This window comes from Phyllobates terribilis, unplaced genomic scaffold (genome assembly GCF_046119375.1).
Source record: "Phyllobates terribilis strain yellow unplaced genomic scaffold, ASM4611937v1 Scaffold_168__1_contigs__length_4147262, whole genome shotgun sequence".
NCBI classification, from domain to species: Eukaryota; Metazoa; Chordata; class Amphibia; order Anura; family Dendrobatidae; genus Phyllobates; species Phyllobates terribilis.
Window position 1 is genome coordinate 1,974,066 of NW_027362928.1, and position 70,985 is coordinate 2,045,050.

Sequence of the window (70,985 nt, forward strand, 5' to 3'; positions counted from 1 at the left end):
CCAGTGGCAAAAAGTGTACTCCGGTGGCATGCTAATGGTGAAAGGTGTGCTCTGTTAGCACCCCAACTGTAAAGAGTGTGTTCCAGTGGCACCCCAGCAGCCAATGGTGTACTTCGGTGGCAGATCATCGGGAAATGGTGTGATATGTAAGGCTCATCATAACAAAAGGGAGGGCTATGTGGGACCCATTATTTTATATGGAAAGCAAGGTGGGGCCCATTATATTAATTAGGGGCTTATGTGGGGCTCTTTATATTAAATAAAAACATATGTGGGTCCCATTAAATAAAATGGAAGGCTATGTGGACCCCATTAAATTAAATGGAAGGCTATGTGGACCCCATTAAATTAAATGGAAGGCTATGTGGGGCCCATTATATTAAATGGAAGCCTATATGGGGCCCAATAAATTAAATGAAAAGCTACAGTATGTACAGCAATAATAAAAATGGTAATAATACAGGGTGGGCTATTTATATGGATACACCTAAATTAAATGGGAATGGTTGGTGATGTCAACTTCCTGTTTATGGCACATTGGTATATGGGAGGGGGAAACTTTTCCAGATGGGTGGTGACTATGGCGGCCATTTTGAAGTCGGCCATTTTGGATCTAACTTTATTTTTTTCAATGGGAAGAGGGTGATGTGACACATCAAACTCATTGAGAATTTCATAAGAAAATACAATGGTGTGCTTGGTTTTAACATAACTTTATTCTTTCATGAATTTTTTACAAGTTTATGACCACTTATAAAATGTGTTTAAAGTGCTGCCCATTGTGTTGGATTGTCAATGCAACCCTCTTCTCCCACTCTTGACACACTGATAGCAACACCGCAGAAGAAATGCTAGCACAGGCTTTCAGTATCCGTTGTTTCAGATGCTGAAAGGTTATATGGAGCCTATTAAAATAAATGGAAGACTATGCAGGACCTCTTGTAATAACTAGAAGGCAATTTGTGGCCCATTATATTAAACTAGATGGTGGCCCGATTCTAACTCATCGGGTATTCTAGAATATGTATGCGGCCGGCCGCGACCAATCAGCGAACCGTGTTAGTGAGGACCGGAGAGCATGTTTAAATTTGGCGCCAAAACCGGTGATTGGTCACGGCTGGCGGCCGCGACCAATCAACGAATCGTATTAGTGAGAACCGGGGAGCGGGTACTTCCACTGTGAGCAGCCGGGAGATGACTGGCTGCTCGCAGCAGAAGTATCCCAACCGGCGGCGCCGCTCCCCGGTCCTCCCTTCACACTTGCCGTCGGGAGATCAGCGGCCCTAGCCGCTGATCTAGCGACGGTAGCCGCATGGAGGTCAGCGGCGCCGCAGGTCAGGGTACTTCTGCTGCAAGCAGCCGGGAGATGACCGGCTGCATCGCCACTGACCTCTGTGCAGAGCGGTGTTTAAATTTGGAGCCAATATCGCTGATTGGTCGTGGCCGCCGAATCGTATTAGTGAGGACAGGGGAGCGGCGCTGCCTGTGCGGGTAGTTCCACTGCGAGCAGCCGGGAAATGACCGGCTGCTCGCAGCAGAAGTATCCGGACCGGTGGCGCCGCTCCCCGGTCCTCCCTTCACACTTTCCGTCGGAAGATCAGCGGCCCTAACCGCTGATCTCCCGACGGTAGCCGCATGGAGGTCAGCGGCGCCGCTGGTCGGGGTACTTCTGCTGCGAGCAACCGGGAGTTGACCGGCTAGCGCCGGTCATCTCCCGGCTACATCGCCGCTGACCTCCGTGCGGCAGATGAGCTGCTAATGGCCGCCATCTTTTTCTGAAATCCCACGTCGCTGATTGACCACGGTCGGACCAATCAGCGACGCAGGACTTCCTGGACAGAAGGACAGACAGACAGACATGATAAGACGATTATATATATTAAATGTTAGGTTATGTAGGGCCCAATATATTCAATGAAAAACTATATGGGCCCATTATATAAAAGAAAAAGCTAAGTGTGGCCCATTTTATTAAATGGATGATGGCGTGCTCCCTTGGCAAGCCAGCGGGAAAGTGGCGTGCTTCCGGTGGCAAGCCAGCGGGACAGTGGCTTGCTCCGGTGGCAAGGCAGCGGGAAAGTGGCGTGCTCCGGTGGCAAGCCAGCGGGAAAGTGGCGTGCTCCGGTGGCAAGCCAGCGGGAAAGTGGCGAGCTGCGGTGGCAAGCCAGCGGGAAAGTGGCGTGCTCCGGTGGCAAGCCAGCGGGAAAGTGGCGTGCTCCGGTGGCAAGCCAGCGGGAAAGTGGCGTGCTCCGGTGGCAAGCCAGCGGGAAAGTGGCGTGCTCCGGTGGCAAGCCAGCGGGACAGTGGCGTGCTCCGGTGGCAAGCCAGCGGGAAAGTGGCGTGCTCCGGTGGCAAGCCAGCGGGAAAGTGGCGTGCTCCGGTGGCAAGCCAACGTGAAAGTGGCGTGCTCCGGTGGCAAGCCAACGGGAAAGTGGCGTGCTCCGGTGGCAAGCCAACGGGAAAGTGGCGTACTCCGGTGGCAAGCCAACGGGAAAGTGGCGTGCTCCGGTGGCAAGCCAACGGGAAAGTGGCGTGCTCCGGTGGCAAGCCAACGGGACTGTGGCGTGCTCCGGTGGCAAGCCAACGGGAAAGTGGCGTGCTCCGGTGGCAAGCCAACGGGAAAGTGACGTGCTCCGGTGGCAAGCCAACGGGAAAGTGGCGTGCTCCGGTGGCAAGCCAACGGGGAAGTGGCGTGCTCCGGTGGCAAGCCAACGGGAAAGTGGCGTGCTCCGGTGGCAAGCCAACGGGAAAGTGGCGTGCTCCGGTGGCAAGCCAACGGGAAAGTGGCGTGCTCCGGTGGCAAGCCAACGGGAAAGTGGCGTGCTCGGTGGCAAGCCAACGGGACAGTGGCGTGCTCCGGTGGCAAGCCAACGGGACAGTGGCGTGCTCCGGTGGCAAGCCAACGGGACAGTGGCGTGCTCCGGTGGCAAGCCAACGGGAAAGTGGCGTGCTCCGGTGGCAAGCCAACGGGAAAGTGGCGTGCTCCGGTGGCAAGCCAACGGAAAAGTGGCGTGCTCCGGTGGCAAGCCAACGGGAAAGTGGCGTGCTCCGGTGGCAAGCCAACGGGAAAGTGGCGTGCTCCGGTGGCAAGCCAACGGGAAAGTGGCGTGCTCCGGTGGCAAGCCAACGGGAAAGTGGCGTGCTCCTGTGGCAAGCCAACGGGAAAGTGGCGTGCTCCGGTGGCAAGCCAACGGGACAGTGGCGTGCTCCGGTGGCAAGCCAACGGGAAAGTGGCGTGCTCCGGTGGCAAGCCAACGGGAAAGTGGCGTGCTCCGGTGGCAAGCCAACGGGAAAGTGGCGTGCTCCGGTGGCAAGCCAACGGGACTGTGGCGTGCTCCGGTGGCAAGCCAACGGGACTGTGGCGTGCTCCGGTGGCAAGCCAACGGGACTGTGGCGTGCTCCGGTGGCAAGCCAACGGGACTGTGGCGTGCTCCGGTGGCAAGCCAACGGGAAAGTGGCGTGCTCCGGTGGCAAGCCAACGGGAAAGTGGCGTGCTCCGGTGGCAAGCCAACGGGACTGTGGCGTGCTCCGGTGGCAAGCCAACGGGAAAGTGGCGTGCTCCGGTGGCAAGCCAACGGGAAAGTGACGTGCTCCGGTGGCAAGCCAACGGGAAAGTGGCGTGCTCCGGTGGCAAGCCAACGGGAAAGTGGCGTGCTCCGGTGGCAAGCCAACGGGATAGTGGCGTGCTCCGGTGGCAAGCCAACGGGAAAGTGGCGTGCTCCGGTGGCAAGCCAACGGGAAAGTGGCGTGCTCCGGTGGCAAGCCAACGGGACAGTGGCGTGCTCCGGTGGCAAGCCAACGGGACAGTGGCGTGCTCCGGTGGCAAGCCAACGGGAAAGTGGCGTGCTCCGGTGGCAAGCCAACGGGAAAGTGGCGTGCTCCGGTGGCAAGCCAACGGGAAAGTGGCGTGCTCCGGTGGCAAGCCAACGGGACTGTGGCGTGCTCCGGTGGCAAGCCAACGGGACTGTGGCGTGCTCCGGTGGCAAGCCAACGGGACTGTGGCGTGCTCCGGTGGCAAGCCAACGGGACTGTGGCGTGCTCCGGTGGCAAGCCAACGGGAAAGTGGCGTGCTCCGGTGGCAAGCCAACGGGAAAGTGGCGTGCTCCGGTGGCAAGCCAACGGGAAAGTGGCGTGCTCCGGTGGCAAGCCAACGGGAAAGTGGCGTGCTCCGGTGGCAAGCCAACGGGAAAGTGGCGTGCTCCTGTGGCAAGCCAACGGGAAAGTGGCGTGCTCCGGTGGCAAGCCAACGGGAAAGTGGCGTGCTCCGGTGGCAAGCCAACGGGACTGTGGCGTGCTCCGGTGGCAAGCCAACGGGAAAGTGGCGTGCTCCGGTGGCAAGCCAACGGGAAAGTGGCGTGCTCCGGTGGCAAGCCAACGGGAAAGTGGCGTGCTCCGGTGGCAAGCCAACGGGAAAGAGGCGTGCTCCGGTGGCAAGCCAACGGGAAAGTGGCGTGCTCCGGTGGCAAGCCAACGGGAAAGTGGCGTGCTCCGGTGGCAAGCCAACGGGAAAGTGGCGTGCTCCGGTGGCAAGCCAACGGGACAGTGGCGTGCTCCGGTGGCAAGCTAACGGGACAGTGGCGTGCTCCGGTGGCAAGCCAATGGGAAAGTGGCGTGCTCCGGTGGCAAGCCAACGGGAAAGTGGCGTGCTCCGGTGGCAAGCCAACGGGAAAGTGGCGTGCTCCGGTGGCAAGCCAACGGGAAAGTGGCGTGCTCCGGTGGCAAGCCAACGGGAAAGTGGCGTGCTCCGGTGGCAAGCCAACGGGAAAGTGGCGTGCTCCGGTGGCAAGCCAACGGGAAAGTGGCGTGCTCCGGTGGCAAGCCAACGGGAAAGTGGCGTGCTCCGGTGGCAAGCCAACGGGAAAGTGGCGTGCTCGGTGGCAAGCCAACGGGACAGTGGCGTGCTCCGGTGGCAAGCCAACGGGACAGTGGCGTGCTCCGGTGGCAAGCCAACGGGACAGTGGCGTTCTCCGGTGGCAAGCCAACGGGAAAGTGGCGTGCTCCGGTGGCAAGCCAACGGGAAAGTGGCGTGCTCCGGTGGCAAGCCAACGGAAAAGTGGCGTGCTCCGGTGGCAAGCCAACGGGAAAGTGGCGTGCTCCGGTGGCAAGCCAACGGGAAAGTGGCGTGCTCCGGTGGCAAGCCAACGGGAAAGTGGCGTGCTCCGGTGGCAAGCCAACGGGAAAGTGGCGTGCTCCGGTGGAAAGCCAACGGGAAAGTGGCGTGCTCCGGTGGCAAGCCAACGGGAAAGTGGCGTGCTCCGGTGGCAAGCCAACGGGAAAGTGGCGTGCTCCGGTGGCAAGCCAACGGGACAGTGGCGTGCTCCGGTGGCAAGCCAACGGGACAGTGGCGTGCTCCGGTGGCAAGCCAACGGGAAAGTGGCGCGCTCCGGTGGCAAGCCAACGGGAAAGTGGCGCGCTCCGGTGGCAAGCCAACGGGAAAGTGGCGTGCTCCGGTGGCAAGCCAACGGGAAAGTGGCGTGCTCCGGTGGCAAGCCAACGGGAAAGTGGCGTGCTCGGTGGCAAGCCAACGGGACAGTGGCGTGCTCCGGTGGCAAGCCAACGGGACAGTGGCGTGCTCCGGTGGCAAGCCAACGGGACAGTGGCGTGCTCCGGTGGCAAGCCAACGGGAAAGTGGCGTGCTCCGGTGGCAAGCCAACGGGAAAGTGGCGTGCTCCGGTGGCAAGCCAACGGGAAAGTGGCGTGCTCCGGTGGCAAGCCAACGGGAAAGTGGCGTGCTCCGGTGGCAAGCCAACGGGAAAGTGGCGTGCTCCGGTGGCAAGCCAACGGGACAGTGGCGTGCTCCGGTGGCAAGCCAACGGGACAGTGGCGTGCTCCGGTGGCAAGCCAACGGGAAAGTGGCGTGCTCCGGTGGCAAGCCAACGGGAAAGTGGCGTGCTCCGGTGGCAAGCCAACGGAAAAGTGGCGTGCTCCGGTGGCAAGCCAACGGGAAAGTGGCGTGCTCCGGTGGCAAGCCAACGGGAAAGTGGCGTGCTCCGGTGGCAAGCCAACGGGAAAGTGGCGTGCTCCGGTGGCAAGCCAACGGGAAAGTGGCGTGCTCCGGTGGCAAGCCAACGGGAAAGTGGCGTGCTCCGGTGGCAAGCCAACGGGAAAGTGGCGTGCTCCGGTGGCAAGCCAACGGGAAAGTGGCGTGCTCCGGTGGCAAGCCAACGGGAAAGTGGCGTGCTCCGGTGGCAAGCCAACGGGACAGTGGCGTGCTCCGGTGGCAAGCCAACGGGACAGTGGCGTGCTCCGGTGGCAAGCCAACGGGAAAGTGGCGTGCTCCGGTGGCAAGCCAACGGGAAAGTGGCGTGCTCCGGTGGCAAGCCAACGGAAAAGTGGCGTGCTCCGGTGGCAAGCCAACGGGAAAGTGGCGTGCTCCGGTGGCAAGCCAACGGGACTGTGGCGTGCTCCGGTGGCAAGCCAACGGGACTGTGGCGTCCTCCGGTGGCAAGCCAACGGGACTGTGGCGTGCTCCGGTGGCAAGCCAACGGGACTGTGGCGTGCTCCGGTGGCAAGCCAACGGGACAGTGGCGTGCTCCGGTGGCAAGCCAACGGGAAAGTGGCGTGCTCCGGTGGCAAGCCAACGGAAAAGTGGCGTGCTCCGGTGGCAAGCCAACGGGAAAGTGGCGTGCGGTGGCAAGCCAACGGAAAAGTGGCGTGCTCCGGTGGCAAGCCAACGGGAAAGTGGCGTGCTCCGGTGGCAAGCCAACGGGAAAGTGGCGTGCTCCGGTGGCAAGCCAACGGGAAAGTGGCGTGCTCCTGTGGCAAGCCAACGGGAAAGTGGCGTGCTCCGGTGGCAAGCCAACGGGAAAGTGGCGTGCTCCGGTGGCAAGCCAACGGGACTGTGGCGTGCTCCGGTGGCAAGCCAACGGGACTGTGGCGTGCTCCGGTGGCAAGCCAACGGGACTGTGGCGTGCTCCGGTGGCAAGCCAACGGGACTGTGGCGTGCTCCGGTGGCAAGCCAACGGGACAGTGGCGTGCTCCGGTGGCAAGCCAACGGGAAAGTGGCGTGCTCCGGTGGCAAGCCAACGGGAAAGTGGCGTGCTCCGGTGGCAAGCCAACGGGAAAGTGGCGTGCTCCGGTGGCAAGCCAACGGGAAAGTGGCGTGCTCCGGTGGCAAGCCAACGGGAAAGTGGCGTGCTCCGGTGGCAAGCCAACGGGAAAGTGGCGTGCTCCGGTGGCAAGCCAACGGGAAAGTGGCGTGCTCCGGTGGCAAGCCAACGGGAAAGTGGCGTGCTCCGGTGGCAAGCCAACGGGAAAGTGGCGTGCTCCGGTGGCAAGCCAACGGGAAAGTGGCGTGCTCCGGTGGCAAGCCAACGGGAAAGTGGCGTGCTCCGGTGGCAAGCCAACGGGAAAGTGGCGTGCTCCTGTGGCAAGCCAACGGGAAAGTGGCGTGCTCCGGTGGCAAGCCAACGGGAAAGTGGCGTGCTCCGGTGGCAAGCCAACGGGACTGTGGCGTGCTCCGGTGGCAAGCCAACGGGAAAGTGGCGTGCTCCGGTGGCAAGCCAACGGGAAAGTGGCGTGCTCCGGTGGCAAGCCAACGGGAAAGTGGCGTGCTCCGGTAGCAAGCCAACGGGAAAGTGGCGTGCTCCGGTGGCAAGCCAACGGGAAAGTGGCGTGCTCCGGTGGCAAGCCAACGGGAAAGTGGCGTGCTCCGGTGGCAAGCCAACGGGAAAGTGGCGTGCTCCGGTGGCAAGCCAACGGGAAAGTGGCGTGCTCCGGTGGCAAGCCAACGGGACAGTGGCGTGCTCCGGTGGCAAGCCAACGGGACAGTGGCGTGCTCCGGTGGCAAGCCAACGGGACAGTGGCGTGCTCCGGTGGCAAGCCAACGGGAAAGTGGCGTGCTCCGGTGGCAAGCCAACGGAAAAGTGGCGTGCTCCGTTGGCAAGCCAACGGGAAAGTGGCGTGCTCCGATGGCAAGCCAACGGGACTGTGGCGTGCTCCGGTGGCAAGCTAACGGGACTGTGGCGTGCTCCGGTGGCAAGCCAACGGGAAAGTGGCGTGCTCCGGTAGCAAGCCAACGGGAAAGTGGCGTGCTCCGGTGGCAAGCCAACGGGAAAGTGGCGTGCTCCGGTGGCAAGCCAACGGGAAAGTGGCGTGCTCCGGTGGCAAGCCAACGGGAAAGTGGCGTGCTCCGGTGGCAAGCCAACGGGACAGTGGCGTGCTCCGGTGGCAAGCCAACGGGACAGTGGCGTGCTCCGGTGGCAAGCCAACGGGACAGTGGCGTGCTCCGGTGGCAAGCCAACGGGAAAGTGGCGTGCTCCGGTGGCAAGCCAACGGAAAAGTGGCGTGCTCCGTTGGCAAGCCAACGGGAAAGTGGCGTGCTCCGGTGGCAAGCCAACGGGACTGTGGCGTGCTCCGGTGGCAAGCTAACGGGACTGTGGCGTGCTCCGGTGGCAAGCCAACGGGACTGTGGCGTGCTCCGGTGGCAAGCCAACGGGACTGTGGCGTGCTCCGGTGGCAAGCCAACGGGACAGTGGCGTGCTCCGGTGGCAAGCCAATGGGAAAGTGGCGTGCTTCCGTGGCAAGCCAGCGGGAAAGTGGCGTGCTCCGGTGGCAAGCCAACGGGAAAGTGGCGTGCTCCGGTGGCAAGCCAACGGGAAAGTGGCGTGCTCCGGTGGCAAGCCAACGGGAAAGTGGCGTGCTCCGGTGGCAAGCCAACGGGAAAGTGGCGTGCTCCGGTGGCAAGCCAACGGGAAAGTGGCGTGCTCCGGTGGCAAGCCAACGGGACTGTGGCGTGCTCCGGTGGCAAGCCAACGGGACTGTGGCGTGCTTCGGTGGCAAGCCAGCGGGAAAGTGGCGTGCTCCGGTGGCAAGCCAACGGGAAAGTGGCGTGCTCCGGTGGCAAGCCAACGGGAAAGTGGCGTGCTCCGGTGGCAAGCCAACGGAAAAGTGGCGTGCTCCGGTGGCAAGCCAACGGGAAAGTGGCGTGCTCCGGTGGCAAGCCAACGGGAAAATGGCTTGCTCCGGTGGCAAGCCAACGGGAAAGTGGCGTGCTCCGGTGGCAAGCCAACGGGAAAGTGGCGTGCTCCGGTGGCAAGCCAACGGGAAAGTGGCGTGCTCCGGTGGCAAGCCAACGGGAAAGTGGCGTGCTTCGGTGGCAAGCCAACGGGAAAGTGGCGTGCTCCGGTGGCAAGCCAACGGGAAAGTGGCGTGCTCCGGTGGCAAGCCAACGGGAAAGTGGCGTGCTCCGGTGGCAAGCCAACGGGAAAGTGGCGTGCTCCGGTGGCAAGCCAACGGGACTGTGGCGTGCTCCGGTGGCAAGCCAACGGGACTGTGGCGTGCTCCGGTGGCAAGCCAACGGGACTGTGTCGTGCTTCGGTGGCAAGCCACCGGGAAAGTGGCGTGCTCCGGTGGCAAGCCATCGGGAAAGTGGCGTGCTCCGGTGGCAAGCCAACGGGAAAGTGGCGTGCTCTGGTGGCAAGCCAACGGGAAAGTGGCGTGCTCCGATGGCAAGCCAACGGGAAAGTGGCGTGCTCCGGTGGCAAGCCAACGGGAAAGTGGCGTGCTCCGGTGGCAAGCCAACGGGAAAGTGGCGTGCTCCGGTGGCAAGCCAACGGAAAAGTGGCGTGCTCCGGTGGCAAGCCAACGGGAAAGTGGCGTGCTCCGGTGGCAAGCCAACGGGAAAATGGCTTGCTCCGGTGGCAAGCCAACGGGAAAGTGGTGTGCTCCGGTGGCAAGCCAACGGGAAAGTGGCGTGCTCCGGTGGCAAGCCAACGGGAAAGTGGCGTGCTCCGGTGGCAAGCCAACGGGAAAGTGGCGTGCTTCGGTGGCAAGCCAACGGGAAAGTGGCGTGCTCCGGTGGCAAGCCAACGGGAAAGTGGCGTGCTCCGGTGGCAAGCCAACGGGAAAGTGGCGTGCTCCGGTGGCAAGCCAACGGGAAAGTGGCGTGCTCCGGTGGCAAGCCAACGGGACTGTGGCGTGCTCCGGTGGCAAGCCAACGGGACTGTGGCGTGCTCCGGTGGCAAGCCAACGGGACTGTGTCGTGCTTCGGTGGCAAGCCACCGGGAAAGTGGCGTGCTCCGGTGGCAAGCCATCGGGAAAGTGGCGTGCTCCGGTGGCAAGCCAACGGGAAAGTGGCGTGCTCTGGTGGCAAGCCAACGGGAAAGTGGCGTGCTCCGATGGCAAGCCAACGGGAAAGTGGCGTGCTCCGGTGGCAAGCCAACGGGAAAGTGGCGTGCTCCGGTGGCAAGCCAACGGGAAAGTGGCGTGCTCCGGTGGCAAGCCAACGGGAAAAGGTGTGCTCCGGTGGCATGCTAATGGTAAAGGTGTGCTCCAGTGGCATTCTAACGGTAAAGGTGTGCTGCGGTCACATGCTAATGGTAAAGGTGTGCTCCGGTGGCATGCTAACGGGAATAGGTGTGCTCCGATGGCATGCTAACGGGAATAGGTGTGCCCGGTGGCATACTAACGGGAAAAGGTGTGCTACGGTGGCATGCTAGCGGGAAATGGTGTGCTTCGGTGGCATGATAACGAGAAATGGGGTACTCCATTGGCACCACAATGGTCAAGGGACTTGGAAATGTCACATGTGAAGTCATACTCGCATAGTGTCTGTTGTTGCAGGGATCAAAAGAGCGACCCGGTGGAACAAGATGTGGACACTGTGCGACAGATGGTGGTTTAAGGACAGCAAACAGCAAAATAAGACCAAGCAACAGCAAGAAAACAATCCAAGAATTACCGCAGCAGACAAGTAAGTGATTGTGATTCTTTTAAACGGTGATGTATGATCAGATGAAGTGGAATGCAGTAAGTTTGGAAATATGATTAACATGTTAATAAAGTGTCTGAAATGTATGAGTGAGAAAGAGAAAAAGGTGGATTGTTACAGGGGGACAGCTGAGAGTAGGGAGTTGCAGAGAAAGTCCTTGTGACAGGTTTAGGATGTATACGGCGGTTTATTGCCTCCTCCACATACAAAGGCAGGAGATGAGACTATCAAACTATTGAACTTGGAGTTGTCAGTAATGTTGGAGGTGAAATTAATAAAGCAAGTAAAATGGGAAAGAAAAAAAGGGGTTGTATGTTTGCCTGGTCAGAGGGATGTTTGCCTGGTCATGGGGATGTTTGTCTGGTCAGGGGGATGTTTGCTTGGTCAGGGGGATGTTTGCCTGGTCAGTGGGATGGTTGCCTGGTCAGGAGGATGTTTGCCTGGTCATGGGGATGTTTGTCTGGTCAGGGGGATGTTTGCCTGGTCAGAGGGATGTTTGCCTGGTCAGGGGGATGTTTGCCTGGTCAGGGGGATGTTTGCCTGGTCAGGGGGATGGTTGCCTGGTCAGGAGGATGTTTGTCTGGTCAGGTGGATGTTTGTCTGGTCAGAGGGATGTTTGTCTGGTCAGAGTGATGTTTGTCTGGTCAGAGGGATGTTTGTCTGGTCAGGGGGATGTTTGCCTGGTCAGGGGGATGGTTGCCTGGTCAGGGGGATGTTTGTCTGGTCAGGGGGATGTTTGCCTGGTCAGAGGGATGTTTGTCTGGTCAGAGGGATGTTTGTCTGGTCAGAGGGATGTTTGCTTCACGTTGGGGAAGAGGGAAAGGACTGAATGATCCGGCACCTGTCCTATCCACAGGATGGTCAGCTAGTGCCGCCATTGGGAAAGAGCTGACCTAGTGTCACTATCAATCATCAGAGTCTGCAGTACAACTGATTAGGGGTCCAGCAGGGGGGCGCTGATGACACAGGTGGACCTTGGGGCGGTTTTCCGGTTGCGGACGCTGCACCTAGAGGGTTTTCTTCATGTAATTATCCTCCTCACATTGCAGACTTGTGAACTTTATAAATTTTCTTCATTTGCTTATTTTCTTCCTTCTCTCCCAAACACGTTGCTGAAGTGCTGTCTCACCCCCACTGCCCCCATCCAGAAGCTTCTTGTGGCTGCTGTTCAGTGAGATTTGTCCTCTATATACCAGCAGTCTGTGTATGGGCCTGTCTCTGTCTAATCCTCTCTGCTCTCCACCCCTGCACTCAGACATAGGAAACCCTGTACTCGGATTACTTCACATCTTGGTGAACAACAGCTGAAAGGACCCTATAAAGGAGCCTGTACCAGGCAGGTGACAGTGGTGCAGCATTGTGCTTGAGGGGGCAATGGGGCGGTGGAGTCAGAAATTGGGGAATACTTGGGTGCTCTCTGGACGGACAATATTAGTGCTGCAGTAATTTCCCACAAGTTTTTGCACAGAGCGGCCACTAATATAGAATAAAGTAAAACAATTGTGCCCTGTAAATAATGACTGTGCTTTGCTACAAATGCTTCATGTTCGCAGGAGGTTTTTTTCTCTTTAATAAATTTTATTTCGTTTATAATTGATTTTTTCTCTTTCTGCTAGATATCAGCACATGATAGAGGCCGTACGGGACTGATATAAGAAGTTCTTGGCTGAGAAGGAAAGAAGCTTCATTCCTCCATGAGCTGCAGTTCTTTGTGTCCAGTCGGGAGCTCTATTAGTAAGTAGATTTTATCACCGGCGCAGACATTTCCGGGAAGGTTCCAATTGGCCGAATACAAGACGTTCATTAAACTCTTCATTTGAAATAAACGTCTGGTTATCATCCACAATACTTAATACCGGTCACTTGTCACAAATTTGTACATTTTTTACCTGTTATAAAATGCTGCTCATCCCTTGAATCTTTTCTTTTTTTTTTGTCATTTTAGACAAAACATTACATATTTCTGACAAGTCCCAGGTCTTTTCACACCACTCGTTTTGCAGGTTCTTTAATGCTACAGCACTTATGTTATTGGGGTCATTTTTGTGCAGTTTGCAGTTACATGATTTTTTATACATGTTTTTTTTTTAGCTTTGTCTTGTTATTACATCACATTCATCTTTTTCCTCTCTTGCTTTCCTGGACTGAAGGAAACATATCTCCAAGTCACTCTGAGCTGCCGGCAGGAGAGATGGACCCTCAGGAGCCTCCTAGTCTTCAGAATCCATATGAAGGAGAAGTCCAAGAACAAGAAAGGCCTCCGACAGCAGAGCAACCTGTCCGCCAAAAAGTCCCAGAAGAAGAAGCGATGGTCCCGCAGCTCATCTGTGTTTTTCCTAAATGTGGATTATACTTTTACTGATTGTAATTTTCTTGGTCGATACCAGATAAAGTTTTGGATGACAACTGTCTGGACTTGTGTCTTATTTTACATTTCTCCTTTTTTCTTCTTGCTTCCCCTCCAGTGAGATCTGGCTTAGGTGATAAAAGCCTTTCTCTATCCGGCATTTTTGCAGCAGGCTGGAGAAAGACTTTCTGGATGATAACTTGCCTTAGTCTCAGATGCCCATACACTAGTTAGCTTTAGACCGGACGCTTGTCCACACAACACATCCCGACTCCCCCATATACATGAATGTGGTTATATGTGTGGGGGAGATGGCCCCATACACAGCACATGGTCGGCTGCTCCAGCAAAAATCCTTGGGTTTGACCTACCTTCCTGTAATATATATGGGGGGCCATTAGTTGGATGTTTGCAGGACCCCTCTTTGTCCGACAGCTTCCCTCCCCCACACATAGCAAGCAGTGTACATACAAGCTCCCTTCCCGCACATACAGTATATATAGCATATAAAGAAAAAACCTAGAAGTCTGAACTGAAACATAAATTGATGTGCATGCAAAATGTAAATGCATGTTCACACAAGGCCACTAGACAAAGAAAAACCAAAGACAAGCAAAATACCCAAGTAACCGGAAGTGAATGGGTAAATCGCAAAGTGCAAAAATAATAAATAATGAAGGGTATTTAGTTAACATAATTTTGATAAAAATAATGCAAAAGCTATCCCGCCACATCACGGCAACCCTTATGGGACAGTCCTAACTCTAATATTAAAACCTTACCATTTGTCAAGTGACGTACATATGGATAAGGGCAGAGAGACTGACCCCCTAGTAGAAGCATAGACCTGAGGCAGAATAAACATTTCAGCTCAGACAAAGGGTGGCCACACCCTAATATGCACTAAAGCACACTGAACTACAAAGAAAAAACCTAGAAGTCTGAACTGAAACATAAATTGCAGGCAAAATGTAAATGCATGTTCACATAAGGCCCCTAGACAAAGAAAAACCAAAGGCAAGCAAAATACCCAAGTAACCGGAAGTAAATGGGTAAATCGCAAAGTGCAAAAATAATAAATAATGAAGGGTATTTAGTAGTGAAGAGCGAGCACTAAAATGCTCGGGTGCTCGAAGTTCGGGCCGAGCTCGCCATGATACTCGGGTGCTCGACCTGAGCCACGAGCCCAATGTTAGTCTATGGGAGACCCGAGCATTCTCGCGGCGGCATCCCCGGATGTCTTTTAAAAGCCTAACAAGTGCCCAAAACGATAGTGACAGTGCTCAAATGACATGGGGACAGCATGGGGATCGCCCCAGGAAGCATTTCTGACCCCCAGGTCACTGCTGTCAACAATGTGGTCAGAGGTATTAAGCCACTTTTAAGGGCTCACAATAAAACGTTCAAAAACTAAACTGAAACTGCTTTCCTGTGAAATATGTTAAGGAAGTTCCTTTCCAGGGTAAAGACTTGTGTATAAGGTAAAATAAATAACCAAAAAAAAAAAAATACTCCTCCACACCTTGGGCTATGTTCACAAGTAGCATTTTTAATGCGTTTTTGCACTTTTGCTTCAATCGTGACAAATGCATTCACTGGGAAATGTAATTTTAACATTTTACAACCTTATCTGGCCATGTGCTGTGTGACACATGCATACAGTGCTGAAAAGACATGGGGACAGCATGGGAAAGACCCCTGGAAGCATCTCTGACTCCCCAGTCACTGCCTAAAAGTGTGCCCATCAGAAGTCATCCTTGCCGCATCAGAAGATGCAGACTTGCAACTATCCCCGTGCAAGTTCTTGTCCCAGGGCAGGGTTCAATTGTACCTCCCCCATTCCTTGCAATGCAAGCGCAAATATGCAGCCAACCACCCACCCACCCCCAGGCTGCAATACCATACTGCTTGCTTGCACTTGAACTTGGGCCTTTTAGGCATGTGGAGGCGGAATCTGGCCACCATGTCATGACAGCGTTGGCGGCCTGGTATCCATACTCAGTCCCCAGCCGCCCGGCGGCGGGGTGTCGACACTCGGTCCCCAACCGCCAGGTGGCGGCCGGGTGTCCATACTCAGTCCCCAGCCGCCTGGGGGCAGCCGGGTGTCCATAAACGGTCCCCAGCCGCCCCTATTTCTCCTTGGAACATCCCCTCACACACTTTTCTTAGCTCGGCCTGCTTTAGGGCAGCATTGGACGAGCCCACCAGAGAACCAGACTCCTCCGGTGGGCCCTGGCTTCTCCATCAGGGGAGTTGAGAGTGACAAGGTGAGGACCATGATGATGATGATACAAGTTAGCATCTGCTTTGTTTTCTTGGAATGCAAGCGCCTGTATGTAGTAGCGACTAGGCGACTAGGCCTGAGGTGGTCAGCGTTTTGGCGCATATCCTACCTCCTCCGAGGATTGCTGGATGTTTTCCTGCTACTATCCCAGTTCTATGACTCCCATTAAAACAAAGCTTCAGGTGATGAATGATGGATGAGGTGGTGGCAAAGGAGAAAGAGCAGGAGGAACAGGGACCATTCACATCAATATCAGGCCAGTCAACCACATATGTCTTGTAGGATATGTTTCTGTAACAAAAGGAGCGGTTTGGCTACACAGTTATAGGGCATACAGTGAGTGCAATGCCTACCAAAAATTTTGAGGCACTCGAATGTACCTTGGAAATGACATGGAGGTCAGAGGGCCTTAACTAAACCGTTTTTTTTCCATTTATATCAACTGGGTCTCCTGTACACTGTTGGCCTAAACAGTGAATGGAAGGCTTTTCAAAAATTATGAGGAACTGCAATACCCCTTGAAACAGACGTGGATTACAGCGTACTAAAAACCTTCTACCCACTATTGGGGAGTGGGTCTCCCTTAGTTTTCGCCTTTGCATTGAAAAGCAAAAGCTGACTAAAATTAGGAGGAAATGCAATGTCCGTTGGAAGAGTCGTGGAGGTTAGAGGTAATTAAAAAAAACATTTCAATGCCCCTAGGAAGAGCTGTGGAGTTCAGAGTGGCTTAAGAAGACTTTTGAACAGACGTGGAGGTCACAGTAGCTTAACAAGATGGTTTTAATGCCCCTCGGAAAAGACGTGGAGGTCCCAGTAGCTTAACCAGACGTTTTGAATGCCCCTCGGAAAAGGGGCTTTTAATGCCCCTTCCAAGAGCCATACAGTACAGCATAGTACAAACATTATTCCCATTATTGGGGAGTGTGTATCCCATAGTCATAGCTTATGCCTTCCAAGCAAAAGCTGCCAAAAATTAGGATGGAGAAACTTGCAATGCCCCTTACAAGAGCCATGCAGTACAGCATATTCCAAACATTATTCCCATTATTGGGGAGTGGGTCTCCCATAGTCTTTGCTTATGCCTTCCAAGCAAAAGCTGCCAAAAATTAGGACGAAGGAGCTTGCAATGCCCCTTACAAGAGCCATGCAGTACAGCATATTACAAACATTATTCCCATTATTGGGGAGTGGGTCTCCCATAGTCTTTGCTTATGCCTTCCAAGCAAAAGATGCCAAAAATTAGGACGGAGGAACTTGCAGTGCCCCTTACAAGAGCCATGCAGTACAGCATATTACAAACATTATTCCCATTACTGGGGAGTGGGTCTCCCATAGTATTTGCTTATGCTTTCCAAGAAAAAGCAGCCAAAAATTAAGAGGAAATGCAATGCCCATTCGAAGAGTCGTGGAGGTTAGAGTTAATTAAAAACAACATATCAATGCCCCTTGGAAGAGTTGTGGAGTTCAGAGTGGTTTAACAAGACACTTTTAATGCCCCTCAAAAGAGATGTGGAGGTCCCAGTAGCTTAACAAGACGGTTTTAATGCCCCTCAGAAAAGTGGTGGAGGTCACAGTAGCTTAAGAAGACGCTTTTAATGCCCCTCAGAAGAAACGTGGAGATCCTAGTAGCTTAACAAGATGGTTTTAATGCCCCTTGGAAAAGTGGTGGAGGTCGCAGTAGCTTAACAAGACGGTTTGAATGATCCTTGGAAGAGACGTGGAGGTCACAGTACCTTAACAAGACGGTTTGAATGCCCCTTGGAAGAGACGTGGAGGTCGCAGTAGCTTAACAAGACGCTATTAATGCCCCTCAGAAGAGACGTGGAGGTCCCAGCAGCTTAACAAGACGGTTTTAATGCTCCTCAGAAAAGTGGTGGAGGGCCCAGTAGCTTAACAAGATGATTTTAATGCCCCTCAGAAACGTGGTAGAGGTCCCAGTAGCTTAACAAGACTGTTTGAATGCTCCTTGGAAGAGACGTGGAGGTCCCAGTAGCTTAACTGGCCGGTTTAAATGCCCCTCGGAAAAGTGGTGGAGGTCACAGTAGCTTAACAAGACACTAATAATGCCCCTCAGAAGAGAAGTGGAGGTCCCAGTAGCTTAACAAGACAGTTTGAATGCCCCTTGGAAGAGATGAGGAGGTCCCAGTAGCTTAACAAGACGGTTTTAATGCTCCTCGGAAAAGTGGTGGAGGTCACAGTAGCTTAACAAGACGCTTTTAATGCCCCTCGGAAGAGACGTGGAGGTCCAAGTAGCTTAACAAGACGGTTTGAATGCCCCTTGGAAGAGACGTGGAGGTCCCAGTAGCTTAACAAGACGGTTTGAATGCCCCTCGGAAGAGACGTGGAGGTCCCAGTATCTTAGCAAGGTGGTTTTAATGCCCCTCGAAAAAGTGGTGGAGGTCACAGTAGCTTAACAAGACGCTTTTAATGTCCCTCAGAAGAGACGTGGAGGTCCCAGTAGCTTAACAAGACGGTTTGAATGCCCCTTGGAAGAGACGTGGAGGTCCCAGTAGCTTAACAAGACGGTTTTCATGCTCCTCAGAAAAGTGGTGGAGGTCCCAGTAGCTTAACAAGATGCTTTTAATGCCCATCGGAAAAGTGGTGGAGTTCCCAGAAGCTTAACAAGACGGTTTTAATGCCCCTTGGAAAAGTGGTGGAGGTCGCAGTAGCTTAAGAAGACGGTTTGAATGCCCCTTGGAAGAGACGTGGAGGTCCCAGTAGCTTAACAAGACGGTTTGAATGCCCCTCGGAAGAGACGTGGAGGTCCCAGTAGCTTAACAAGACGGTTTTATTGCCCCTTGAAAAAGTGGTGGAGGTCACAGCAGCTTAACAAGACACTTTTAGTGCCCCTCAGATAAGTGGTGGAGGTCCCAGTAGCTTAACAAGACGGTTTGAATGCCCCTTGGAAGAGACGTGGAGGTCCCAATAGCTTAACAAGATGGTTTTAATGCCCCTCGGAAAAGTGGTGGAGGTCACAGTAGCTTAACAAGACGCTTTTAATGTCCCTCAGAAGAGACGTGGAGGTCCCAGTAGCTTAACAAGACGGTTTGAATGCCCCTTGGAAGAGACGTGGAGGTCCCAGTAGCTTAACAAGACGGTTTTCATGCTCCTCAGAAAAGTGGTGGAGGTCCCAGTAGCTTAACAAGATGCTTTTAATGCCCATCGGAAAAGTGGTGGAGTTCCCAGAAGCTTAACAAGACGGTTTTAATGCCCCTTGGAAAAGTGGTGGAGGTCGCAGTAGCTTAAGAAGACGGTTTGAATGCCCCTTGGAAGAGACGTGGAGGTCCCAGTAGCTTAACAAGACGGTTTGAATGCCCCTCGGAAGAGACGTGGAGGTCCCAGTAGCTTAACAAGACGGTTTTAATGCCCCTCGGAAAAGTGGTGGAGGTCACAGTAGCTTAACAAGTCGCTTTTAATGCCCCTGAGAAGAGAAGTGGAGGTCGCAGTAGCTTAACAAGACGGTTTGAATGCCCCTTGGAAGAGACGTGGAGGTCCCAGTAGCTTAACAAGACGGTTTTAATGCTTCTCAGAAAAGTGGTGGAGGTCCCAGTAGCTTAATAAGACGCTTTTACTGCCCCTCGAAAAAGTGGCGGAGGTCGCAGTAGCTTAACAAGACGGTTTGAATGCCCCTTGGTAGAGACGTGGAGGTCGCAGTAGCTTAATAAAACGGTTTGAATGCCCCTTGGAAGAGACGTGGAGGTCCCAGTAGCTTAACAAGACAGTTTGAATGCCCCTCGGAAGAGACGTGGAGGTCCCAGTAGCTTAACAAGACGGTTTTATTGCCCCTCGAAAAAGTGGTGGAGGTCACAGCAGCTTAACAAGAAGCTTTTAATGCCCCTCAGATAAGTGGTGGAGGTCCCAGTAGCTTAACAAGACGGTTTGAATGCCCCTTGGAAGAGACGTGGAGACGTGACATGCTAATGGTAAAGGTGTGCTCCGGTGGCATGCTAACGGGAATAGGTGTGCTGCGATGTCATGCTAACGGGAATAGGTGTGCCCGGTGGCATACTAACGGGAAAAGGTGTGCTACGGTGGCATGCTAGCGGGAAATGGTGTGCTTCGGGGGCATGATAATGAGAAAAGGGGTACTCCATTGGCACCACAATGGTAAAGGGACTTGGAAATGTCACATGTGAAGTCATACTCGCATAGTGTCTGTTGTTGCAGGGATCAAAAGAGCGACCCGGTGGAACAAGATGTGGACACTGTGCGGCAGATGGTGGTTTAAGGACAGCAAACAGCAAAATAAGACCAAGTAACAGCAAGAAAACAATCCAAGAATTACAGCAGCAGACAAGTAAGTGAGTGTGATTCTTTTAAACGGTGATGTATGATCAGATGAAGTGGAATGCAGTAAGTTTAGAAATATGATTAACATGTTAATAAAGTGTCTGAAATGTATGAGCGAGAAAGAGAAAAAGGTGGATTGTTACAGGGGGACAGCTGAGAGTAGGGAGTTGCAGAGAAAGTCCTTGTGACAGGTTTAGGATGTATACGGCTGTTTATTGTCTCCTCCACATACAAAGGCAGGAGATGAGACTATCAAACTATCGAACTTGGAGTTGTCAGTAATGTTGGAGGAGAAATTAATAAAGGAAGTAAAATGGGAAAGAAAATAAGGGTTTGTATGTTTGCCTGGTCAGAGGGATGTTTGCCTGGTCAGGGGGATGTTTGCCTGGTCAGGGGGATGTTTGCCTGGTCAGGGGGATGTTTGCCTGGTCAGGGGGATGTTTGCCTGGTCAGGGGGATGTTTGTCTGGTCAGGGGGATGTTTGTCTGGTCAGGGGGATGTTTGTCTGGTCAGGGGGATGTTTGTCTGGTCAGAGGGATGTTTGCTTCACGTTGGGGAAGAGGGAAAGGACTGAATGATCCAGCACCTGTCCTATCCACAGGATGGTCAGCTAGTGCCGCCATAGGGAAAGAGCTGACCTAGTGTCACTATCAATCATCAGAGTCTGCAGTACAACTGATTAGGGGTCCAGCAGGGGGGCGCTGATGACACAGGTGGACCTTGGGGCGGTTTTCCGGTTGCGGACGCTGCACCTAGAGGGTTTTCTTCATGTAATTATCCTCCTCACATTGCAGACTTGTGAACTTTATAAATATTCTTCATTTGCTTATTTTCTTCCTTCTCTCCCAAACACGTTGCTGAAGTGCTGTCTCACCCCCACTGCCCCCATCCAGAAGCTTCTTGTGGCTGCTGTTCAGTGAGATTTGTCCTCTATATACCAGCAGTCTGTGTATGGGCCTGTCTCTGTCTGATCCTCTCTGCTCTCCACCCCTGCACTCAGACATAGGAAACCCTGTACTCGGATTACTTCACATCTTGGTGAACAACAGCTGAAAGGACCCTATAAAGGAGCCTGTACCAGGCAGGTGACAGCGGTGCAGCATTGTGCTTGTGGGGGCTATCGGGCGGTGGAGTCAGAAATTGGGGAATACTTGGGTGCTCTCTGGGCGGACAATATTAGTGCTGCAGTAATTTCCCACAAGTTTTTGCACAGAGCGGCCACTAATATAGAATAAAGTAAAACAATTGTGCTCTGTAAATAATGGCTGTGCTTTGCTACAAATGCTTCATGTTCGCAGGAGGTTTTTTTTTCTTTAATAAATTTTATTTAGTTTATAATTGATTTTTCTCTTTCTGCTAGATATCAGCACATGATAGAGGCCGTACGGGACTGGTATAAGAAGTTCTTAGCTGAGAAGGAAAGAAGCTTCATTCCTCCATGAGCTGCAGTTCTTTGTGTCCAGTCGGGAGCTCTATTAGTAAGTAGATTTTATCACCGGCGCAGACATTTCCGGGAAGGTTCCAATTGGCCAAATACAAGACGTTCATTAAACTCTTCATTACAAATAAACGTCTGGTTATCATCCACAATACTTAATACCGGTCACTTGTCACAAATTTGTATATTTTTTACCTGTTATAAAATGCTGCTCATCCCTTGAATCTTTTCTTTTTTTTTGTCATTTTAGACAAAACATTACATATTTCTGACAAGTCCCAGGTCTTTTCACACCACTCGTTTTGCAGGTTCTTTAATACTACAGCACTTACGTTATTGGGGTCATTTTTGTGCAGTTTGCAGTTACATGATTTTTTATACATGTTTTTTTTTAGGTTTGTCTTGTTATTACATCACATTCATCTTTTTCCTCTCTTGCTTTCCTGGACTGAAGGAAACATATCTCCAAGTCATTCTGAGCTGCCGGCAGGAGAGATGGACCCTCAGGAGCCTCCTAGTCTTCAGAATCCACATGAAGGAGAAGTCCAAGAACAAGAAAGGCCTCCGACAGCAGAGCAACCTGTCCGCCAAAAAGTCCCAGAAGAAGAAGCGATGGTCCCGCAGCTCATCTGTGTTTTTCCTAAATGTGGATTATACTTTTACTGATTGTAATTTTCTTGGTCGATACCAGATAAAGTTTTGGATGACAACTGTCTGGACTTGTGTCTTATTTTACATTTCTCCTTTTTTCTTCTTGCTTCCCCTCCTGTGAGATCTGGCTTAGGTGATAAAAGCCTTTCTCTATCCGGCATTTTTGCAGCAGGCTGGAGAAAGACTTTCTGGATGATAACTTGCCTTAGTCTCAGATGCCCATACACTAGTTAGCTTTAGACCGGACGCTTGTCCACACAACACATCCCGACTCCCCCATATACATGAATGTGGTTATATGTGTGGGGGAGATGGCCCCATACACAGCACATGGTCGGCTGCTCCAGCAAAAATCCTTGGGTTTGACCTACCTTCCTGTAATATATATGGGGGGCCATTAGTTGGATGTTTGCAGGACCCCTCTTTGTCCGACACCTTCCCTCCCCCATACATAGCAAGCAGTGTACATACAAGTTCCCTTCCCGCACATACAGCATATATAGCATATAAAGAAAAAACCTAGAAGTCTGAACTGAAACATAAATTGATGTGCATGCAAAATGTAAATGCATGTCCACACAAGGCCACTAGACAAAGAAAAACCAAAGACAAGCAAAATACCCAAGTAACCGGAAGTGAATGGGTAAATCGCAAAGTGCAAAAATAATAAATAATGAAGGGTATTTAGTAATGAAGAGCGAGCACTAAAATGCTCAGGGGCTCGAAGCTCGGGCCGAGCTCGCCATGATACTCGGTTGCTCGACCTGAGCCACGAGCCCAATGTTAGTCAATGGGAGACCCGAGAATTTTCGCGGCGGCATCCCCGGCTGTCTGTTAAAAGCCTAACAAGTGCCCAAAACGATAGTGACAGTGCTAAAATGACATGGGGACAGCATGGGGATCGCCCCAGGAAGCATTTCTGACCCCCAGGTCACTGCTGTCAACAACGTGGTCAGAGGTATTAAGCCACTTTTAAGGGCTCACAATAAAACGTTCAAAAACGAAACTGAAACTGCTTTCAGTTAAGGAAGTTCCTTTCCAGGGTAAAGACTCGTGTATAAGGTAAAATAAATAACAAAAAAAAAAAATACTCCTCCACACCTTGGGCTATGTTCACAAGTGGCATTTTTTATGCGTTTTTGCACTTTTGTATTGCTTCAACCGTGACAAATGCATTCACCGGGAAATGTCATTTTAACATTTTACAACCTTATCTGGCCATGTGCTGTGTGACACATGCATACAGTGCTGAAAAGACATGGGGACAGCATGGGGAAGACCCCTGGAAGCATCTCTGACTCCCCGGTCATTGCCTAAAAGTGTGCCCATCAGAAGTCATCCTTGAAGCATCAGAAGATGCAGACTTGCAATTATCCCCGTGCAAGTTCTTGTCCCAGGGCAGGGTTCAATTGTACCTCTCCCATTCCTTGCAATGCAAGCGCAAATATGCAGCCAACCACCCACCCACCCCCAGGCTGCAATACCATACTGCTTGCTTGCACTTGAAATTGGGCCTTTTAGGCATGTGGAGGCGGAATCTGGCCACCAGGTCATGGCAGCGTTGGCGGCCTGGTATCCATACTCAGTCCCCAGCCGCCCGGCGGCGGGGTGTCCACACTCGGTCCCCAACCGACAGGGGGCGGCCGGGTGTCCATACTCGGTCCCCAGCCGCCTGGGGGCAGCCGGGTGTCCATAAACGGCCCCCAGCCGCCCCTATTTCTCCTTGAAACATCCCCCCACACACTTTTCTTAGCCCGGCCTGCTTTAGGGCAGCATTGGACGAGCCCACCAGAGAACCAGACTCCTCCGGTGGGCCCTGGCTTCTCCATCAGGGGAGTTGAGAGTGACAAGGTGAGGACCATGATGATGATGATACAAGTTAGCATCTGCTTTGTTTTCTTGGAATGCAAGCAAAGTGTGCAGCCTGCCATCCACCCACCCACCGCCAGGCTGCAATACCATACTGCTTGCTTGCTTGCACTTGAAATTGGGCCTTTTTAGGCACGTGGAGGCGGAATCTGACCACCGCGTCAAGGCAGCATTGGCGGCCTGTAACCCATACTCAGTCCCCAGCCGCCCGGCTGCCAGGTGTCCACACTCGGTCCCCAGCCGCCAGGGGGCGGCCGGGAGTCCATACTCGGTCCCCAGCCGCCCCGCGGCCGGGTGTTCACACACGGTCCCCAGCCGCCTGGGGGCAGCCGGGTGTCCATAAACGGTCCCCAGTCGCCCCTATTTCTCCTTGGAACATCCCCCCACACACTTTTCTTAGCCTGGCCTGCTTTAGGGCAGCATTGGACGAGCCCACCAGAGAACCAGACTCCTCCGGTGGGCCCTGGCTTCTCCATCAGGGGAGTTGAGAGTGACAAGGTGAGGACCATGATGATAATGATACAAGTTAGCATCTGCTTTGTTTTGTTGGAATGCAAGCGCATGTATGTAGTAGCGGCTAGGCCTGAGGTGGTCAGCGTTTTCGCGCATATCCTACCTCCTCCGAGGATTGCTGGATGTTTTCCTGCTACTATCCCAGTTCTATGACTCCCGTTAAAACAAAGCTTCAGGTGATGAATGATGGATGAGGTGGTGGCAAAGGAGAAAGAGCAGGAGGAACAGGGACCATTCACATCAATATCAGGCCAGTCAACCACATATGTCTTGTAGGATATGTTTCTGTAACAAAAGGAGCAGTTTGGCTACACAGTTATAGGGCATACAGTGAGTGCAATGCCTACCAAAAATTTCGAGGCACTCCAATGTACCTTGGAAATGACATTGAGGTCAGAGGGCCTTAACTAAACCGTTTTTTTCCATTTATAGCAACTGGGTCTCCTGTACACTGTTGGCCTAAGCAGTGAATGGAAGGCTTTCCAAAAATTATGAGGAACTGCAATGCCTCTTGAAACAGACATGGATTACAGCGTACTAAAAACCTTCTACCCACTATTGGGGAGTGGGTCTCCCTTAGTTTTCGCCTTTGCATTGAAAAGCAAAAGCTGACTAAAATTAGGAGGAAATGCAATGTCCGTTGGAAGAGTCGTGGAGGTAAAGGGTAATTAAAAACAACATTTCAATGCCCCTTGGAAGAGCTGTGGAGTTCAGAGTGGTTTAACAAGACACTTTTAATGCCCCTCAAAAGAGATGTGGAGGTCCCAGTAGCTTAACAAGACGGTGTTAATACCCCTTGGTAAAGTGGTGGAGGTCCCAGTAGCTTAACAAGACGGTTTTAATGCCCCTCGGAAAAGTGGTGGAGGTCACAGTAGCTTAAGAAAAAGCTTTTAATGCCCCTCAGAAGAAAAGTGGAGATCCCAGTAGCTTAACAAGACGGTTTTAATGCCCCTTGGAAAAGTGGTGGCGGTCACAGTAGCTCAACAAGACGCTATTAATGCCCCTCAGAAGAGACGTGGAGGTCCCAGTAGCTTAACAAGACGGTTTGAATGCCCCTTGGAAGAGACGTGGAGGTCCCAGTAGCTTAACAAGACGGTCTTAATGCTCCTCAGAAAAGTGGTGGAGGTCCCAGTAGCTTAACAAGACGGTTTTAATGCCCCTCGGAAAAGTGGTGGAGGTCACAGTAGCTTAACAAGACGCTTTTAATGCCCCTCGGAAGAGACGTGGAGGTCCAAGTAGCTTAACAAGACGGTTTGAATGCCCCTCGGAAGAGACGTGGAGGTCCCAGTATCTTAACAAGACGGTTTTAATGCCCCTCGGAAAAGTGGTGGAGGTCACAGTAGCTTAACAAGACGCTTTTAATGCCCCTCAGAAGAGACGTGGAGGTCCCAGTAGCTTAACAAGACGGTTTGAATGCCCCTTGGAAGAGACATGGAGGTCCCAGTAGCTTAACAAGATGGTTTAAATGCTCCTCAGAAAAGTGGTGGAGGTCCCAGTAGCTTAACAAGATGCTTTCAATGCCCCTCGGAAAAGTCGTGGAGGTCCCAGTAGCTTAACAAGACGGTTTTAATGCCCCTTGGAAAAGTGGTGGAGGTTGCAGTAGCTTAAAAAGATGGTTTGAATGCCCCTTGGAAGAAACGTGGAGGTCCCGGTAGCTTAACAAGACGGTTTGAATGCCCCTCGGAAGAGACGTGGAGGTCCAAGTAGCTTAACAAGACGGTTTTAATGCCCCTCGAAAAAGTGGTGGAGGTCACAGTAGCTTAACAAGACGCTTTTAATGCCCCGCAGATAAGTGGTGGAGGTCCCAGTAGCTTAACAAGACGGTTTGAATGCCCCTTGGAAGAGACATGGAGGTCCCAGTAGCTTAACAAGACGGTTTTAATGCCCCTCGGAAAAGTGGTGGAGGTCACAGTAGCTTAACAAGACGCTTTTAATGCCTCTCAGAAGAGACGTGGAGGTCCCAGTAGCTTAACAAGATGGTTTGAATGCCCCTTGGAAGAGACGTGGAGGTCCCAGGAGCTTAACAAGACGGCTTGAATGCCCCTTGGAAGAGACGTGGAGGTCCCAGTAGCTTAACAAGACGGTTTTAATGCTTCTCGGAAAAGTGGTGGAGGTCACAGTAGCTTAACACGTCGCTTTTAATGCCCCTCAGAAGAGAAGTGGAGGTCCCAGTAGCTTAACAAGACGGTTTGAATGCCCCTTGGAAGAGACGTGGAGGTCCCAGTAGCTTAACAAGACTGTTTTAATGCCCCTCGGAAAAGTGGTGGAGGTCCCAGTAGCTTAACAAGACGGTTTTAATGCCCCTTTGAATAGTGGTGGAGGTCGCAGTAGCTTAACAAGACGGTTTGAATGCCCCTTGGAAGAGACGTTTAGGTCCCAGTAGCTTAACAAGACGGTTTGAATGCCCCTTTGAAGAGACGTGGAGGTCCCAGTAGCTTAACAAGTCGGTTTTAATGCCCCTCGCCAAAGTGGTGGAGGTCGCAGTAGCTTAGCAAGACGGTCAGAATGCCCCTTGGAAGAGACGTGGAGGTCACAGTAGCTTAACAAGATGGTTTTAATGCTCCTCGGAAAAATGGTGGAGGTCCCAGTAGCTTAACAAGATGGTTTTAATGCTCCTCGGAAAAGTGGTGGAGGTCCCAGTAGCTTAACAAGATGCTTTTAATGCCCCTCGGAAAAGTGGTGGAGGTCCCAGTAGCTTAACATGACGCTTTGAATGCCCCTTGGAAGAGACGTCGAGGTCCCAGTAGCTTAACAAGACTGTTTGAATGCCCCTTGGAAGAGACGTGGAGGTCCCAGTAGCTTAACAAGACGGTTTGAATGCCCCTCGGAAAAGTGGTGGAGGTCACAGTAGCTTAACAAGACGCTATTAATGTCCTCAGAAGAGACGTGGAGGTCTAAGTAGCTTAACAAGACTGTTTGAATGCCCCTTGGAAGAGACGTGGAGGTCCCAGGAGCTTAACAAGACGGCTTGAATGCCCCTTGGAAGAGACGTGGAGGTCCCAGTAGCTTAACAAGATGGTTTTAATGCTTCTCGGAAAAGTGGTGGAGGACCCAGTAGCTTAATAAGACGCTTTTACTGCACCTCGAAAAAGTGGTGGAGGTCGCAGTAGCTTAACAAGACGGTTTGAATGCCCCTTGGTAGAGACATGGAGGTTCCAGTAGCTTAACAAGACAGTTTGAATGCCCCTTGGAAGAGACGTTGAGGTCCCAGTAGCTTAACAAGACTGTTTTAATGCCCCTCGGAAAAGTGGTGGAGGTCACAGTTGCTTAACACGTCGCTTTTAATGCCCCTCAGAAGAGAAGTGGAGGTCCCAGTAGCTTAACAAGACGGTTTGAATGCCCCTTGGAAGAGACGTGGAGGTCCCAGTAGCTTAACAAGACTGTTTTAATGTCCCTCGGAAAAGTGGTGGAGGTCCCAGTAGCTTAACAAGACGGTTTTAATGCCTCTCAGAAGAGACGTGGAGGTCCCAGTAGCTTAACAAGATGGTTTGAATGCCCCTTGGAAGAGACGTGGAGGTCCCAGGAGCTTAACAAGACGGCTTGAATGCCCCTTGGAAGAGACGTGGAGGTCCCAGTAGCTTAACAAGACGGTTTTAATGCTTCTCGGAAAAGTGGTGGAGGTCACAGTAGCTTAACACGTCGCTTTTAATGCCCCTCAGAAGAGAAGTGGAGGTCCCAGTAGCTTAACAAGACGGTTTGAATGCCCCTTGGAAGAGACGTGGAGGTCCCAGTAGCTTAACAAGACTGTTTTAATGCCCCTCGGAAAAGTGGTGGAGGTCCCAGTAGCTTAACAAGACGGTTTTAATGCCCCTTTGAATAGTGGTGGAGGTCGCAGTAGCTTAACAAGACGGTTTGAATGCCCCTTGGAAGAGACGTTTAGGTCCCAGTAGCTTAACAAGACGGTTTGAATGCCCCTTTGAAGAGACGTGGAGGTCCCAGTAGCTTAACAAGTCGGTTTTAATGCCCCTCGCCAAAGTGGTGGAGGTCGCAGTAGCTTAGCAAGACGGTCAGAATGCCCCTTGGAAGAGACGTGGAGGTCACAGTAGCTTAACAAGATGGTTTTAATGCTCCTCGGAAAAATGGTGGAGGTCCCAGTAGCTTAACAAGATGGTTTTAATGCTCCTCGGAAAAGTGGTGGAGGTCCCAGTAGCTTAACAAGATGCTTTTAATGCCCCTCGGAAAAGTGGTGGAGGTCCCAGTAGCTTAACATGACGCTTTGAATGCCCCTTGGAAGAGACGTCGAGGTCCCAGTAGCTTAACAAGACTGTTTGAATGCCCCTTGGAAGAGACGTGGAGGTCCCAGTAGCTTAACAAGACGGTTTGAATGCCCCTCGGAAAAGTGGTGGAGGTCACAGTAGCTTAACAAGACGCTATTAATGTCCTCAGAAGAGACGTGGAGGTCTAAGTAGCTTAACAAGACTGTTTGAATGCCCCTTGGAAGAGACGTGGAGGTCCCAGGAGCTTAACAAGACGGCTTGAATGCCCCTTGGAAGAGACGTGGAGGTCCCAGTAGCTTAACAAGATGGTTTTAATGCTTCTCGGAAAAGTGGTGGAGGACCCAGTAGCTTAATAAGACGCTTTTACTGCACCTCGAAAAAGTGGTGGAGGTCGCAGTAGCTTAACAAGACGGTTTGAATGCCCCTTGGTAGAGACATGGAGGTTCCAGTAGCTTAACAAGACAGTTTGAATGCCCCTTGGAAGAGACGTTGAGGTCCCAGTAGCTTAACAAGACTGTTTTAATGCCCCTCGGAAAAGTGGTGGAGGTCACAGTTGCTTAACACGTCGCTTTTAATGCCCCTCAGAAGAGAAGTGGAGGTCCCAGTAGCTTAACAAGACGGTTTGAATGCCCCTTGGAAGAGACGTGGAGGTCCCAGTAGCTTAACAAGACTGTTTTAATGTCCCTCGGAAAAGTGGTGGAGGTCCCAGTAGCTTAACAAGACGGTTTTAATGCCCCTTTGAATAGTGGTGGAGGTCGCAGTAGCTTAACAAGACGGTTTGAATGCCCCTTGGAAGAGAGGTTTAGGTCCCAGTAGCTTAACAAGACGGTTTGAATGCCCCTTTGAAGAGACGTGGAGGTCCCAGTAGCTTAACAAGTCGGTTTTAATGCCCCTCGCCAAAGTGGTGGAGGTCGCAGTAGCTTAGCAAGACGGTCAGAATGCTCCTTGGAAGAGACGTGGAGGTCACAGTAGCTTAACAAGATGGTTTTAATGCTCCTCGGAAGAGTGGTGGAGGTCCCAGTAGCTTAACAAGATGGTTTTAATGCTCCTCGGAAAAGTGGTGGAGGTCCCAGTAGCTTAACAAGATGCTTTTAATGCCCCTCGGAAAAGTGGTGGAGGTCCCAGTAGCTTAACATGACGCTTTGAATGCCCCTTGGAAGAGACGTGGAGGTCCCAGTAGCTTAACAAGAGTGTTTGAATGCCCCTTGGAAGAGACGTGGAGGTCCGAGTAGCTTAACAAGACAGTTTGAATGCCCCTCGGAAAAGTGGTGGAGGTCACAGTAGCTTAACAAGACGCTATTAATGTCCTCAGAAGAGACGTGGAGGTCTAAGTAGCTTAACAAGACTGTTTGAATGCCCCTTGGAAGAGACGTGGAGGTCCCAGTAGCTTAACAAGACGGTTTTAATGCTCCTCAGAAAAGTGGTGGAGGTCCCAATAGCTTAACAAGATGCTTTTAATGCCCCTCGGAAAAGTGGTGGAGGTCCCAGTAGCTTAACAAGACGGTTTTAATGCCCCTTGGAAAAGTGGTGGAGTTCGCAGTAGCTTAACAAGACTGTTTGAATGCCCCTTGGAAAAGTGGTGAAGGTCCCAGTAGCTTAACAAGACGGTTTGAATGCCCCTTGGAAGAGACGTGGAGGTACCAGTACCTTAAAAAGACGGTTTTAATGCCCCTCGGAAAAGTGGTGGAGGTCCCAGTAGCTTAACAAGATGCTTTTAATGCTTCTCGGAAAAGTGGTGGAGGTCCCAGTAGCTTAATAAGACGCTTTTAATGCCCCTCGAAAAAGAGGTGGAGGTCGCAGTAGTTTACCAAGACGGTTTGAGTGCCCCTTGGAAGAGACGTGGATGTCCCAGTAGCTTAACAAGACAGTTTGAATTCCCCTTGGAAGAGACGTGGAGGTCCCAGTAGCTTAGCAAGACGGTTTTAATGCTTCTCGGAAAAGTGGTGGAGGTCCCAGTAGCTTAATAAGACGCTTTTAATGCCCCTCGAAAAAGAGGTGGAGGTCGCAGTAGCTTACCAAGATGGTTTGAATGCCCCTTGGAAGAGACGTGGATGTCCCAGTAGCTTAACAAGACAGTTTGAATTCCCCTTGGAAGAGACGTGGAGGTCCAACTAGCTTAACAAGACGTTTTTAATGCCCCTCGGAAAAGTGGTGGAGATCGCAGTAGCTTAACAAGACGGTTTGAATGCCCCTTGGAAGAGACGTGGAAGTCCCAGTAGATTAACAAGACGGTTTTAATGCTCCACGGAAAAGTGGTGGACGTCCCAGTAGCTTAACAAGACGCTTTTAATGGCCCTCGGAAAAGTGGTGGAGGTCAGAGTAGCTTAACAAGACGCTTTTCATGCTCCTCGGAATAGTGGTGGAGGTCGCAGTAGCTTAACAAGACGCTTTTAATGCCCCTTACAAGAGCCATACAGTACAGCATTTTAAATATATTATTCCCATTATTGGGGAGTGGGTCTCCCACAGTCTTTGCTTATGCCTTCCAAGCAAAAGCTGACAAAAATAAGGACTGAGGAACTTTCAATAATGGCAACACGGACCACGGTCACCCTGGTGGTATAGTGGTGGTGGAGGCTGAGGATAAGGAGAAGAACATAAAACAGCCGAAATGAGGAAGCGTATACCCATGTGTGGGTGTGAAGTGGTGCATTTGAATACACCTCCCGAAATAACACAGTGGATTTGACTTTATGTTACTCTGCTGTCATTTGGTGGTGATGAGAAGTCTGGCCCAATCCAGCTCTTGTTCATTTTGATAAGGGTCAGCTTGTCAGCATTGTCAGTTGACAGGCGAGTGCGCTTATCAGTTATAATTACCCCAGCAGCACTAAAAACACGCTCCGATAACACGCTAGCGGCAGGGCAGGCCAGGACCTCCAAGGTGTACAGAGCGATTTCATTCCAAGTGTCCAGCTTGGATACCCAATAATTAAAAGGCACAGAGGAATCACGGAGGACGCTGGTACGGTCGGCAAGGTACTCCCTCACCATCTTTTGAAACTTTCCACTCCTTGTGAGAGTACCCCGCGCCTCAGGGCCTGTAAGCTGGGCAGGTCTCAGAAAACTGTCCCAGAATGTTGACAGTGTTCCCCTGCCTCTGCTGGATTGGAGTTGCCTCTCTCTCGCTTGTACGCCTTGGTTGGTCAACGAACTGTGACCTCTGCCGCTAGTGTCTTCAGATGGAATTTTTTTTTAACAGTTCTGCAGCAAGGGCCTTCTGGTACTGCCCCATTTTTGTAGACCTCTCCACCTCAGGAATAAGAGAGTGAACGTTCTCCTTGTAGCGGGGGTCTAAAAGTGTCACCAACCAGTAATGACTGTCACCCAACATTTTGACAACGCGAGGGTCACGGTTAAGGCAGAGTAACAAAGTCAGCCATGCGTGCCAGACTGGTAACGGGCAAGACTTCCGTGTCCACACCAAGATGACGAATGACCATGCTCTCCTCCTCCTCCTCCCCCCTGTCCTCAGGCCACCCACGCTGAACCGACGGTATGACAGTTGTACAGGTACTACCGCCTACAGCGCATGATACAAGCTCCTGTTCTTCCTCCTCCTCCTCTCCCTCATTGTCCCCCAATGCACGTTGGGATGAGATGAGGCTGGGCTGTGTGTAATAGACCGCTACGGCTTCTTGATCCATCTCATCATACTCTGGCTGCAATGCCTCCTCTTTAATTCTCTGCAGAGAGCATTGCAAAAGACAGACAAGTGGAATGCTGACGCTAATGATGGAGTCATCGCCACTCACCATCTTGGTGGACTCCTCAAAGTTGGTCAAGATGGTACATACAGTACAGACCAAAAGTTTGGACACACCTCATTTAAAGATTTTTCTGTATTTTCATGACTATGAAAATTGTACATTCACACTGAAGGCATCAAAACTATGAATTAACACATGTGGAATTATATACTTAACAAAAAAGTGTGAAACAACTGAAAATATGTCTTATATTCTAGATTCTTCAAAGTAGCCACCTTTTGCTTTGATGACTGCTTTGCACACACTTGAGAGACTGCCATAAAGACTGAGAGGAGGGGGCATCTTTGCATGCAGTATGGACAGGGGATTGCCATGCACACACAACAGGTGACACCTGCTGACACTGGTCGTGGACCCTGGGGTTCGCCCCACAAAGTCGGGTGCTTTACTGCCATGTGCCTGATCATGCTGGTGGTGGTCAGGCTGGTAGTTTTGTCACCCCTGCTGATGCTGGCATGGCAGGTGGTACAAATGGCCTTTTTGGGGTTATCAGCAGAGTCTTTAAAAAAATTCCAGACTCTGGAAGACCCACAGGTTGTACTGGCAACGTCCCTCATGTTGGTGTTACGGGGAACTGTTGCCGGCCTTCTGTGTGCGGCCACCACACTGCTTCTTCCTGCCTGTTGGAGTACTCTGTCTCCCTCACCCGGTCTGCTGCTGGCCTTGCTCTGCATGTCCTCCTGCCACGTTGGGTCAGTTACTAGATCATCCACCACCTCCTCCTCTTCCACTTGCGCACCACGATCCTCCTCCTCACTTCTTGGCAATTGTGTTTCGTCATCGTCAACCTCTTGTGACAAATTGCCAGCGTTGACTTCCTGTGGCCGTGGCTGTTCAAATATTTGGGCATCTCTACATGGGATCTCCTCTTCCACCACTTCAAGCGGAGCAGGCGAGGGGCACAAATCTGGAAATGGACCAGTGAACAGCTCTTCAGAGTGTCCAAGTGTGGGATCAGTTGCTGTCTGACGATACTCGGCATGCTGGGAGGAAGGAGCATCAGGGTGAGGAGGAGTATGCGGTCGAGACTCACGGCTACTAAGAGTTGACCGTGTGGAAGACAGACCGGAAGTGGTGGTCTGCTATCCAATTAATAACCTGTTCACACTGATCAGTTCGCAATACTGGTGTTGTTCTGTGCTTCCCTAGTAATTCGGTCAAGAAGTGGGAGCGAGAAGATATGGCTGTTGGTTGTGGCACATTTTCACCTTGGCCACGGCCCCGTCCTCTACATGTACCATCACCAGAACGTCCACTTCCATGTCCCTTGCCACGCGCCTTGCCCATTGTAAAGTAAGTAAATAGCTTACACTCGCACTATCAATGGAAAAAGGGTAATAAAGTAGATTAGAACCGTGGAAGAGGAAAATCACAGTTCTATTTCTCTGGCCTACACCCGACTCTTTTAAACAATCTGAACAATCAGGGAGAAACTATTACTGTTTTTCTTTACGGAAAAAATACCAAAAGGTGAATAATAGAGATTTTTACCGTGGAATGGCAAAACCACAGTTATTGTTTACTGGGGTATACCAGAAAATTTTGAATAGATATATTTGCGGCTGAACAATGAGCGACACACTCAAACTGTTTATTTTTAGGTAAAAATGGCCCAAAAGTGGATAATACAAAGATTTGACCCGTGGAACTGCAAAACCACACTTGTATTTCTCGGGCCCACACCAGACTATTTTCAACAGATATATTTGTGTCTGAAAAATCAGGGAGACACTATTAGTTTTTTTTTACGGCAAAAAATGCCAAGATCAGGATAATAGAGATTTTTACCGTGGAACAGCAAAACCACAGTTATAATTTAGTGGTGTATACCAGACTATTTTCAACAGATATATTTGTGTCTGAACAATCAGGAGACACTACTACTGTTTTTCTTTGCGGCAAAAAATGCCAAAAGCAGGATAATAGAGATTTTTTACAGTGGAACAGCAAAACCACAGTTATAATTTACTGGTGAATACCAGACTATTTTCAACAGATATATTTGTGTCTGAACAATCAGGAGACACTATTAGTTTTTTTTTTAAGGTGACACATATTACTATAACTTGCACCCATAGTGCAAAAAAAACCAAAACCCTAAAAAAACACAATGGGTTCAACCGTACTCAAATTGTTAACTAGGAGCAATGATTATTGTGAATAATATAATATTTTGATTGGAGATGATCCACCCTCTGGTTCCACCACTGATCCTGAGAATGAAGGAATGGGGAACCTATCAGCTTTTTTTTTCCTGCACAGCTGTGCTCCCAACCGCCCACAGTGCAAAAAAAAACCCTAAAAAAACAATAGGTATAACCGTACTCAAATTGATAATTGGGAGCAACGATTAGTGTGAAGGATATAATATTGTGATTGGCGATGTTCCATCCACTGATTCTGAGAATGAAGAAATGGGGAACCTATCAGGTTTTTTTCCTGCACAGTTGTGCTCCCACCCATTGAGCAAAAATACCCTAAAAAAAATACCCTAAAAAAATACACGTACTCAAATTGTTAATTGTGAGCAATGATGAGTGTGAAGGGATATAATATCTTGATTGGCGATGGTCCGACCTGTGGTTCCGCCACTGATCCCAAGAATGAAGGAATTGAGAACCTGTAAGCTTTTTTTTTCCTGCACAGCTGTGCTCCCAACCACCCACCCATAGTGCAAAAAATAAAAAAAACAATAGATCCAACTGTACTCAAATTGTTAAATTGGGAGCGCGAAAAAAATAATGCATCCACTTCTTTCTAAATTAGGCTGTCAGACCCCCAAGAATGACATCCTAGTAATATGCCATGACTTATACCTCTTTAAATGTATGCAAAGGATAAACCTGGATATCCAGGTATACGTTCTATTGATTGATTTCTATAAGGGCCTATTTACACATGTAAATGTGTATCTGCTACGGACATGAATGATCGGCTGCAGCCCTTCCACTTGGCCAGTCAATGGATCCGCAAATCACAACAAGTAATTCAAGGAAATGGAAAAGTAAAAAAAAAAATTCTAGTAACATTGCATAGCGTACCGGCGATTGCGCTATTTAACTTGCCATCAGTGATTGACGGCATATAAATGGTTAAACAGCAGTGATTGACGCTCCGCTCTGGCCGCTGCTGTTACAGCAAGATGTCAGCTGTGTAGGATGGGGGCTCTGCTCCTGAGCCCACCCGAAACAGCAATCCAATGGACGGTTTCACACACCACATTATCCAGTGGTGTTTAATTTGCTTTTCTATTGAGGAAACAAAACCGTTTTAATAACGTTTTCCTTCTCTGGTATCTAGGAGCCATTTCAGCTATTTGTAAAGGGAATCTGTCAGCAGGTTTTTCTTGGCTATTCTGAGAGCAGCATGATGGGGTGAGCGCCACACTAGGAGTAGGACCACCGAGCCCAGAGCTATTGCAAGACGTGCAGACAAAATATACCAGGTATGAATGAATCCAATACAACATTATTGTTACTTGGGAATTAACCTACTTGGATATAATACATCCCTTGATATGTATACACCAAAAGGTCATTATCTTGGGAATACCTATATTGGCTTTTATTATTTGGGATTATATCCTTTTACTATGTGACCTAGGATATACTATCAGTATGCATTAGCACAATTGGAGCTACTACTATTTAGCCCTGGTGTCTCTGCAATTCAAATATTTACATTATACCTCCTCACTATTATATGGTATTACTATATATATGTGTGTGTGCTCTTTTCTTTCCCGCCATGTACCCAAATTGTTATAATAAAGGTCTTTTTTAACACATTGACCCCTTGTCGGATGTACTATATATTGGTTGTTGTTGAGAGCAGCATGATGTAGAGACAAAGACCCTGATTCTAGGGACGTCTCACTTACAGGGCTGCTTGTTGTAGTTTTGATAAAAATCACACTTTTATTAGCAGAAGATTATCACTAGAGGACTAGTAAACCTGCAGCCAGGTAGTCCAACCACGCCCCCCACCACTGATTGGCAGTTTATATACAGTGTACACAGAAAGCTGCCAATCAGTGGTGTGGGTGGGGTTATTATACAGAGCTCAGCATTCAGAGATCTGCATGAGAAAAAAAAACTGCAATTTTATCAAAATAACACCAAGCAGCCCAGTAAGTGATACATCGTTGGAATCAGGGCCTCGGATTATGCTGCTCTCAAATGGGATAGCAAAAACCTGCTGACATATTCCATTTAAAGGGGCAGCTGCTACTAAATCCAGACATGGTGCAAAATGTAAATTCTGCTGCAGATTTACTGCTGTAGATTTTTAATTCCTAAAAATCCCTGTAGATTCAGAGGATCTCAACCTTTTCAATGCAAATTATTTTCAAGACTTATTCACAGATATTATGAAATATTACAGTAGAAATAAAAAAAAAAAGCACAATACCTAAACCCCTTCCTTGGGAAAAATATACGGCAAGTATAAGAAAGACAAAAATTTATTCTGGAGTCATATTGAAGTCTAAATAGAATTGTAACCATACAATGTAAACAGCAGCGAATGTAAGTAGGATCCACTGGATCTATATAAGAGGAACGCTTTCCAAAGCCGATCTTCTGAGCCCACCGCTATGCTGGCTGGACCGGCATTGTGATCGTCAGCACCTGGAATATACGTCACGTTTTACTGCAGCTCATAGAACCAAATGATAAGACACAGAGCAGTGTGAGGCTTGTGACTCGCTATACACAAAATATACGACATGTTTGATGAATGGCATAAAGGAAAGCCGAAGCATTCAGATGTCTCTGGGCAACTATATGTTGTGATAGATAAGTTCCTGTCAGGATGAGGGGCAGCATCCTATCTGCTCACTCATCATGACAGGTTTACAACATGTTGACTCATGGACGTGATCAGTCAGTCAATCAATGACAGATGCACGTTCTTGATTCCGACAGGTAGGTCAGAGATGTCCGTCTCAATCAGTTTACCTTCACCCATCTAGGATGGATGGCTGCTGACATCGTTGGCCATTATGTCCATATGCAATTATTATCCCCTAATTGTGATGTACAGTACAAATTTATATTGTGGTACCGTGTTAGCCAGAAAATTTGATGGAAATAATTTTATGCCCAAAAATGGCAAAAGTATTCTCGGAGTGATACCTTTATTGGCTAACCAGAAAAAAAATATATATATGCAAACTTACAGAGCACACAGGCTCCTTCTTCAGACAGGATTACAAATGTTAAGAATTCATTTGTAATATTGCCTGAAGAAGGAGCCTCTGTGCTCTGAAAGCTTGCATATATTTTTTTTTCTGGTTAGCCAATAAAGGTATCACTCCAAGAATACTTTTGCCATTTTTGGGCATAAAAGTATTCACATAGAATTATCCACTAATTAAAAGAATTTATTTTTGCTAAATAAATGTATACATTTTTTAAAATTTTATTTTATACATTTTCTCAGAGAACCTCTTTAAGAAGGAGATTTCAGAATGGGCTATAAGACATGTCCAGCTTTGCTTAATTGTCTCACCTTACTGTCCTTGTTGAACTGAGCTCCACTTTGTTCTTGGATGATATTGTAAGGAATGAAGACGTCTAGATGATACAAATCGGGACGTCTGACTATTCTGTCTTCACCCAAGTCCAACACAAGAGATCTAGCAGAAGACTGTAAAGAGACGACCAGCGTGGTAACAACGCTTATGTCGCTGAATGCTTCTGTACGGGAAAGAAAGTTGTAACCAACAAGTGCACAAAAATCTAAACTTTTATCTTGATACGTGGCCAACTAGAAGTTACTGTGTAGCTCCACACGTCTCATACATTAAATCTGACACGTGGAGGAACTGCTCACAGAAAATGCTGAAAAATATTTTTTAGGATTCACACTGCATTAAAAGGGGTTGTCCACCACTTTAATACTAATGGAATATCCTTAGGATAGGTCATCAATATTAAAGTGCCAGACAACCCCTTTAAGTGAGGCATAATGAATGGTACCAGAATTTCACATAATGTAGCCTTCATTAGGCAGAAGGCCCACTCGGTTATATGAAGAAATCTGGGGTCCCCAAAAGCAAACCCCGTAATCACCAGATTCCCGTGTGGTGACTACTTAATCTGCTTTTTGGGAAGACCAGAACTGACCCCTATATTTAACCAAGTGGGTCCCCTCAAGCTACATTATCCTGTCTGATGAAGGCTACATTAGCTGAAACATTCTTAATCTTCATTATGCCTCATTTAACGCAATGTGAATCATGGACATGAGAAAAATCAAATTAAAAAATAAATACATTTAAAGCATTTTCTGTGCGATTCCTCCAAATGTCGCATTAATATAGAAAAAATAAAGAGCGGCGTGTTCTACACTATTGCAACAAGCCTCTTTCATCATTTCTATCATCATTATAACATCATTTATATGCACCAGCACCATGGAATCAATGGCACTATATAATTAAATAATAATAATAATATATACATCTTCGCACCAGCTTGTTTTCCCTCTATCTCCTCTCTGGATCTATGAAGCCAGAACTGTCAAAGAAGAGGTGATGGTGGAGATGGAGGGGAAACAAGCAGGGGGGGAGGCTTATATAAATGACTGGTCCCGCCGTGAAGCACTGGGCGTCTGTGCTTGGTTTGAACAGTCGTTCTCTGCTGACAGAGTCGTTTACAGAGATCTTCTTTCCCATTCCAACAGCTTGCAAACAACCCACCATGGTATGAAAAAAAAATTATATCATCATCATCCAGCAAATGTGTCACAGCTGCCAGCAATTGGCTACTGTGGACACATCAAAGCTGTGATGATAAAAGTTGGCAGAGGAGGACCGGTAGCACGAGGTTGGCACAGACTTTTAATAAGGGAAGACTTTTGGAAATCACATGAAATGCGAAAAGGTCACAATCCTAAACCACATATGAGGGTCTCACCACTTTAGGTAAAGAGATTTCAGCCACCAGAAAACTTGGGTGTCCTACAGGAGGTTCCGCCACAATCATGTAATCTGGTTTCACGGGTGAACTGATAAAAAAAGGAAGGAAGCAGTATATTGCAAGGGTACACCATCAATTTATGATCTGTTGGGGTCAATCTCTAATATAATAAAGGGGCACTGATGCTGGTAAAGAGGAACAGCCCCTTTCAGGGTCATTCTCTGCACATTGGCATCATGGCCTCCACTGTGCAGCGGAACGACAGCATAGATCCAGCAAAGTGAATGGGCTTAGCTGCAGTTCTCCTGCACAGTGAAAATCTGGGTAGCTGCCCCACACCAGCATATTCTTTAAAAAGGGCAGCGGGGTTACTTCCAGGCTGCAGCCCCCTTATTCTTGGAGTCCAAGAAGTTGGATATCCTATATCTTTTGTAAGATGGGATTCTAAAAAAAGTAAATGCATGCATTAAACCTCAAAGTAACCCAAACCTTTCAACTTCTGAGATGAGGGACTTGCTTGGAGTTAGCTGGGAGGGTCTGTAGGAAAAAAATAAAGACCATAAAGGCATAATAGTTAAAACAAAAAAAAAAACAATGTCCACATTGTTCTTGCACCATAACAAGCCATTCTGCAACTTCCCCCATCTGTTGGGTTTAACCCATCACCACGAGGAGTGGCGCTCCCCCATCTGTTGGGTGTAACCCATCACCATGAGGAGTGGCGCTCCCCCATCTGTTGGGTGTAACCCATCACCATGAGGAGTGGCGCTGCCGCTTCTGTTGGCTATAACCTATCACCAGGAGGAGTGGCGCTCTTCATACTTTGTGTACCTAGAGGAAATGTGGTATTATAAGACATCCAATCAATTGAATGGCCGACCATGTACTGCATGGATGAGCGAGGAACATCAGAGAAGAAGCCACCGATGCTCAACAGCAGCCTACTCTGTCGTCTTTTACAGACTGTATGCCATAGACTTGTACCTTAGAGTTGGGACTTATCCCATTATGTTCATTTCCTGAATCATCGGTTTTGATTTGGTTCTGATATTCTGTTCAAAAATGGATCCCAGGAACTTCCGATTTTTCGGCATTTTCCACTCTGAAGGGAAACCATAGATGATTAACAGGGTCGGACTGGAACTGAAACTCAGCTCTGGCATGTGAGAGCACGCAGGCCCGCCCGACGCGCGTTAAATTTGAAATATTTTCGTCAATTATTTGGGTATATGTCACAATAAAAATTGCTGCAAACTGCACTTTATCATTGATAGACAAAAACTGACATAATGTAAAATATAAACTTCCCTCCAGGAAAATGTTAATTTCTTTCAACTGGAGGGACGGACATATTTGTAATATAGAGCTCCATGTTCCCAAAAACGCTATGTTTGATAGTACCAGGAAAAGCAGGAAAAGTGAATCCTTGCAGATTTGAAGCAGTTTCATGTCTATTCTTTCAGTATTTTTGCAGCGTTTCTAAAGAACGGGACAAAAAAAATCTCAAAAAACGCAATATCAAGGGGATTTTCCTGCCGAGCGACAGGTTTTTTGTGCAGAAATGTTCTTCCCTTTCTTTTTTGTTTATATTTTGTGTTATACACTAGTGGCCAAAATTGAGGCAACACCTTCAGTTTTTCACCATCACCAATATTTAATGGAGGTTTTCACTGACCTACTTACTTGTACACACGCCCTCTTCTGCCATATGTATTCTATGTTGGTTTATAGTGACCTGGGTGTGATTTAAGACAGATATTGTGCGATTAAAATGCGGTTTTTATATTTTAATGCCAGTTTGTCATCAGAAGGTAAGCAATTACATGTTTTCGTTCTCAAAGTGTGTAAGCGGTTTCAAGAGACTGGTTCGATAAAGAATAAACCAGGTAGAGAAAGGAAGAAGGCTACAACTCCTCAGACTGATAGAAGAATTGTTAGAATCGCCCTAAATAACAGGAAATAAACTGCTGTTAACATCAACAAGGAGCTTGTCAACACCGGAGTGACAGTGTCTGATCGGACGGTTCGACGACGATTGGTAAATGCGGGGTTAAGAGCCAGAATACCAGGTAAAAAGCCATTTCTGAATGCCTCACAGCGTCAGAAACGTCTGCAGGGGCCAAAGAACATTGTAAATGGACCATTGAACAATGGAGAAATGTTATATGGAGCGATGAGACACGCATATCCATCTTTGGCAGCGACGGTGTCTGCTACGTTCGACGACGACCTGGAGAGGACTGGTTGCCAGAGGGTACAATACCCACCATGAAGCCTCCTCTGAGTGTTATGGTAGGGGGCTGCGTGTCCAGAGATGCAGGTGGTCGGCTGCAGGTAATTGAAGGAACAGTTAATGCTGAAAAGTACATCAAGGAAGTCCTTCAGCCTAAACTCATTCCTTCGGCACATGATGTATTTGGTGAAGGGACACCGTTTATTTTAAGATGGAGCCCCATGCCATACAGCTAAAAAATGTCTCTCTTGGTTCAAGGACAAAAATGTCCAGCTATTGAATTGGCCAGGAAACAGCCCAGATCTCAATCCTATTGAGAATCTCTGGGCTCGGCTCAAAAGAGCGGTGTCAAAACAGCGGGCTTCACACAAGCAGGAACTCATTGCAGCCATCATCAAATCATGGCTTCATATCATCACACCATCTGATTTACACAAACTGGTAGATAGCATGCCAAGTAGATGCCAGGCAGTCATCAAGACCGAGGGCTGTCCAACTGAGTATTAACATTTAGTGTTAGATATGAAAATAGGACAAATCAATGGCTTTTCTCCCACAGTCATCTGAGTGACAATAGTGTCCAATTTGTTGACAAATGAACAAATTTCCTGCTAATATTGTGTTTCTATATGAGATTTTATTTCTACTTAAAAACTTTACTGTGAAATCAAAAACATTCATGAAATTAGTATTTGTATTGGCAAAATGCTAAAAATTCATAAATCTTGGGGGTGTTGCCTCAATTTTGGCCACTAGTGTATAGAGTTCCTCAGTATATTTATATGTTGTCCCCCATCACCTTTTTCATCTCTCCTTACAAGTATGCCTTGTATCTTAGCTAAAACATGGTAGTAAGTAGCATATTAAACCCTTTTATAATGGGCAGTGTAGAATCGCTGCATATTTCAGGGTTATGCGCTCCTGAGGACTCATTAGTGCTGCCCTCCTCAGGCGAAACCTGGTTGTGACCTCGTATAATATGGGGCTAGCCGGTCTCACCTACCAGTTTGGGTCACAAACCCTTTTTCGTTTGCTTTGATGTTTTACTCATTGTTTATTACGTTTACACCCCAAATCTCTCCTAATCCTGGAGATCAAACCTATGAAAGCAATTTATGAATGATCGTAACACCTCTATGAAGGGTAATTATCATCTCCTTCATAAATATACATTTATATGTATAAATACATATGTGGTCAATGCATAGTACTGGCACATGACTTATCACTTTCCAGGACCTTACAAAGCACCAGGAACATTCATAACAAGCGGAGGAGAAGCGATTCTGGCAACTTAATAGGAAAGGATTCTTTACAGTTAGAGCAGTCAGACTGTGGAATGCCAACCACAAGATATAGTAATGGCAGATAGTATAACAGCATTTATAGAAGGGCTGGATACTTTTTTAACAAAACATGACATTGTGGGTTATAAATAATCTAGTAAAAAGAAAATGGATAACTTTGGAGATAGACCAAGGACATTAAAGTTCAAACTTTTTCAACCTATGTAACTATGCAAGTATGCAGAATGCACATTAGGAAAATGCTTGAAATGCAATTCCCTATAATATTATTTTACAAGTAATTTCCTCTTAATTTTCTGCTTTGTAAAGTGCTAGTTATAAGCCCAATCTATGGATCTAAAAAGTGCAAAACACTCCTGAAACACTTGTACGTATGTTCTATAATCTATGTTTCTTATGGTGCCTAAGGGAAGCCGTAATTATAAGACTCCTGCTTGGTAACAAGTGCAGTTATTTGCCTCCATAATGAAAGTGAATTACTAATGATGAAAGGGTTAATACTTGGACCCTGCATCAATAATAGCCCTTGTAGTAATCATGACAACTATTGTGAGGGCATAAACAAGTGTCATAAAGAAGATTCCATAAAAGAATGCCGCGCTGCCACGATCAGCGCCATTACTGATGATGCGCCTGAGGACCTTGAGCTTGACCACCCCACGTAATGTGCCAACGTTGGTGTAATTTGGAGGTTCTAGCAGGGAAAGGGGTTGTCTTCTTAGACACCCCGGGGGGAAGGGAAGGTAACAGAACGAGGGGTCCCCAAAACAGGATCCCCTTCTGTTACTATGTACAAACAGCTGCTCTTCTTTGGGAGTTCATGGATGGATCCTTGACTTTAATGGGTGATAAATTGGGAGGGGGGGGGGATACTCATCCTATTAGGGGTTATCCATAATGAGCAACCCCTGTAACCAAGTACCCAACTTCTTGAGAGACGGAGCTGGATCTGTAAGGGAGAAGTGGTAGATCCATCTGGGAAATCAGATCAACTAAATTCGTTCCAGCTACAAATGTGGTGACAGATATCGCAGTCAGATCTCTCCCACATCCAGTTTATCACATTAATAGTTGTAGCGCTGGCGTCCCTGCCCTCTGCTAGGCAGGGACGCTGCTCCCCTCACCGCTCTGCTCCGTGCCCGGCGTCCTCTCCCCGCTCTGCTGTCAGCGCGCGCTCCTTCCCGGCGTCCTCCTCCCGCTCTGCTCTCAGCGCGCGCTCCTTCCCGGCCCCTGTGCTTAGGGCGCGCGCGCGCGCGCTCGCGCGCGCTCCCCTCCTCTTAAAGGGGCCGCGCGCGCCGTCCTAAGGAGTCCCCGGCCAATGGCCGGAGGACTTCATCATATATAAGGCACCTCCTCCAAAATGGAGGTGCCCGAGCAATGTTGTTTGCACCTGTGTCTCACCTGTGCTTCAGCCCTCAGGTCCCGTTGCCAGTTTCCTGTCAGTTACCTGCCAGTTTCCTGCCAGTTACCTGCCTGATTCCTGCCTGAATACTTGTTACCTGTCTGCCAGTCTGAGGTCCGACGGTCTGCCTTACTACTCCTGTCAGTCTGTCTGAAGGACCAGCCTGCCCGCTCACCTGGGAGCGCACATCAGCTACCTGCCTACTTTCCTGAGGTCCGACGGTCTGCCTTACAACTCCGGTCAGTCTGTCTATGGACCAGCTTGCCCGCTCACCTGGGAGCGCTTCTCCGTTACCTGCCTGCTTGCCAGCCCGGAGGCTCCGTTGTCACGTGCTGTGACCATCAGCTACTTCAGACTCTTGTCCGCTCACCTGGGAGCGCTTCTCCGTTACCTGCCTGCTTGCCAGCCCGGAGGCTCCGTTGTCACGTGCTGTGACCATCAGCTACTTCAGAGACTCTTGCCCGCTCACCTGGGAGCGCTTCTCCGTTACCTGCCTGCTTGCCAGCCCGGAGGTTCCGCCGTCACGTGCCGTGACCACCTGTTATTCCAGAGACTCTCGCTTGCTCACCTGGGAGCACACATCTACCATATGCCTGCTAGCCTACCCGGAGGCTCTGCCATCACAGGTCGTACCTACCCTTTACCCAGAGACTGCCCTGATCACTTGCCGTATCTCCCTGTCCGTTCATCCAGAGACTGCCACCCGCTCCCTTACAAGGGCTGCCCCCTTGTATAGTAGCTCAGAGGTTCCGCCTCCCAGACCCGTTACAGTTTGCTCGGGCCATGGAACCCGGTGGCACCCAAGCTCCCTCGCTCTCGGACCTCTGTCTTGAACTGTCCCGTCAGAGGTCCCAACAGGAGGCCATCCTGGGTCACCTGCGGAATGTTAATACTCGCCTGAACACTCTGTCTGATCCACCAACAACCTCCGCCAGTGCCATATCTTGCAATCCGGCAGCTCCGCTGCCCACTAATACCATGGTATCCTACCCCGGACCCCGGCTTTCTGCACCTCCTCGCTTCGGAGGCGACTCCGTCCAGGCTCGGGGCTTCTTAAATCAGTGCACCCTGCATTTTGAACTTTTGTCCTACCAGTTTAACTCCGACCGGGCCAAAATTGCCTTCATCATGTCCCATCTCACCGGGGAGGCCCTGGCCTGGCTAAATCCTCTATGGGAGAGAGGAGACCCCCTGGTGTCCAACTTGCCTGCTTTTCTCACGGCTTTCCGGAAAGTCTTCGACGAACCCGGACGGAAGACCTCATCTGCATCATCGTTGCTACGCCTCCGTCAGGGGAGTCTCACCGTGGGCCAATATGCCATACGGTTCCGTACCCTTGCCTCGGAGCTGACCTGGGATAACGACGCTCTGGTTTCCGTCTTCTGGGAGGGTCTGTCCGGCCGTATTAAAGATGAACTTGCCGGTCGGGACACTCCTACCACTCTCGATGACTTAATAACTCTTGCCACCCGGATTGACCTACGGTTCCAGGAGCGTGCCAGAGAGGTCACCCGTGAGAGGAGGTTACCACGTCTAGCTCCTACTTTTCAGAAACCCGTCACTCCTTCTGTGTCTAACCAGGTACACCCTCCTGAGCCTATGCAGGTCGACCAGACCAAGATAGTCAAGACCCGTCAGGACTTACGCCGTGCCGAGGGGACCTGCTTCTACTGTGGCAGTAAGGAGCACCAGATCCGTGCCTGCCCGGAAAGGTCGGGAAACGCCTGTGTCTAGGTTCGCTCAGAGAGGTCCACCTAGACAAGAATAAATCCTCTCCATCCCTGCTGTTGTCAGTTTCAATCGTCTACGGGGAGAACCGTTATTTCGAACTAGCCCAACTGGACTCTGGAGCAGCCGGGAATCTTATTTCACAGTCCCTGGTAGAGAAATACCGCATCCCCACCAAACCTCTGGCTGTACCCTTGTCTGTGGCTGCCGTGGATGGGGGGCTCTTACCACGCCCCATCCAACTCATCACCGAATCCATTACTCTGCAGGTGGGAATGCTGCATTCTGAGAGTATCTCCTTTCATGTTCTGCCTGGACTCTCTCACGCCCTCTTGCTAGGTCTGCCTTGGCTCCAGAGACATGCACCCGTGCTTGACTGGCAAACCGGAGAAGTCCTTCGCTGGGGACAAGACTGTCATAAGACCTGCCTGGTTCCCGTCCATCCCGTCCGTCCCTCTCCTACCCCAGCTAATCTACCTGGACTTCCAATTCCTTATTGGTCTTATGCTGATGTCTTTAATAAAAAGGAGGCAGAGACATTACCCCCTCATAGACCATACGACTGTCCCATCGACCTGTTACCCGGTACTACTCCTCCCCGTGGGCGTATTTATCCTTTATCCGCTGCTGAGACCCGGTCGATGTCCGAATATATTGAGGAGAATCTGGCCAGGGGATTCATCCGGAAATCTACCTCCCCGGCGGGAGCAGGCTTCTTTTTCGTTAAAAAGAAGGACGGCTCTCTCCGTCCCTGTATAGACTATAGAGGCCTAAACCAGATCACGGTGAAGAATAAGTACCCCCTTCCGCTCATTCCAGAATTATTTGATCGTCTGAGGGGGGCTAGAATCTTCACCAAACTAGACCTCCGTGGGGCGTACAACCTGGTTCGTATCCGTCAAGGGGATGAATGGAAGACGGCATTCAACACCCGGGACGGCCACTATGAATACCTGGTAATGCCCTTTGGTCTCTGTAACGCTCCTGCCGTTTTTCAAGAGTTGGTCAATGACATCTTCCGGGACCTTCTCTACTCCTGCGTAGTGGTGTACCTGGACGACATCTTGGTCTTCTCTCCGGATCTCCAGACTCACCGGAGGGACGTTCGTCAGGTCCTGCTCAGGCTCAGGCAGAATCACCTCTTCGCTAAATACGAGAAGTGCCTCTTTGAGCAGACCTCGCTTCCGTTTTTGGGCTACATTATTTCTCAGACCGGCCTACGAATGGATCCAGAGAAACTGTCTGCCATCGAGAAATGGCCTCGACCGGAGGGGCTGAAGGCCATTCAGCGGTTCCTGGGCTTCGCCAACTACTACCGCCTCTTCATACCACACTTCTCTTCCCGGACTGCCCCAATTTCCGCGCTCACCCGTAAGGGTACTAATCCCAAAGAGTGGCCGCCCGAAGCAGAAGAAGCCTTTCTTTCCTTAAAACAGGCCTTCTCTTCCGCCCCGGTGCTGCATCGCCCGGACGGCAACAAGCAGTTCTTCCTGGAAGTGGACGCCTCCTCCTCTGGAGCTGGAGCGGTACTTACTCAAAAATCTTCTTCCGGGAGGATGGTAACTTGCGGCTTCTTCTCTAAACTCTTCTCCTCCTCAGAGCGCAATTATTCCATAGGAGATCGAGAGTTATTGGCCATCAAACTGGCATTGGAGGAGTGGCGTTACCTGCTTGAGGGGGCTCTTCACCCGGTAATAATTTACACTGACCACAAGAACTTGGCTTATCTCCAGCATGCCCAGAGACTTAACCCGCGCCAAGCCCGGTGGTCCTTGTTTTTTGCTCGTTTTGATTTTGTCCTTCATTTTCGCCCGGCTGACAAAAACGTCAAGGCGGACGCCTTGTCTCGATCCTTTCTGGTATCTGATCTCGAGGAAGATCCGAAACACATCATCGATCCCGCCAGAGTAATGCAGGTGGCTCCCGTGAGTCTAAATCGTCTTCCTCCCGGAAAGACGTTCGTATCAGTACCTGATCGGGAGAAGATCCTTCACTGGGGTCACTCGTCCAAACTGGCTGGCCACGCTGGTCAGAAGAAGACCCTCCAGCTTATTTCCCGGCACTACTGGTGGCCTACCCTGCACAAGGATGTAATAGACTTTGTTTCTGCCTGTGTGTCCTGCGCCCGCAACAAGGTTCCGAGACATCTGCCAGCCGGTCGCCTCCTTCCGCTCCCAGTACCTGCTGCCCCCTGGCAGCATATTGCAATGGACTTCATAACCGACCTCCCACTCTCTGCCGGTTGTACGGTCATTTGGGTGGTCGCTGACCGCTTCTCCAAGATGGCTCATTTCGTTCCCCTGCCAGGTCTCCCGTCTGCACCAGAGCTAGCTAGAGACTTTATTCGTCACATCTTCCGTTTTCATGGCCTGCCCCTCCACATCGTGTCGGATCGTGGGGTACAGTTCACCTCACGCTTCTGGAGAGCCACTTGTAAACTACTAGACGTCACCCTGGACTTCTCTTCCGCTTACCACCCACAGTCCAATGGTCAAGTGGAGCGGATCAATCAGAACCTGACCAGTTACCTCCGACACTTCGTTAATGCCCACCATTCTGACTGGGTGGATCTCCTACCATGGGCCGAGTTCTCTTACAATAATCACGAGAGCGAATCCTCCTCCAAATCCCCGTTTTTTGTAGTCTTTGGTCAGCATCCTCGGATTCCTTTTCCTGTCTCCACCTCGGTGGACAACCCGGCTGCGGAATCTCTCGTTAGCAAATTTTCCTCCATTTGGGAGAGTACCCGATCCGCACTCCTTCAGTCTTCCGAGCGTATGAAAAGACACGCTGACAAAAAACGTCTGGACCCTCCTCAATTCCGTCCTGGGGATAAAGTCTGGCTCTCGTCCAAATATGTCCGGCTCAAGATCCCTTCCTATAAGTTAGGGCCTCGGTTCATCGGCCCACTGGAGGTCATCAGTCAGATCAACCCGGTGGCCTATAAATTGAAACTCCCGGCCAACTTACGGATCCCTAACTCCTTCCATGTATCTCTCCTCAAACCTGTGGTACTTAACTCTTTTTCCAAGTCTACAGGTACGCCTCCTGCTCCGGTTTCTGCTGTGGACGAGTTTGAGGTAGAGAACATTCTTGCCACCAAAAGGGTAAGAGGAAAGACCTTTTTTCTGGTAGATTGGAAGGGGTTTGGTCCTGAGGAGAGAACGTGGGAGCCCCGGGAGAACATCCATGTCCCTCTCATCCTAACTAAATTTCTGTCTGGCCTAAAAAAGGGGGGGCCTAAAGGGGGGGGTACTGTAGCGCTGGCGTCCCTGCCCTCTGCTAGGCAGGGACGCTGCTCCCCTCACCGCTCTGCTCCGTGCCCGGCGTCCTCTCCCCGCTCTGCTGTCAGCGCGCGCTCCTTCCCGGCGTCCTCCTCCTGCTCTGCTCTCAGCGCGCGCTCCTTCCCGGCCCCTGTGCTTAGGGCGCGCGCGCGCTCCCCTCCTCTTAAAGGGGCCGCGCGCGCCGTCCTAAGGAGTCCCCGGCCAATGGCCGGAGGACTTCATCATATATAAGGCACCTCCTCCAAAATGGAGGTGCCCGAGCAATGTTGTTTGCACCTGTGTCTCACCTGTGCTTCAGCCCTCAGGTCCCGTTGCCAGTTTCCTGTCAGTTACCTGCCAGTTTCCTGCCAGTTACCTGCCTGATTCCTGCCTGAATACTTGTTACCTGTCTGCCAGTCTGAGGTCCGACGGTCTGCCTTACTACTCCTGTCAGTCTGTCTGAAGGACCAGCCTGCCCGCTCACCTGGGAGCGCACATCAGCTACCTGCCTACTTTCCTGAGGTCCGACGGTCTGCCTTACAACTCCGGTCAGTCTGTCTATGGACCAGCTTGCCCGCTCACCTGGGAGCGCTTCTCCGTTACCTGCCTGCTTGCCAGCCCGGAGGCTCCGTTGTCACGTGCTGTGACCATCAGCTACTTCAGACTCTTGTCCGCTCACCTGGGAGCGCTTCTCCGTTACCTGCCTGCTTGCCAGCCCGGAGGCTCCGTTGTCACGTGCTGTGACCATCAGCTACTTCAGAGACTCTTGCCCGCTCACCTGGGAGCGCTTCTCCGTTACCTGCCTGCTTGCCAGCCCGGAGGTTCCGCCGTCACGTGCCGTGACCACCTGTTATTCCAGAGACTCTCGCTTGCTCACCTGGGAGCACACATCTACCATCTGCCTGCTAGCCTACCCGGAGGCTCTGCCATCACAGGTCGTACCTACCCTTTACCCAGAGACTGCCCTGATCACTTGCCGTATCTCCCTGTCCGTTCATCCAGAGACTGCCACCCGCTCCCTTACAAGGGCTGCCCCCTTGTATAGTAGCTCAGAGGTTCCGCCTCCCAGACCCGTTACAATAGTCTATATTTGTTATGTCGTTCTCTGTAAATATGTAGAAATTCTAAAACTCTGTCTTATATCGGCACTAACTCTCTAAGCCCAAGGGAAGGGCAGCCCTCCAGCCATGGTTCCCTAGAGGTTTCCTCCACAGGGGGTTTTCCTCTCCTGAGTGCTGGAGGGTGACTCTTCGTGAGTCGAGGGTTGTGCCATTTTCGGTGTCATGTAAATTTAAATAAAGTTGAGAACGTTTGACACCTAATTGCAATGCTTTGTGTATTTATTTTGTATGTGTCTGATTCATTTTGTTTGGGAGTCGGGGTCCATCACACTTCACTGAGTCATACGTCTGGACATCTGCTGCCAGCAGTTTTGCCCCAGGGGTTGCCCCTGCTCTGGGGAGTTTGATGGAGCAGAGAAGACAAGAATTATAGCACTCATCCTCAGAATAAGGACTTCTATTACAGTACTACAAGCAGCTTCCTCGCCTCATTCACACAGTGAGTATTTTGGGCACTAATTTACATCAGTATTTGTAAGCTGAAAACCAGAGGGGAACAAACACAGTGAAAAATAGTAACTGAAACACTTTCACCTCTTCTGTTTTGGATCCACTCCTGGCATCTGCTAACAAATACTGATGCAAAATATCGCCATGGAAGTGCCCTAAATTCTTACTGACTGATTTGACTGTTTGAGTTGCAGTCAAGCAACAGAGGTTGCAAGCGTTAAAGGAGTTTTCTGGTATCAAAAACCCCTGTCCCCCTTGCCATTTTTCTCTATCCTGAACCTGTGCTGCCTGCCCCGATCTCAGACTGTCTGACCTAGTCCTTGTCTTCGCTCTCCTGTGTCTGGTACCCTGGTACCTCCGGAATGCTGCTACAGTCCCGGGGACTGCCCTGAAGTGGTACCTGGTGTCTATCGGCGGCCCAGTCTATCCTCACCACCAGAGGTTCTAGTGGAGACCCAGTAGACACCTAGTCACAACCCTCCCGTGGGGCAGTGGGTCCATACCCACCAGTGTTACACCCACATAGCAAATGTGGTACCAATATTCAAGAAGGGGATAACATCTGAGCCTGGAATTTATAGACCGGTAAGTTTAACTTGTACTGTGGGCAACATCTTTGAGGGTTTGCTAAGAGATACTAACCTGGAGCACCTCAATAAGAATAACCTAAACATATGATTATGAGGGATCTGTCCTGCAAACTAATCTGAAAAGATTCTATGGGGAGGTAAGTTCTAGGTTGGACCAGGGAAACTTAGTGGATGTTGTCTATCTGGACTTTTCAAAGGCATTTGATACGGTGCCATACAACAGGTTGGTACATAAAAATTTTCAATATATTATATGGTAAACTTGCTCCACGAAAGAACAAGTCCTTGTGTGGTCGATGGAAAAAATCAAGGAAAATATCAGTGATGCGGTCGTTACCTCTTGACAGCTCCATTTGGTACTTGTTCTCTAGTCCCTCCATGGCCACGGTGATAAAAAATTCCCTGAAAAGCTCATTATTCTAATAAAAAAAATACAAAGTAAGGAGCTGACACAAAGGAGAGCAGACAGCTCGTATGTCGAAATAAGCAATTGCAGTTACCTTAATTTTCTCAAAGAAGGTGCCATTAATCACTATGTCGTATGCAGTGCAGCCGCATCCACCTGTAGGACAAAGTGCACCAGGACTTAGATACTTTGCGGTGCCGACTCAATCCATTGACCTTAGTAGGGCTGCTATGAATAAGTGGTATAAGTTCTTAAAGGGGAATCCAAGTAGTGGACAATCCCTTTAAGTCCCAAATCTAAACCAAAAAAGTTCAAAAGTCAACAACAAGATGTCAAACTTTATTCCGCAGACTGGAAGTGGACCTACCAGAACCTGTGGAGATGGCACCTTTGACCATTGAGGATTAGTAAGTTGTAATACTTGCTATTTTAACCCCTTTAAGGATATCTCTGGACTACCCCTTTAAAAAGAGACGCGCTGTATTAAAAAAAACCGTACTATTATCAACTTCAACATGGGGCTCTCCAAGGCTCATGGGGACTTGATAGCCAGAGGGATCATCAGATTCCAGGATGCTGACTAACTCCTGCTCCGTCAGGTCCGGGGGCGCTGGGATCTGGTTCGACTTGCAGATGTTAATAAAGATTTTGGTATTTTTGGATGTGCGAGTTTTAATGCAGAAACCTAACACAGAAATAAAAACAAAAAGTGAACAAAAATACAATAAAATTGGCAAAAGCCAAGCAGCATTTACATGTAACCAACTGTATAAGAAAAAACGATGTGACCCCCCACGTTGGTTGCATCATGTGACCGTTGCAGTCAATAAGACCCCACTGCCCCACTGTGGTATCTGTCACATAATATGCACAAAGTAATCTGGATAATAATCAGAGGACGCTCATCTCACCCGATTGGGGTCTGATCTGTCTGCTTTCTGGTAAGTTCGGTATTCTGCTCTGTATCTCCTGTTTGGCCTGAAATGAGGCAACAAGTGAGAATCAGTGAGTAACATGAACAGGATGGTTCTGCAAACTGATTTTTCCTGCACCAAAATAGTACAACTGTGAGGAGTCTAAAGCCAACAATACACATTAGGTAAATGTTGGAGACTGCAGCGCCCCCGGCGGCTGACGGAGGAGACATTCACCCTGTGATTGCTGGCCTCTCCAATTCATCTTTCGTACCTTCATCAGCATCTGTTCATACAGCGCTTCCTCCATGTTTGTGTTCATTTCTACAGACAGCAGCGACTTGTCAGACGCCATTTTTTCGGTCAAAGACAGAAGCTCAGGGATCTTGTTTTATAAGAGAAAACCTGAAAAATGAAAATATGTATTAATCTTCTCCACATACAACGACAAGGGGAGAGTGCGGGAGCCTGACAGCCCACGGCACGACGGGGTGCGGGAGACTGACAGCCCAGGGCACGAGGGGGTGCGGGAGCCTGACAGCCCACGACACGAGGGGGTGCGGGAGCCTGACAGCCCACGACACGAGGGGGTGCGGGAGCCTGACAGCCCACGGCATGACGGGGTGCGGGAGACTGACAGCCCAGGGCACGAGGGGGTGCGGGAGCCTGACAGCCCACGGCACGAGGGGGTGCGGGAGCCTGACAGCCCACGACACGAGGGGGTGAGGGAGCCTGACAGCCCACAGCACGAGGGGGTGCGGGAGCCTGACGGCCTACGGCACGAGGGGGTGCGGAAGCCTGACAGCCCACGACACCAGGGGGTGCAGGAGCCTGACAGACCACGACACCAGGGGGTGCGGGAGCCTGACAGCCCATGGCACGAGGGGGCGCGGGAGCCCCACTGCCCACGACACCAGGGGGTGCGGGAGCCTGACAGCCCACGACACCAGGGGGTGCGGGAGCCTGACAGCCCACGACACCAGGGGGTGCGGGAGCCTGACAGCCCACGGCACGATGGGGCGCAGTAGCCTGACAGCCCACGACACGAGGGGGTGCGGGAGCCTGACAGCTCACGACATGAGGGGGTGTGGGAGCCTGACAGCCCACGACACCAGGGGGTGTGGGAGCCTGACAGCCCACGACAAGAGGGGGTGCGGAAGCCTGACAGCCCACGACACGAGGGGGTGCGGGAGCCTGACAGCCCATGACACGAGGGGGTGCGGGAGCCCGACAGCCCATGACATGAAGGGTGCGGGAGCCCGACAGCCCACGACACGAGGGGGTGCGTGAGCCCGACAGCCCACGACACGAGGGGGTGCGGGAGCCCGACAGCCCACGACACGAGGGGGTGCGGAAGCCCGACAGCCCACGACACCAGGGGGTGCGGGAGCCCGACAGCCCACGACACCAGGGGGTGCGGGAGCCCGACAGCCCACGACACGAGGGGGTGCGGGAGCCCGACAGCCCACGACACGAGGGGGTGCGGGAGCCCGACAGCCCACGACACGAGGGGGTGCGGGAGCCCGACAGCCCACGACACGAGGGGGTGCGGGAGCCCGACAGCCCACGACACGAGGGGGTGCGGGAGCCCGACAGCCCACGACACGAAGGGGTGCGGGAGCCCGACAGCCCACGACACCAGGGGGTGCGGGAGCCCGACAGCCCACGACACCAGGGGGTGCGGGAGCCTGACAATATTGGAAGTGGGATTCTGCACACCTACAGCTAGCTACTTATTGTCCTGAATGTAGTAATCACCTTGGCACATTCCCATCTTCTTACCTGTAGTACAGACGCCAAACACCACTACTCTGACTGCAATCACCCAGCTACAGCGTCACCATGCCTCAGCAACAGGGGAGCGTCTAGATTGGAGTTGATGTCTTGAGGGGGAGGAGTGATTTCATGGAATCATGACGTCACTGGAAGGGGTGGGGCCTTCTCAGTCCAGTGGACACTATTCCACCTGCAGCTGCAGCAGTGCGCACATTGTGCCGGGACAGGAGGACTGGTGATGAGGAGCTCGTGTTCAGCGTTGTGCTGTGAGGACTGAGGCGGGGAGAACTGACCATGTGAATAAATGCTGTGCTGGCATAAAGGGGGGGTGGTGTGAGGGGCATCCAGGGGGCTGTGTGGGTGGTGTGAGGGGGCCAGGAGTGGATTAAGAGTGGCAAGGGCCCAGGACACACACACACCTGATGTATCATGTGACATGTCACATGATCCCCTGTGATAGATCATGTGATAGTTCACGTGAAATTAATTTGGCACAATATTAATTATAATAATTTTTTTTAGGCTGTGTGCCCACTATTCGTTTTTTAAGCGTTTCCGCAGCGGCAATTCCGCTGCAGAAACGCTTAAAAATGCTTGGTAGAAGGTCTGCCATGTTCCCCAATGATAATCCGCATGTGCTGTGCACATGCGGAAATTTCCGCTGCGGATTATCATTGCGGAAAAATCCACAGCACTACCAATTATTCTGCGGAAGTGCGGCGAAAAGAGGGATTGGAAAAGCGGATGCCTGGTGTGTTTGGAACCATACTTTGAAACATTGTGGAACCTCTGTGATTTGTCCTGGACAGTTACCTATTGAGGGATTTAAAGGAAACATCGCCCAAGGCATCTACCGTGACCTCAGATGGACTAGAGATCAGATAAGTCCATTTCTCTTTTTTGGTGTTTTGAACAGTATTTCTGTCATGTAATGGTACTCATTTGTATAAGTGGGTGATTGCTGCTCTTATCTATCTACCTACAGTACAGACCAATTTTTTTGACACACCTTCTCATTTAAAGATTTTTCTGTATTTTCATGACTATGAAAATTGTACATTCACACTGAAGGCATCAAAACTATGAATTAACACATGTGGAATTATATACTTAACAAAAAAGTGTGAAACAACTGAAAATATGTCTTATATTCTAGGTTCTTCAAAGTAGCCACCTTTTCCTTTGATGACTGCTTTGCACACTCTTGGAATTCTCTTGATGAGCTTCAAGAGGTAGTCACCGGAAATGGTTTTCACTTCACAGGTGTGCCCTGTCAGGTTTAATAAGTGGGATTTCTTGCCTTATAAATGGGGTTGGGACCATCAGTTGTGTTGTGCAGAAGTCTGGTGGATACACAGCTGATAGTCCTACTGAATAGACTGTTAGAATTTGTATTATGGCAAGAAAAAAGCAGCTAAGTAAAGAAAAACGAGTGGCCATCATTACTTTAAGAAATGAAGGTCAGTCAGTCCGAAAAATTGGGAAAACTTTGAAAGTGTCCCCAAGTGCAGTTGCAAAAACCATCAAGCGCTACAAAGAAACTGGCTCACATGAGGACCACCCCAGGAAAGGAAGACCAAGAGTCACCTCTGCTTCTGAGGATAAGTTTATCCGAGTCACCAGCCTCAGAAATCGCAGGTTAACAGCAGCTCAGATTAGAGACCAGGTCAATGCTACACAGAGTTCTAGCAGCAGACAAATCTCTTCAACAACTGTTAAGAGGAGACTTTGTGCAGTAGACCTTCATGGTAAAATAGCTGCTAGGAAACCACTGCTAAGGACAGGCAACAAGCAGAAGAGACTTGTTTGGGCTAAAGAACACAAGGAATGGACATTAGACCAGTGGAAATCTGTGCTTTGGTCTGATGAGTCCAAATTTGAGATCTTTGGTTCCAACCACCGTGTCTTTGTGCAACGCAGAAAAGGTGAACGGATGGACTCTACATGCCTGGTTCCCACCGTGAAGCATGGAGGAAGAGGTGTGATGGTGTGGGGGTGCTTTGCTGGTGACACTGTTGGGGATTTATTCAAAATTGAAGGCATACTGAACCAGCATGGCTACCACAGCATCTTGCAGCGGCATGCTATTCCATCCGGTTTGCGTTTAGTTGGACCATCATTTATTTTTCAAAAGGACAATGACCCCAAACACACCTCCAGGCTGTGTAAGGGCTATTTGACCAGGAGGGAGAGTGATGGGGTGCTACGCCAGATGACCTGGCCTCCACAGTCACCAGACCTGAACCCAACAATAAATACACAGAGGAATGGATCCCATAAATAATTTGTCAACAAATAAGGACCACCCCCCTAAATTTTTGCTTATATACAGTACAGACCAAAAGTTTGGACACATCTTCTCATTTAAAGATTTTTCTGTATTTTCATGACTATGAAAATTGTACATTCACACTGAAGGCATCAAAACTATGAATTAACACATGTGGAATTATATACTTAACAAAAAAGTGTGAAACAACTGAAAATATGTCTTATATTCTAGGTTCTTCAAAGTAGCCACCTTTTGCTTTGATGACTGCTTTGCACACTCTTGGCATTCTCTTGATGAGCTTCAAGAGGTAGTCACCGGAAATGGTCCTCAAACAATCTTGAAGGAGTTCCCAGAGATGCTTAGCACTTGTTGGCCCTTTTGCCTTCACTCTGCGGTCCAGCTCACCCCAAACCATCTCGATTGGGTTCAGGTCTGGTGACTGTGGAGGCCAGGTCATCTGGCGTAGCACCCCATCACTCTCCTTCCTGGTCAAATAGCCCTTACACAGCCTGGAGGTGTGTTGGGGGTCATTGTCCTTTTGAAAAATAAATGATGGTCCAACTAAACGCAAACCGGATGGAATAGCATGCCGCTGCAAGATGCTGTGGTAGCCATGCTGGTTCAGTATGCCTTCAATTTTGAATAAATCCCCAACAGTGTCACCAGCAAAGCACCATCACACCTCCTCCTCCATGCTTCACGGTGGGAACCAGGCATGTAGAGTCCATCCGTTCACCTTTTCTGCGTTGCACAAAGACTCGGTGGTTGGAACCAAAGATCTCAAATTTGACTCATCAGACCGAAGCACAGATTTCCACTGGTCTAATGTCCATTCCTTGTGTTCTTTAGCCCAAACAAGTCTCTTCTGCTTGTTGCCTGTCCTTAGCAGTGGTTTCCTAGCAGCTATTTTACCATGAAGGTCTACTGCACAAAGTCTCCTCTTAACAGTTGTTGAAGAGATGTGTCTGCTGCTAGAACTCTGTGTAGCATTGACCTGGTCTCTAATCTGAGCTGCTGTTAACCTGCGATTTCTGAGGCTGGTGACTCGGATAAACTTATCCTCAGAAGCAGAGGTGACTCTTGGTCTTCCTTTCCTGGGGTGGTCCTCATGTGAGCCAGTTTCTTTGTAGCGCTTGATGGTTTTTGCAACTGCACTTGGGGACACTTTCAAAGTTTTCCCAATTTTTCGGACTGACTGACCTTCATTTCTTAAAGTAATGATGGCCACTCGTTTTTCTTTACTTAGCTGCTTTTTTCTTGCCATAATACAAATTCTAACAGTCTATTCAGTAGGACTATCAGCTGTGTATCCACCAGACTACTGCACAACACAACTGATGGTCCCAACCCCATTTATAAGGCAAGAAATCCCACTTATTAAACCTGACAGGGTACACCTGTGAAGTGAAAACCATTTCTGGTGACTACCTCTTGAAGCTCATCAAGAGAATGCCAAGAGTGTGCAAAGCAGTCATCAAAGCAAAAGGTGGCTACTTTGAAGAACCTAGAATATAAGACATATTTTCAGTTGTTTCACACTTTTTTGTTAAGTATATAATTCCACATGTGTTAATTCATAGTTTTGATGCCTTCAGTGTGAATGTACAATTTTCATAGTCATGAAAATACAGAAAAATCTTTAAATGAGAAGGTGTGTCCAAACTTTTGGTCTGTACTGTAGGTAGATAGATAAGAGCAGCAATCACCCACTTATACAAATGAGTACCATTACTTGACAGAAATACTGTTCAAAACACCAAAAAAGAGAAATGGACTTATCTGATCTCTAGTCCATCTGAGGTCACGGTAGATGCCTTGGGCGATGTTTCTTTTAAATCCCTCAATAGGTAACTGTCCAGGACAAATCACAGAGGTTCCACAATGTTTCAAAGTATGGTTCCAAATACACCAGGCATCCGCTTTTCCAATCGCTCAAAGAAATATAGGAATGGAAGCACTTATCCTGGGTGCACCTATTATGGTCTCTCTCCTCTAACATTTCCCTGTCCCCTGATGAGCCCCATATCGAGGAGAGGGTGAAACGCGTTGGGACTTTTGTTCTTTGCTGATGGCTATATATTTCTTTGAGGGATTGGAAAAGCGGATGTCTGGTGTGTTTGGAACCATACTTTGAAACATTGTAGAACCTCTGTGATTTGTCCTGGACAGTTACCTATTGAGGGATTTAAAAGAAACATCGCCCAAGGCATCTACCGTGACCTCAGATGGACTAGAGATCAGATAAGTCCATTTCTCCTTTTTGGTGTTTTGACCAGTATTTCTGTCATGTAATGGTACTCATTTGTATAAGTGGGTGATTACTGCTCTTATCTATCTACCTATATGAGCAAAAATTTAGAGGGGGTGGTCCTTATTTGTTGACAAATTATTTATGGGATCCATTCCTCTGTGTATTTATTGTTTTTTCCACTGACATAAATGTTGTGTGATTTTTTGATGTTTAGCATGTCAATTATGGCATGACTAGTATATACTGCTGGTCAATATGTTTATTGTTTGTGTGTGTGCTTAGGGATACGTAGGGATAAGCAAGGGACAGCCTCCGAGGAGCGGGGACACCAATCTGCACTACTAGGGTGAAAACACTCCGATGTTAGGGAGGGAGAGATACTCCACTAGGGCTGCTTAGGGCAAATCTGTCTGTACTACCTACCACCCTTATTATCCATCCCTCATATGGTGCTTTTATTGATATGTGTAGTTAATTTTTGTCCTAGTTGTACTATTGAGTACACTTTTAAATGGCTTTGATAGCAGCCTTCAGCTCGTCATCATTGTTGGGTCTGATGTCTCTCATCTTCCTCTTGACAATACCCCATAGATTCTCTATAATAGATTCTCTATGGGGTTAAGGTCAGGCGAGTTTGCTGCCAACCAAGCACAGTGATACTGTTGTTTTTAAACCAGGTATTGGTACTTTTGGCAGTGTGGACAGGGGCCAAGTCCTGCTGGAGAATGACATTTCCATCTCCAAAAAGCTTGTCGGCAGAGGGAAGCATGAAGTGCTGTAAAATGTCCTGGTAGACGGCTGCACTGACTTTGGTCTTGATAAAACACAGTGGACCTACACCAGCAGATGACATGGCTCCCCAAACCATCACCGATTGTGGAAACTTCACACTAGACCTCCAGCAGCTTGGATTGTGGGCTCTCCACTCTTCCTCCAGACTCTGAGACCTTGTGGAGTGTGTCAGTGACTGCCTTCTGGACATCTGTCAAGTCAGCAGTCTTCCCCATGATTGTGGAGCCTACTGAAACAGACTAAGGGACCTTGTTAAATGCTTAGGAAGCCTTTGCAGGTGTTTTTTGTTAATTATTCTAATTTATTGAGATAATGACTTTTGTGTTTTCATTGGCTGTAAGCCATAATCATCAACATTAACAGAAATAAACACTTGAAATAGATGACTCTGTCTGTAATGACTCTATATGAGTTTCACTTTTTGTATTGAAGAACTGAAATAAATTAACTTTTTGATGATATTCTAATTTAGTGATATGCACCTGTATTATTAGAATTATCACACCAGTACACCTGTTTTCTCATTTGCAAGATTTAAGTAAACCTTGTATTATATCTTTTTCATTTGTGAATGTCCTTATACTTTCAAGCAGAACCTAGACACCCCACAATACAATAACCCATCGATCACTACAAGCCCTCCGTTTTCCATGGATATCCATATTATAGACTGAGTATACCTTTCTTATGCCTGAACTGCGCACCCCTCGGTGAAGACAGTGAGTTTTTTGGGGGCAGCTTATGGTCGTCTCAGGATATGAACACCCCCTGATCTGCTTGAAAATAGAACTGAAATAAAATGTTGAGAAAAAATGTCAAATATCACGTTGACCCTTCAAGTCACTGTCTTGTAAATCTTTATCACTTCTCCACAGAATAGGTGATTGGTCTGAAATCACTCAGGGGGTAAAGAGACTCTGTCATCACAGAATAACTAATCAAACCAATGGCAGCCCCTCAGTGTATCATGGCACCCTGTATTTTGATTGGCAGCTGTAGCTTTATAGACTCGAGCGGGGGTCTCAAACATTTGGCCACAGGGGCTGCTTCATGCAGGCCGCAGGCACCATACACCTTGAGGATTGTGGCACGTCAGCACTTTTTCAGTGGAACATATTGCAGGCGCCGTGCACAGACAAGCTCTTTGCTCAGCTCTACCAATGCCAACTGTGGGTCAATCACAGGCCAGCAGCTAATGTCCGCAGGGGACCAGGATGGGAACAGGACTAGAAGATGAGGATCAGGATGTGGTACCACATTTTTAATCTTGATTTCTTTTTGTGTTTCTTAAAGCCATAAAGTTGCCATTTGAAATGACTTTAGTTTTGTGCCATGTCTGTGATCTGCTTTTTTTCAACAACATTAAACAACTGAATGAACATCCTCCGAGCCCGGTGATTCCATAATTTTTGCCAGGTGTTGTAGAAAAGAAATATGGTGTCCCTGAAAATGGCACTTTGTCTTGCTAAGAATGAAGCACAACCCCCCTCACCCCACTCAAATTATTTATTTTTCTAGGTGCGGACAATTATACCCCATTAAGGCTCATACACCTCGACTAGAGAAAAGCAAGTATGTGGTAAAGTGCACTGAACTGTTCGGCACAACAAGGGTGCACCGAGTGCCTGCACTACATTGGAGCCGTCTTTTTTTGTCTTTATGACAGAATCCCTTTGCAGAGTTACTATCCTTTAGGCAGAGTGCACGTGGTTATAATAATAGTCTAGCTAGTCCCATCCATAGACATGAGTGATCGTGTGCTTCTCACACATGCCTAACATAGCTGTTTTGCTGTTTATTTACCCCAATTTGATCAATAAATTAATGCAGAATAATGTTTACTGCTCATTTCCAAGGGATCTTGGTGCAAGCCCCCCAAAAAATGCTTCTGTGCGCAGGCACAATCATTATTATTTAGATACGTCCGTTAGGCAAGCTGTACTACTGTGCCCAGAAATCATGTACCTCACTGCAGCAACTCAGTTCTAGTCATCTCTGTAGTGAGACAGAATGGAGTTACTGTATAGAGAACATACTTATATTCCTTACAGTGCACAGACATCACGAGCCTCCATACAGCAACTCCAAGCTAGTCACCTCTGTAGTGAGACGGCTAGCATGGAGTTGCTGTACAAGGGGCGTCCTTATACACAGTACAGTGCACAGAGATCATGGACCTCAGTGCAGCAACTCCCATCTAGTCACCTCTGTACTGAGACATCTAGATTGAAGTTACTGTACAGAGGACGTCCTTATACACAGTACAGTGTACACAAACTATGAATCTCAGTGCTGCAACTCTGATCTAGTCACCTCTGTACTGAGACATCTAGACTGAAGTTACTGTACAGAGGACGTCCTTATACACAGTACAGTGCACAGAGATCATGAACCTCAGTGCAGCAACTCCCATCTAGTCACCTCTGTACTGAGACATCTAGACTGAAGTTACTGTACAGAGGACGTCCTTATACACAGTACAGTGCACAGAGATCATGATCCTTACTGCAGCAACTCTGATCTAGTCACCTCTGTACTGAGACATCTAGATTGAAGTTACTGTACAGAGGACGTCCTTATACACAGTACAGTGCACACAAACTATGAATCTCAGTGCTGCAACTCTGATCTAGTCACCTCTGTACTGAGACATCTAGATTGTAGTTACTGTACAGAGGACGTCCTTATACACAGTACAGTGCACAGAGATCATGGACCTCAGTGCAGCAACTCCCATCTAGTCACCTCTGTACTGAGACATCTAGACTGAAGTTACTGTGCAGAGGACGTCCTTATACACAGTACAGTGCACACAAACTATGAATCTCACTACAGCAACTCCGATCTAGTCACCTCTGTACTGAGACATCTAGATTGAAGTTACTGTACAGAGGACGTCCTTATACACAGTACAGTGCACAGAGATCATGGACCTCAGTACAGCAACTCCGATCTAGTCACCTCTGTACTGAGACATCTAGATTGAAGTTACTGTACAGAGGACGTCCATATACACAGTACAGTGCACAGAGATCATGGACCTCAGTACAGCAACTCCGATCTAGTCACCTCTGTACTGAGACATCTAGATTGAAGTTACCGTACAGAGGACGTCCTTATACACAGTACAGTGCACACAAACTATGAATCTCACTACAGCAACTCCGATCTAGTCACCTCTGTACTGAGACATCTAGATTGAAGTTACTGTACAGAGGACGTCCTTATACACAGTACAGTGCACAGAGATCATGGACCACAGTGCTGCAACTCCGATCTAGTCACCTCTGTACTGAGACATCTAGATTGTAGTTACTGTACAGAAGACGTCCTTATACACAGTAAAGTGCACAGAGATCATGGACCTCAGTGCTGCAACTCCGATCTAGTCACATCTGTACCGAGACATCTAGATTGTAGTTACTGTACAGAGGACGTCCTTATACACAGTACAGTGCACAGAGATCATGGACCTCAGTGCTGCAACTCCGATCTAGTCACCTCTGTACTGAGACATCTAGATTGAAGTTACTGTACAGAGGACGTCCTTATACACAGTACAGTGCACAGAGATCATGGACCTCAGTGCAGCAACTCCGATCTAGTCACCTCTGTACTGAGACATCTAGATTGAAGTTACTGTACAGAGGACGTCCTTATACACAGTACAGAGCACAGAGATCATGAACCTTACTGCAGCAACTCTGATCTAGTTACCTCTGTACTGAGACATCTAGATTGAAGTTACTGTACAGAGGACGTCCTTATACACAGTACAGTGCACAGAGATCATGGACCTCAGTGCAGCAACTCCGATCTAGTCACCTCTGTACTGAGACATCTAGATTGAAGTTACTGTACAGAGGACGTCCTTATAGACATTAATCCAAGCAAAGTGGTATCAAAGTTTAGTTAAAATATAACCTTTACTTAGTGCAATTAAAAGGGTACAATAATATGTCATCCAGTAAGGCTGTGTGCCCACGATGCGTTTTTCAAGCGTTTATGCTGCGGAATTTCCGCAGCGTAAACGCTTGGGAAACGCTTGGTAAACCTTCCCCCATGGTCTCCAATGCAATTCCGCACTTTCAATGCCCATGCTGCGGATTTTTCCGCAGCGTTTATGCTGCGCTCAAAAATCTGCAGCATGTCCATTAATTTTGCGGAAGCGCTGCGTTTTCCCCGCCATTGACTTGCATTAGAACGCGCCAATTCGGCAACACTGCATCTGTACTTGCGTAATTGGCGCGTTCTAATGTGCGGATGGTACCCGGGTGTGGAGGACAGGAGACTCTCCTCCACACCCAGGTACCATTAAAAGCTGTAAAAAAAAGAATAAAATAAAAAATAAAGATTATATTCACCTTCCGATGGCCCCCGGACTCCTTCCCTGTGCTTGCCGATAGATCGCGCAGGACTGAAGGACCTGCGGTGACGTCACAGTCATGTGACGGCAGGTCTTTCAGTACAGCGTACCGTGATCTGCCGGCAGCCAGCACAGGAGCGCAGCAAGACTGCAGGGGCCATCAGAAGGTAAGTATAGGTTAATTTTTTTATTTTTAACCATTCTCTCGGGTCACACTATATAAATCCATGCCGTTTGCATGGATTTATATAGTGTGACCTAGTTGTCAAGCACTTTCCAAGTGATGCTAAAATCGCTTGGAAAGCGCTTGTCAACCCGCATGCGGAAATGCATGTGAAGAACGCTTCACATCCGCATGTCCCTGGCAGGAAAAACGCATGTACAATCCGCATGTACAATCCACATGTACAATCCGCATGTACGATCCGTATGTACGATCCGCATGTACAATCCGCATGTACAATCCGCATGTACAATCCACATGTACAATCCGCATGTACGATCCGTATGTACGATCCGCATGTACAATCCGCATGTACAATCCGCATGTACAATCCGCATGCGTTTTTTTCTGCCAGGGAGATGCAGAAACGCTCAGGAAAAAATCCTGAGCATTTCTGCATTGTGGGCACATAGCCTAAGACAAAAACTAACAACATACAAACAAACTCAGAGGCAGTGGCGTACCGTCCATAGAGGCAGACCACGCAACTGCTATGGGGCCCGAATGATCAGGGGGCCCGGCGTCGGATGTCCTGTCCATAGACACGCCCCTCTAGATGGCTACGCTGCGTGCACAGCAGAGAGGAGTTGAGGCTGAGCAGCCTGAGCGACCATCATTAGAGCTGCCTAGTGGAGGCAGAGGAGCCGGCCGTGCTGCAGGGTAAGTCTCTGACTGGCTGCAGAGGGAGCCGGCCTGGCTGCAGGGTAAGTCTCTGACTGGCTGCAGAGGAGCCGGCCTGGCTGCAGGGTAAGTCTCTGACTGGCTGCAGAGGGAGTTGGCCTGGCTGCAGAGTAAGTCTCTGACTGGCTGCTCAGGGAGCCGGCCTGGCTGCAGTGTAAGTCTCTGACTGGCTGCAGAGGAGCCGGCCTGGCTGCAGGGTAAGTCTCTGACTGGCTGCAGAGGAGCCGGCCTGGCTGCAGGGTAAGTCTCTGACTGGCTGCAGAGGGAGCCGGCCTGGCTGCAGGGTAAGTCTCTGACTGGCTGCAGAGGAGCCGGCCTGGCTGCAGGGTAAATCTCTGACTGGCTGCAGAGGAGCCGGCCTGGCTGCAGAGTAAGTCTCTGACTGGCTGCTCAGGGAGCCGGCCTGGCTGCAGTGTAAGTCTCTGACTGGCTGCAGAGGAGCCGGCCTGGCTGCAGGGTAAGTCTCTGACTGGCTGCAGAGGAGCCGGCCTGGCTGCAGGGTAAGTCTCTGACTGGCTGCACAGGGAGCCGGCCTGGCTGCATGGTAAGTCTCTGACTTGCTGCAGAGGGAGTCGGCCTGGCTGCAGGGTAAGTCTCTGACTGGCTGCAGAGGAGCCGGCCTGGCTGCAGGGTAAGTCTCTGACTGGCTGCAGAGGAGCCGGCCTGGCTGCAGGGTAAGTCTCTGACTGGCTGCAGAGGAGCCGGCCTGGCTGCAGGGTAAGTCTCTGACTGGCTGCAGAGGAGCCGGCCTGGCTGCAGGGTAAGTCTCTGACTGGCTGCACAGGGAGCTGGCCTGGCTGCAGAGTAAGTCTCTGACTGGCTGCAGAGGAGCCGGCCTGGCTGCAGGGTAAGTCTCTGACTGGCTGCAGAGGGAGCCGGCCTGGCTGCAGGGTAAGTCTCTGACTGGCTGCCGAGGGAGCCGGCCTGGCTGCAGGGTAAGTCTCTGACTGGCTGCAGAGGAGCCGGCCTGGCTGCAGGGTAAGTCTTTGACTGGCTGCACAGGGAGCCAGCCTGGCTGCAGGGTAAGTCTCTGACTGGCTGCAGAGGAGCCGGCCTGGCTGCAGGGTAAGTCTCTGACTGGCTGCAGAGGAGCCGGCCTGGCTGCAGGGTAAGTCTCTGACTGTCTGCAGAGGGAGCCGGCCTGGCTGCAGGGTAAGTCTCTGACTGTCTGCAGAGGGAGCCGGCCTGGCTGCAGGGTAAGTCTCTGACTGGCTGCAGAGGGAGCCGGCAGGGCTGCAGGATAAGTCTCTGACTGGCTGCAGAGGAGCCGGCCTGGCTGCTGGGTATGTCTCTGACTGGCTGCAGAGGGAGCCGGCAGGGCTGCAGGGTAAGTCTCTGACTGGCTGCAGAGGGAGCCGGCCTGGCTGCAGGGTAAGTCTCTGACTGGCTGCAGAGGGAGCCGGCCTGGCTGCAGGGTAAGTCTCTGACTGGCTGCAGGGTAAGTCTCTGACTGGCTGCAGAGGAGCCGGCCTGGCTGCAGGGTAAGTCTCTGACTGGCTGCAGAGGGAGCCGGCCTGGCTGCAGGGTAAGTCTCTGACTGGCTGCAGAGGGAGCCGGCCTGGCTGCAGGGTAAGTCTCTGACTGGCTGCAGGGTAAGTCTCTGACTGGCTGCAGAGGAGCCGGCCTGGCTGCAGGGTAAGTCTCTGACTGGCTGCAGAGGGAGCCGGCCTGGCTGCAGGGTAAGTCTCTGACTGGCTGCAGAGGAGCCGGCCTGGCTGCAGAGTAAGTCTCTGACTGGCTGCTCAGGGAGCCGGCCTGGCTGCAGTGTAAGTCTCTGACTGGCTGCAGAGGAGCCGGCCTGGCTGCAGGGTAAGTCTCTGACTGGCTGCAGAAGAGCCGGCCTGGCTGCAGGGTAAGTCTCTGACTGGCTGCAGAGGAGCTGGCCTGGCTGCAGGGTAAGTCTTTGACTGGCTGCACAGGGAGCCGGCCTGGCTGCAGGGTAAGTCTCTGACTGGCTGCCGAGGGAGCCGGCCTGGCTGCAGGGTAAGTCTCTGACTGGCTGCAGAGGAGCCGGCCTGGCTGCAGGGTAAGTCTTTGACTGGCTGCACAGGGAGCCAGCCTGGCTGCAGGGTAAGTCTCTGACTGGCTGCAGAGGAGCCGGCCTGGCTGCAGGGTAAGTCTCTGACTGGCTGCAGAGGAGCCGGCCTGGCTGCAGGGTAAGTCTCTGACTGTCTGCAGAGGGAGCCGGCCTGGCTGCAGGGTAAGTCTCTGACTGTCTGCAGAGGGAGCCGGCCTGGCTGCAGGGTAAGTCTCTGACTGGCTGCAGAGGGAGCCGGCAGGGCTGCAGGATAAGTCTCTGACTGGCTGCAGAGGAGCCGGCCTGGCTGCTGGGTAAGTCTCTGACTGGCTGCAGAGGGAGCCGGCAGGGCTGCAGGGTAAGTCTCTGACTGGCTGCAGAGGGAGCCGGCCTGGCTGCAGGGTAAGTCTCTGACTGGCTGCAGGGTAAGTCTCTGACTGGCTGCAGAGGAGCCGGCCTGGCTGCAGGGTAAGTCTCTGACTGGCTGCAGAGGGAGCCGGCCTGGCTGCAGGGTAAGTCTCTGACTGGCTGCAGAGGGAGCCGGCCTGGCTGCAGGGTAAGTCTCTGACTGGCTGCAGGGTAAGTCTCTGACTGGCTGCAGAGGAGCCGGCCTGGCTGCAGGGTAAGTCTCTGACTGGCTGCAGAGGGAGCCGGCCTGGCTGCAGGGTAAGTCTCTGACTGGCTGCAGAGGAGCCGGCCTGGCTGCAGAGTAAGTCTCTGACTGGCTGCTCAGGGAGCCGGCCTGGCTGCAGTGTAAGTCTCTGACTGGCTGCAGAGGAGCCGGCCTGGCTGCAGGGTAAGTCTCTGACTGGCTGCAGAGGAGCCGGCCTGGCTGCAGGGTAAGTCTCTGACTGGCTGCAGAGGAGCTGGCCTGGCTGCAGGGTAAGTCTTTGACTGGCTGCACAGGGAGCCGGCCTGGCTGCAGGGTAAGTCTCTGACTGGCTGCAGAGGAGCCGGCCTGGCTGCAGGGTAAGTCTCTGACTGGCTGCAGAGGAGCCGGCCTGGCTGCAGGGTAAGTCTCTGACTGTCTGCAGAGGGAGCCGGCCTGGCTGCAGGGTAAGTCTCTGACTGGCTGCAGAGGAGCCGGCCTGGCTGCAGGGTAAGTCTCTGACTGGCTGCAGAGGGAGCCGGCAGGGCTGCAGGGTAAGTCTCTGACTGGCTGCAGAGGGAGCCGGCCTGGCTGCAGGGTAAGTCTCTGACTGGCTGCAGGGTAAGTCTCTGACTGGCTGCAGAGGAGCCGGCCTGGCTGCAGGGTAAGTCTCTGACTGGCTGCAGAGGGAGCCGGCCTGGCTGCAGGGTAAGTCTCTGACTGGCTGCAGAGGGAGCCGGCCTGGCTGCAGGGTAAGTCTCTGACTGGCTGCAGGGTAAGTCTCTGACTGGCTGCAGAGGAGCCGGCCTGGCTGCAGGGTAAGTCTCTGACTGGCTGCAGAGGGAGCCGGCCTGGCTGCAGGGTAAGTCTCTGACTGGCTGCAGAGGGAGCCGGCCTGGCTGCAGGGTAAGTCTCTGACTGGCTGCTCAGGGAGCCGGCCTGGCTGCAGTGTAAGTCTCTGACTGGCTGCTCAGGGAGCCGGCCTGGCTGCAGGGTAAGTCTCTGACTGGCTGCAGAGGAGCCGGCCTGGCTGCAGGGTAAGTCTCTGACTGGCTGCAGAGGGAGCCGGCCTGGCTGCAGGGTAAGTCTCTGACTGGCTGCAGAGGAGCCGGCCTGGCTGCAGGGTAAGTCTCTGACTGGCTGCAGAGGGAGCCGGCCTGGCTGCAGGGTAAGTCTCTGACTGGCTGCAGAGGGAGCCGGCCTGGCTGCAGGGTAAGTCTCTGACTGGCTGCAGAGGAGCCGGCCTGGCTGCAGGGTAAGTCTCTGACTGGCTGCAGAGGGAGCCGGCCTGGCTGCAGGGTAAGTCTCTGACTGGCTGCAGAGGAGCCGGCCTGGCTGCAGAATAAGTCTCTGACTGGCTGCTCAGGGAACGGCCTGGCTGCAGTGTAAGTCTCTGACTGGCTGCTCAGGGAGCCGGCCTGGCTGCAGGGTAAGTCTCTGACTGGCTGCAGAGGAGCCGGCCTGGCTGCATGGTAAGTCTCTGACTGGCTACAGAGGAGCCGGCCTGGCTGCAGGGTAAGTCTTTGACTGGCTGCACAGGGAGCCGGCCTGGCTGCAGGGTAAGTCTCTGACTGGCTGCAGAGGAGCCAGCCTGGCTGCAGGGTAAGTCTCTGACTGTCTGCAGAGGAGCCGGCCTGGCTGCAGGGTAAGTCTCTGACTGTCTGCAGAGGGAGCCGGCCTGGCTGCAGGGTAAGTCTCTGACTGGCTGCAGAGGGAGCCGGCAGGGCTGCAGGGTAAGTCTCTGACTGGCTGCAGAGGAGCCGGCCTGGCTGCAGTGTAAGTCTCTGACTGGCTGCAGAGGGAGCCGGCAGGGCTGCAGGGTAAGTCTCTGACTGGCTGCAGAGGGAGCCGGCCTGGCTGCAGGGTAAGTCTCTGACTGGCTGCAGGGTAAGTCTCTGACTGGCTGCAGAGGAGCCGGCCTGGCTGCAGGGTAAGTCTCTGACTGGCTGCAGAGGGAGCCGGCCTGGCTGCAGGGTAAGTCTCTGACTGGCTGCAGAGGGAGCCAGCCTGGCTGCAGGGTAAGTCTCTGACTGGCTGCAGGGTAAGTCTCTGACTGGCTGCAGAGGAGCCGGCCTGGCTGCAGGGTAAGTCTCTGACTGGCTGCAGAGGGAGCCGGCCTGGCTGCAGGGTAAGTCTCTGACTGGCTGCAGAGGAGCCGGCCTGGCTGCAGAGTAAGTCTCTGACTGGCTGCTCAGGGAGCCGGCCTGGCTGCAGGGTAAGTCTTTGACTGGCTGCAGAGGAGCTGGCCTGGCTGCAGGGTAAGTCTCTGACTGGCTGCAGAGGAGCCGGCCTGGCTGCAGGGTAAGTCTCTGACTGGCTGCAGAGGGAGCCGGCAGGGCTGCAGGGTAAGTCTCTGACTGGCTGCAGAGGGAGCCGGCAGGGCTGCAGGGTAAGTCTCTGACTGGCTGCAGAGGGAGCCGGCCTGGCTGCAGGGTAAGTCTCTGACTGGCTGCAGAGGGAGCCGGCCTGGCTGCAGGGTAAGTCTCTGACTGGCTGCAGAGGGAGCCGGCAGGGCTGCAGGGTAAGTCTCTGACTGGCTGCAGAGGGAGCCGGCAGGGCTGCAGGGTAAGTCTCTGACTGGCTGCAGAGGGAGCCGGCCTGGCTGCAGGGTAAGTCTCTGACTGGCTGCAGAGGAGCTGGCCTGGCTGCAGGGTAAGTCTCTGACTGGCTGCAGAGGGAGCCGGCAGGGCTGCAGGGTAAGTCTCTGACTGGCTGCAGAGGGAGCCGGCCAGGCTGCAGGGTAAGTCTCTGACTGGCTGCAGAGGGAGCCGGCCTGGCTGCAGAATAAGTCTCTGACTGGCTGCAGAGGGAGCCGGCCTGGCTGCAGAATAAGTCTCTGACTGGCTGCTCAGGGAGCCGGCCTGGCTGCAGGGTAAGTCTCTGACTGGCTGCAGAGGAGCCGGCCTGGCTGCAGGGTAAGTCTCTGACTGGCTGCAGAGGGAGCCGGCCTGGCTGCAGGGTAAGTCTCTGACTGGCTGCAGAGGAGCCGGCCTGGCTGCAGGGTAAGTCTCTGGCTCACTGCAGCACTCTGTTCTGTAAGTGTGAAATGTAAATGAATTTCTTTTACTTTGTGTCCTGTTTTGGATGTGCGGGTGTTAAGGCAGGGGGGAGGGGTCGTGTTTGGAATTCTGCCAACTATCTAGGGTAACTGGGGAGGAGGGCTGCAAACAAATAAAAAGTCAGGAAGCCCCTCACACCAAGCCACTGTCTTGTGTCTGTCAGTCACCACAGAGATCCTGAACCTGGGACCAGACGGTTGAGCTAAACATTAGGACACCTGTGACAATGGAAGCCTATTAATAAATTGTTTAAATGACTTCTTTACACACATTTATCTGCATTGCAGATCATGCACTCCTAATGAAGGATTAACTGAAGGAGGAATGGACAGGCTGCAGAGTGCACAGCAGAGCAAAGGACACGGCTGTCAGAGAGAGTACATCTGACCCCAGACCATCACTAATCACTAGTATTGCTGCAGCTAGCCACACTGTATGTGCGCACAATGCGTACCAGCCTGCGCCCCCAATGCTGCGGAATAGCTACCATTTTTTTTTCACCTGCAGACTTTCCTTGGACGCTGCATAAACA

At 50.6% G+C, this 70,985-nt stretch overlaps 1 protein-coding gene across 1 annotated transcript; it reads right to left on the minus strand.

Annotated features, from left to right (window-relative positions):
• Positions 1 to 36,682: 36,682 nt before the first annotated feature.
• Positions 36,683 to 52,816, minus strand: LOC141207945 (PIH1 domain-containing protein 1-like). Its single transcript, XM_073664511.1, has 10 exons — positions 52,702 to 52,816; positions 52,425 to 52,491; positions 52,013 to 52,198; positions 51,608 to 51,669; positions 51,445 to 51,526; positions 40,021 to 40,115; positions 39,503 to 39,552; positions 39,011 to 39,101; positions 37,602 to 37,739; positions 36,683 to 36,718 (listed from the first exon to the last, which is right to left on the minus strand). The coding sequence occupies exons 1-10, from the start codon at positions 52,780 to 52,782 to the stop codon at positions 36,683 to 36,685; spliced, it is 888 nt and encodes a 295-aa protein (XP_073520612.1). The 5' UTR covers positions 52,783 to 52,816.
• Positions 52,817 to 70,985: the final 18,169 nt, after the last annotated feature.

What these genes read in the sequence shown, in the direction of transcription:
- LOC141207945 (XM_073664511.1), bottom strand. Translation starts at nt 52,782, where the DNA reads ATGGCGTCTGACAAGTCGCTGCTGTCTGTAGAAATGAACACAAACATG. An exon ending in TGATTCAGGAAATGAACATA is followed by an intron (nt 39,553 to 40,020) that starts ATGGGATAAGTC and finishes TTTTTTTCCTAC; the next exon opens with AGACCCTCCCAGCTAACTCC. An exon ending in AAATCTCTTTACCTAAAGTG is followed by an intron (nt 37,740 to 39,010) that starts GTGAGACCCTCA and finishes GTCTCTTTACAG; the next exon opens with TCTTCTGCTAGATCTCTTGT.